The sequence below is a fragment of the Candoia aspera genome, chromosome 7 (genome assembly GCF_035149785.1).
Source record: "Candoia aspera isolate rCanAsp1 chromosome 7, rCanAsp1.hap2, whole genome shotgun sequence".
In the NCBI taxonomy this organism is placed as follows: Eukaryota; Metazoa; Chordata; class Lepidosauria; order Squamata; family Boidae; genus Candoia; species Candoia aspera.
Window position 1 is genome coordinate 27,203,448 of NC_086159.1, and position 60,948 is coordinate 27,264,395.

Here is a 60,948-nt window from a genome sequence, read left to right on the forward strand (position 1 = left end):
AATTCTACTTTGAAGACCATCATATGCCAAAAGAAATGATCTGAAGGAAGAGTCTTAACCAACAACTTTGTAGGAACCTCAATGTTATATTCTCAAGACCAAGAGAGGCAAGGTTAAGAGAAGCAGAAGACATTTACAGCTAGCACAGAAACCTCCAGAAACAGAGTTAAGCAAGGTACACTTGGCAACAGACCAAAATACTGAGACTGAGTTAATATATTACTAAGAGATAACAATAGCAATCTAATCACATCATCAGACTCCTACACCTCATCTTCAGGCACAAAACCTGTGACTTCTAGATGCAGGGTGGCCTGAAAGTCTGCATGAAACTAGTTTATGCAGGTAGAAAATTCACTACCTATTGTGGCAGAATAATCCCCAAGTGTTATTACTTGTGATTGCCAGCCTATTCATCACCTCCAAGTTAGGGCACTAAAAACATTCATGTTATTTACTGTGTTTTTGAAGGTTACACAGAGTTCACGATTGAATGGAAAGATGAGGTAATGAAATGTGGTTCTAGTTACTGAAAAGGGAAGAAGGAGAAGCCAGTCCTACAGATGACAGGGAAGAAAAGAGGCAGCTGGAGAAGGAGAGCTTCTGCTAAGAAAAGACCTGCAAGCAGTTGTACGTATAATTTTGCTCTTGTAAATAAATTAGGTTATTGTTGTTTAACAGAGTCTGGTCATTTTATAAAACCCGAAGAGATGTTTTGTTTTGTAGCATGCCAGCTTCCTGATTCAGGTTTTTAAATTAAAAGAATTTTTTAAAAGTTCAGTAGGGACGGGAATGTAGTAGGCCTCTAAGGAGACGATCAGCAATGAGTTTATGCAAAAACAACTTGACTATATAATTTAACTATTCAGTGCAATTATGTCTGGGTAACACATGTCTGATTCTGTCACTTACCTTTCCTTTAATAGTTCCCTCTTTCCCTCTCATTCCTGTCTTTCTATCTTTCTATCATCTCTCACCTCTCTCTCTCTCTCTCTCTCTCTCTCTCTCTCTCTCTCTCTCTCATTTCAGGATAATATCCCAGGTATCTGATGAAGCCAACTATGAGCTATGGATGGTTATGTGATATTTATTTATAACATTTTTATAAGATGATGAACTTTTATCAGTCTTTAAACAACTTGTCATATAACTGAGAATTGTTCTTTGAAACCATAACCTTCGACTAATAACTTGGTAAAACCGACACATTCTGAATGAATCTGTGCATAGCTAGCTAGATATGTATCCTCTCTTTGAAGGAAAATTGGATATTCTTTGTGGATTTTTTTTTTTGTGAGAACCAATATACTTTGAAACCTCATTCTAATGGGCAATTGTGGGGAAGAGGATCCATCATTCCCCCAAATCTCTCGAACCAAAGAATACTTCATTGGGGTGACCCAAATTTTGCCATTTTTGTCATTTGCAATTTGCTATCATTAAGAAATGGTGCAAACAATATATTCTGTGTAATCTGCGTAAGGGTGTTATTATGCAAACATTGCAAATCACAGTAGATTTTTGTCCATTGCCTGCAAACTGGACAATTGTAGTTTCTTTGCAATAGATGGTCTAGACCGTACTGTGAAGCACAGTGCTTTCCTTAAAATGTTATGCAATTCTTTTAAAAATGAAACATTTAGTTTCCCTTCCGTAAGCAGAAGAGATGTTGAAAGACTGCTTTGGAAAAAGGAAACTAACAGAAAGGAAAACCAGAAAGGAACAAATAAAATTTCACCAGAAGCTGATCAACATGTGAACTGTATGGATAAACTATGAAAGTTTAATTCACCTTTGGAAGCTGGGATTTGAAGAATGGGGACCTCCTGTAATTATGAAAAGTTTTAATTGGCAGTGGTAAAATGGAGTAAAAGGCTTAACGCTTCACTGCTGATGGTATATTTTGAAACTGTCATATAAAAGAGAAACGTTACATGAGAAGGTGAGTGGCTTATTATTATTACTATTTGTTACCACATGTGTTTATGTTTTTAAAGAAGATTTATTTGCCATTTTTCTCTCTCAGGGAAAATCCAAATTCATACAAAATACTATTATTGCTATTTTGTGTGTGTGTTTGTGTGTGTGTGTGTACCTTCAAGTCTGTGTTGACTCCTGATGACTGTCTGGACAAGTTCCTGTAGTTTTATTGGCAAGATTTTGGAAATGGTTTGCCCTTGCCTGCTTCCTAGGGCTGAGATAGACTAGGGAACTGGCCCACGGTCACCCAGCTGACTTTTTGCCACTATCTCCTGGTTTCTTGCCTGGTGCCTTAAGCCTTATGCCAAACCGGCTCTCTTATTATTGCTATTACAACACTATTATTATTTGATATTTCTAGACATAGCTGGCAGTATGGATGTATCTTTAGCTGTTGACAGAAATATGCCCATTTGGTCTCACTGGAGAAAATCCTTTCCTGTGCCATTCCAGAAGATGAGAAGATATCCAAGTTAACACTCCCTCTCCACAAAACAGCTGCTCCACATATAGAATGAGCCAATTATACATACCTTTGGCACTGGATCTGAGTTATAAATTTTAAGACTAGCTAGGTTCTTGTTACATGTGGTATGATGTCTACAGATTCACTCCTAGCGGTTTAGTTTGCTACAAAAGCACAGGGCTGCTTTGAGAGATACTGAAAGTAGAGGCAGGTGGCATAAGATAAGGCTAAAGACATGAGAATCAGAGCAGCAGAGTAGTAAGTAAACCTTTATTACGGTCTTTGACCAACGTGTGTGCCTGTGTGTGTGTGTGTATAGACACACACATACATACATACATACATACACACAGTATATACACACATAAACATATATGCATATACATACATACATAAAATACATAAAATGTACATTAAATATGGCAATTAAAATAAGTTATATGAATTAAAGAGGAAGAAGGAAGGGGAGGGGAAAGAGTTTTAAAAGTATCAAGGAAATGTAGTTCTGTTGGACAGTATTTGTTGCCTCACACTTGTAGCAGTGAGGCAGAATTTGGCAATGTTATGGGTGATAGCACTTTTATAGTCTGCTAAAAGATAGGAGATGAAGGGAGCAAGGCAGGTCAAGGAAAGGTAAATGAGCTGTGTGCTATTGTGACAAAGAATTTATCCTGTGAAAACTTTTAAAAAATCACAAATTTATCCCTATATCTAGCCTGTCACTTTATATTTATCTGTGGTTACTTCCATGCTACTGTTCATCATGAGATTCAACTTTTGTTTCTTATGACCTATACAGTTTTTAAAATCTTATTTATTTGTTTGATTTTTATTCCACCTTTATGTTTGGTCTTTTATTTTGGTTATTTAAAGCAGTGTTTATCCCTAAACTTCCACCTCTTATTTTCTCTGCAACAACTTGGTGAGGTGGGATTGGGCTGAGAGAGAGTGGCTGGCCCAAAGTCATCCAGCCGGGCCTCATGCCATGTTTTTGATCAGCTCATCAGTGCAAAAGTGCTTGCAATAAGGTCCTTCTAGGTAGCCCAATGGGTTCAGCCCCACAACTGCTGACAGGAAAAGAAAACAGGCTTTTGGAGACACAATGCAGAATGACTGTGGTGGAGAGGATGGGGTTATGCATGTAATCTTGCCCCCATGCTCTTTCTTCTCTGTATTCCATGTATTCATCTAGAAGATCTGAAGAAGGATTGTATTCACACTTGCTTGAACAGGGGTACAGCTGTCAGCATGAGTACAATCTGAGACCCTAATAAAACAGGATTGGGGATCAAGTGGAAAGCTGAATTGCTGTTGTTGTTGTTATTTTATTGGCCACCCATCTCCAGGGAACTTTGGGTGGCACACAGAACTAAGAGAGACATAACAACAACTAAAAATATTAAATCAATAGACAACCCAGAGTAACATGCTCTAGTAACAAAATCCACAAAACAAAACAAAACAAAACAAAACAAAACAAAACAAAACAAAACAAAACAAAACGAGGGCCGTTAAACAAGCAACAAACATCAACCCCACTAGTGTCGAACTGAACATAAGTACATCTCTGTCAGGCTCTGCCTGCTAACCAGTAAAGACACAGACGCTAGCGTAGGCTTAGGTTCTGGCTTTATTGAGAAAACAGAGTGCATGCCTTTAAAAAGATGAGAGTGAGGGGAGCGCGCTGGAATGGGATTTAAATAGCCCGCGCCGGTCAGCGCTCCACCCCACCTTATTCCAGGGGCACCCCACGAGTCCCACTGGTATCGTCCTTGTCAGGTGAGAGGTCGTTCAGCCCCCCTGCGCCCCGGGCATCGCCTCGATCGCCTTCCTGAACGGTAATGATTCATTGCCGGCGATCAGGCTCTTAATCCCTTTGACAGCTCGGGCGCGCCTCTCCTGTTGTCTTGTCAATTACCTTTTGGCAACTTTGTATCTTTGTCTTCCACGCCGCCGGCATTGGTTGTTACTTAGTTTCCAGCACCTGTTGCTTTCTTTTTGTTTCATGGTTGCCTTTTGCCTTAATCCGCCAGGGACCCATTTCCCTGTATTGTCATGCGAGCCGTTGCGATGTGACAAGCATTGCAACGGTGATCATGACAATCTCTTATTCAGATCTGGCTGAACTAATGGAGGTTGGGGACAAGCCTCACGCAATCAGGGCCTTTGGTGTCATGTCTAACTGGCCTGATCTGGAATTCCAAGCTGCATGTATGGAATTTCTCTGGTGAAGAGATGTGGTGAGACTCCTGCTTCTGTCTCTACTGTCTCTTCTCACTTCTCCCTCCCGTTCTGGTCTATGATCTGAAGAGAAACCAGAGCAGTTCTGGATGGTAGATGATTAACATTACAGTTGTGATTCCGCCTTTCTCCTGTGCTGATCTAGCTGGAGGTTTTAAGGCTGACTATCTTCGAGGGAACCCTGGGGCACCTTGGAAATCCATAGAGGTTTTGTTTTATTTTTGTTTTCTTGTTTCTTTTAATGAGTGGATCTGATAGCAAACTTTCCTGGCAAACAGCTAGCTCACATCTCTCAGTCTTCTTCTTTTTAGTTCACTTGATGAGGACAACACGGCTCTTCAGTGTTCCATCAGGGCTGAGTCCCGGGCTCCTCCACAACAAATGGTGATTTTTGTGGCAAATTGTTAAGAAAGCAGCAAGGGAGTGTGGGCAAGCGTTCTCTGAAGAAGAAGAATTAGGAAATTAATCAGGTGTAACCTGAATAATTGCACTGAACATTTTAATCTCATATTCAGCAAGGGAAAGAACAGCAACAGGAAAGTAGCCATCATTCAACAGTACCTTATGCAAAGAATTCTATCTTGCCCACAGGTGAGTTCTTCAGGAAACAAAGAGTGACTAAGGAACATGAAGCCCTACCACATTGTTCTGACGTTGAGCCTCATCGCTGTCATCACTGAAGCTCAGCGTAAGATTTGGATTCATCCATTTTATTCTTCTTTTCCTTCTTTGCTCCTTCTCATCTTTCTTTTCCTGATAAAGAATCAGAAGATTCTTAGGTAAATAATCTGTTGCAAGCTTCTCCATTATCAGTGAAAAGACTATGTCCTTACCTGATAATGGGAAGGCTGTTAGAAAGAAAATTCCATTATGTACATGGGGATAAATTGTTTCTAAATAAAATATAGTTCAGTCACTGGAATTCTTGCAACCCCATTCCATTCTTCTTAATAAATCTTGCTAAAGAGAACTCTGTGAAATTCATGCTTAGAAAGAATCCCATTCAGTTTAAGGTCAAACCAATGACAGTCAATATATGTACCCCTTCTTCAGGAGAGACGAAAACTTGTATCCCCTCATAAACCCACCAAAAAAGTCAGATGTAAAAGGCCTTCTGAAATATCAATAGTGATGTTGGGCTGTTCTGATCTCTGAGATATTGTTGTAACAAAAAAGGGGGCAGAAAAGAGAAGGCCCACCATCATAGTACCTAATAGCAACATTCCTGAGAAGCCAACTCCCTTCTGAGGAGGAGATAGTAGAAATATCTCCTGCCTGTCCACTGAGACTGTTTTGTGCAGCATTTTGCTGATAAAGTTGCTCAGATAAGCCAAAGTCTTGACTGTTCATGGGTGAAAGCCAGTGTGTGACTGGGGTAACATTTTGCCATGTCAGCTGGAATTCCTTTTGGCTTCAGACTCTGATTGTGCTTTTTGGTATGTCCTCAGCCACTTGTGGGCTGGAACCATACCCCTCCTAGCTCTTATGTGGGGCTGGAGGAAGTGTGACAAGCTGGATCTGTGAGATTATCGACACATCACCCCAGGAAGGAGTGGTGCCAGCAGATTTGAGTAAGACTATGATGTGTTCCCTCCTTAAGGGGCCCTCCTTGAATTTGACTGTTCCTGACAACTGTTGCCCAGTGTAAGAGGTTGTGTTGCCTGACAACTGTTGCCCATTGAGGAGGCTTGGAAGGGAATGGAAAGAGGATAGACATAGACAATCAAGAGAAAAAACATGAGTCAGTTGACAGTTTATCTCATAAATGGCTACTTAGACCAGACAGAAACTTGGGAAGAAGCTTTTTAAATAATTCAGAGAAACTCCAACTTAATTAACATACTATAATTGAAAGTGGGAAATTTCTGTTATGGTTTCCAATATTCTTATATATCCCAGTCTAGTATTAAAGATACCCTACTGAAATCTGTGTAGTTCTTGCTTCCTTGATCTTGCCTAGCTGTGTGGGGCTTGACACTATGGTCACCAGAGTGAGTAACCTTGGTTGGGATCTGGATGGGAATCATGTGCAGCCTTTTATACCATTCATATAGTATCCTTCTGGAGCAATTGCAAAGCCAGGAGCTCCTTCTTTAGTGGATAGTTTCAGGTGGTGGTGTATGGGAACAGAGATTGGCCTAGATAGTCATTCCTTTATGGATACTGTAGGATTTCTCTCCTCCCACCATCTTCAACATTTACCCGAATCTACTTAGAATGTCATCTGTAGGTTTGGGATACAGTACCATCAGAATGCTGATGATAGTCATGTGTACACTGTTGCCTGTGGAAATTGCTGGGATTGAATGTGACAAAACAGGCTAAATCTGGACCCAAACAAGACAGTGATGCTGCTTTGTGCATTGAGGTGCTCTGCCAACTCCAATGTTGTTTCTTGACAGGGAAGCTGTAACCCTTAAGAAGCAATACTGTGACCTGAAGGTCCTCCTAGACTTGTCACTACTAGTGGATTGGCAGGTGGACTCTGACATTGTCCGGCTTTGGCTGGCATGCCAGTTGTAGCCCTATTGGAGCAGGAGAGAACTTTGATGGCAACCCATGCCATCGTCATTACCTGTTTAGAGTACTGCAAGGTTCTCTACGTGGGACTGCCTTTGAAAACCACCCAGAATGTTAAATTAGGGCAGAATGTGATGGCCCATTTGTTAGCTGGCACTCTTCACTATGAGCATATTACATTAGTGTTATGAATTCTGCATTGGCTGTCAATTGGTTTCTGGATATAATTTAATATGTAATTCAATAAAGCCTATATGGTTTGGAACCCGGCTACCTCCGTTTCCAGTCAGAATCAAACTGATACATTCTTTGCAGGAGAAACTATTGTTGGTCCCTCGCTTCTGTAGAATAATGGATGCTGAGGGCCAGAAACATGGTTTCTCAATAGGAGCACCTGTGCTTTGGAACAACCTCCCTATAGAGACGTGAATTACCTCCACTATGATGTCTTTTTTGGAAGTCATTGAAAATGGAGCTCTTTCAAAGGGTGTTTGGAACCTTAGATGCTCCCACCTGTGTTTGGTGATTGGATATTGTGTTGGTCCATTATATTTTATTATATGGTTATTTTGATTCTTAATTTTTTTAGTAACATTCTTTTAATGTGCTTAATCTGGATGTTTTAGCTGTGTAACATGAATATTTTAATTATACTGTTGTATGTGGATGATGTTAACTATTGGGAGTCTGTCTAGATTACAGTGGTATACAAATTTGATAAATAAATAAAAACACATGCCTTATGTATATGGAAATGGAAGAATGGAGCATGTTCTCAGTTTCATGCAGCAAAATATTTTTGACCAGCCTTACCAGCCCTTCATCTCTGACACACTCCTTCCTGGCTTCCCCCAGCAGGGCTCCTACACAAAGTATCATATAAGGTGCAAAGACCCACACTTCTCCAAAGGGCTGCCTTGCCACTTACATTGTCTGTGAGAAGCCCTTTTCCTATAATATTTATGCCTACTGTAATGTACAATTTGTCTAATTTGTTTCCCTTCTTTTTGTCTGTGTGTATGAACTTGTCATGTTCAGTTAGTTGTACTGTTCATGTTGTTTAAGTTCACACTCAGATAAGAATTTTAATGCACATGTATCCGAACATAGGCATTTTCTTTTCAATTTTTGCAGAAAGAAGCTCACATAGGATAATTTGAAAGATGCAATCTCTTCCTCCATATTATATCTGTAAAAATATATGGCTACACAAGGTTGGAGATGAACAACCATTTTTGCTTCACTGTTGTTGGGATATTTTTTTAGGTCAAAAGATGTATTTGTATGTTCAGAAATTCACATTCTAGCCATCTTTTATCAGTTAAGAGATTGGCCTCCTTGCCAGTTTGTACAGAGGCCCTTGGTCAACAACTGGAAAATGTCCACCTTAATTAGATGAGGGATGAATTGGATTCTAAAGTCTAAATCCAATTCACCCTCCAGGGTTCTGTTCCACATGCTCTCACATGCTTATATATAGGCAGGGACAGCTCAAGAACAGGCCTTCTCAGTGCTGGCCTTCCACAATTGAAATACCCCTCCTGCTGTGGCAGGCATGTTTATTTTCCCCAGGCCTTTTGATATATTCAATATATTTTTCTTATCAGTCTTTATATTATATTACACTGGGGCTTTGTAATTTTTTTCTGTTCAGTTTGAATTTCAAAGTGCAATTTTAGAATGGGAAAACGTTGTAGAACGGCATATAAAATTAAATAAACTTTCTGTATATGTGTTTGTGCATATCTAGACAAACCATCTAAACTGAAAAAAGATTTCTGTCTTTCTCAGAAATGAGAAAGGTGGGAAATTTGGTGAGAAGGAAACAGTTAAATAAATGTTATATAAGGGGAAGGAGCAATTGCATTAGTGATTTGTATATGTGTTATTGGAAGGATTTATAGAAATAATGTGATTTTGGTTTGATATAGAGTAAGGGATTGATTATGGAAATTGCTGTATATTCTTCCTGTTGAAAGTTGGAAGTCACCTTTCTATGTAATCTTCAAAAAATTCTTTTTTCTTGTGTTTCTCACTTTTTTTAGTTTTTCTTTTTCTTTTTTCTTTTTGTAGTTTTTATCTTTGCTTTTAACTCAATAAAATTACTTTTAAAAAAAAGGTGGGAAATTTGTATTCCTTAATAGTGCTTAAATGCACAAATAAATAAATAACATTTTTAAAAAACCTTATATTTATTCTGTTGCTGCTTTTACTCTCATTGTTGCTATCAACCCTACACAAGACACCAGTTCAATAACCTTAGAAATGTCCTCTTTCCCTTTCAGAGAGCTGGCTGATGGAAACCTTGAACTGTTCCAGTGACTTTGAATCACGGATAGACTGCACTTGGTCTGAGCTTCAGGAGGCAAATGCCTTTGTCAAGATGCACCTTTTTAACAAAGAAACAAGTTTGTGAGTGGCTGAGCACTGATCCATTGAAGAACACTTTAAAGGAATTTGTCTGTGTGTATGTAAAAGAGAAGTGGGGGGCAAAGGAGGATTTCTAGGGTGGGCATACGAAAAGGGTGGATGCCAGGAGCCAGGAGCCCATGGAATAGATGCAACTCACATCTCTGATACTGAATGGCAAGTTAGAACTGTGCTGTCCACTGATCTTTCACATGTTCTAAATGTCCCAATAGTATTCATATTTCAAGGAAACCATTAATTTATTCAAGGAAATAATAATAAATAACTAAACATTCTGTATTTTGGGAAAAAAAAATAGGAAATCAAATTTTAGGAGAAAATACTATTTAAAAGTAAATTCTATCTTTTTAAAAGAAATGTGCCCTTTCAGATAGGATCAAGAGGGAATAGATATATGGGTGAATACTTAGAAAACTACCACTGTGCCAACTTGGTCTTCTGAAAGTTATCTTCCCTTGAGAAAGAGGAAAGAACTCCCCTAGGAAGGTTTTCCTTAACAGTCTTCCTGTAGGGTTTAATTGATGCATAGGAAGGCTAGAAGACTTCAGACTGCAAGTGATAGGATTGAAAAAGGGAAGATGGGGCACTTATGCACTCACTAGGCCATGCTTTTCACACATTTTGTCTCTGGAAAGCTTTGCTGAATTTTTCTTCTCCCTGAATGAGAAACCTCAAAACAATTCCTTTTCATCATACTGAATGGGAAAGATGGAAGAAGAAGCAGAAGGAATTTTGGGCACAGAATTATGCAGATGTGTCATCAGCCACAAATACTGTAGATTGATTTATCCATTCTTGTTTAAGGGGTTTTTCTTAGGGCTGAGTTAAAGTGCTATATACCAGTCCTTGAACAAGTAGAAAACGAGAAAAATATAAATTTTTCTGCCCCCACTGGTGACCTCTGTCCTGCCATAACAACAATGTTGGCAAATGGTGCTGTTTTTTTTTAAATAATGTCATGCAAGGAATTTCAAAACAAGGATTGTTGGATTTCCCAGTTTAGTTTCCCTCCCTGTAAATGTCACCAGCTGCTGGGAAAATCTCTACCACTCAATCTCCTTTACCTGGGATGGGGATGGGGTTGGGGATGGGGGAGGAGGTGAGTTTTCAGAGAAGGACAGACCAGCGGGGTTAGCCATCTGTTAAAATTTGTTCTGGTTTTGAGCAAATGTTTTGCATAGTACATTCAGAGAGACTCCAACTGATAGCTGATGCAGCATAATTTCTGGACTCACACTGCTAAATTCATATCCAAAAGCAACAGCTGATAGGTGTGGTGAGAATTTCATCATGAAGCAGCAGAGCTCTCTTGCACTCACTTCACCATGCAGATTTCTCCAGCGTCACTGCTGGTAAGCTGTTGTTCAGGCTGATTCAGATTTCTGAGCTGAGGATGGGCTTAGAGATCTGGCAGGTCCAGAAGGAGAGCCTGTATGAATCAACTAGATTTTCCTGCTGCCCAAAGACAATGGCCTTGGAAGACACTGCCTATGGATTAGAGGGGAAAGGGCATGACCCTACCAGTAAAAATGGCCAATAGGTGCCTGGCTGATCCTATTCTTTGGGATTACCAGGCTGTGCCATCAGCAGCATGATGAGGGAAGTGTGTCGTAGTGTATCCACAACAGATTCAGTGTTGGGGTAAGAGGGAAAACATTACTGCAGCACTGCTACACTTAAGGATGACTGTAGGTTAACTCAGGCATGGGTTGGATGTCAAAGAGAACATCATGAGGACACCACTGAAAAAAGAGATGGTTGGGAAATATTTGTGTGGCAGTGAAATGAAAGTGAGGAAAGCTCTAAGGCTGATTTCAGATGTCTAAGGCTACTTCGGCATTGCTCATCCCTTGATGGGTAATTGTTATTGGGAGACAGACAAGGAGAGTGTTGGTACTTCTGAGTGTCTCAGTGGCTTTTGGTACTTTGAACTATGGTGTTCTATTGGTTTGGGGGGAGCTGATGGTAGGAGGAACTGCTCCTATCTCTCCAGTAGCTATCAAAAAGAGGTACATAAGAACATAAGATTAGGCTTGCTGAATTAGGCCAGGGTCCATGAATCAAGCATTTTATTTCTCTCAGTGGCTAATCAGACATCTCTGGGGTGCTTTCAAGCAGGAGATGGAGACATACCCTTCTTCTATTATTGTTCCCCTGCAACTGCAATTTTGATGTGCGCTGCCCCCCAAGACTAATAACCCTTAATAGAACCATCTGTCACACATTTATCTAATCCTGTTTCAAAGCTATTAGTGGCCATCACCACATTTTGTGGCAATGAATTCCACAGTTTCATTTATGTGCTGCATAAAGAAGTGTTTTCTTTGTTTATTCTAAAACTCTTTCACTGTTCACTTTCCTATGCCATGCATAATTTAATACATCTCAAAAATTCCCCTGCCCAGTCATCTTTTTTCTAAGCTAATGAGTCCCAAATGTTTGAACCTTTTTTTCTGTAAGGAAAACATTCTAGTGCCCTGGTAATTTTTGTTTGCCAACTTCTGTATGTTTCTCAGCTCCATTCTATGATTTTTCAAATGTGGCAACAGGAACTACACACGGTGTTCCAGATGTGTAGTATTGATTTGTATGAGGGCATTATAGTGTTGGCCTTGGTATTTTCCGTCCCTTTCCTAATGTTTCTTAACATGGAATCTGCCTTTTTCACAGCTACCACATACTGAGTCAAAATTTTCGTTGAGCTAACCACTGTGACTCCTAGATATTTTTCCTGGTTTCTTACAGATAGCTCAACGCCCATAATGTTTTTTTGCCCCAATGAACATTACTGTACACTTACTTAAATTGAACTGATTTGACCATTCATCTAATTCAAAGAGGTCCATCTGGAACTCTTCACAATCATTTTGGTTTTTTCCCCATGAATAGTTTGATATCATCAACAAACTTGGTCAGCAACCTGCTTACCACATTGGAAAACTACTTCTCAGCACCACTGGGGTTTTTCTAGGGGATTTTGTAAAGCCTGGCCTTATCTCCCATATTATTTAATCCATATACTACTAAAACTCTCATGTCTGTCTGTTTGTAACCTTTAACTGGGCAAAATGGTGCATCGCAGGGCACGAGTTTTTGAACCAAGGTACCTCAAATGGGCTAACTTACAGAATGCATCCAAAATCCAGGACCCATGACTCCTGTGGAATTGAAATTTGGCAAATTTTATAAAACATTTTATGACATAAAAATTATCATAAAACATTTTATGACATAATATAAAATGTCATAAAACATTTCCTGTAGCCAACTCCTGATGTTTGACTGTGGTATACAGTTCAATATGAATGACATGGGCTATTTTCAAGGCAGATACATCTCTGAATATCTCCCTGAATTTTTAAGAACTTTTCCAGTGACAGCAGTAGATTAAAAGCTCTGCCATTGTTGAAGGCATTGAGGAATCTGTAAGGAAATATCTCTGAAATGATGACCCAATGGGTCACAGGTTGTCTAGTACCTGTTTGAAATTGTAGGGGAGGATCATTTTCAGATCTGGAGTTATCAACATACACTACTCAACTGTACTTCCCCTTTCCTATGAATTCCAACCTTTTAGGGTCTCTAAGCTGAAAAGAACTGATGTGGGAGATCAAGCTATGAGATGACTTCCCATTATTGGGAATTCTTGCTTTGTTCCATCTTACAATCACAGGACTCCCTCCACTTCCCAAATTCACTTCTTTTGCTTTCTTTTTGAGAGAGAGAGAGAGAGAGAGAAACCCCAGAGGAGAGGTTTTGCTGTTCTCAGTTAATGACTGGCTTGATCCCCCCTCCCTCACATAAAGACATGATGGGCTAACTCTACCAGGTGAAGTACAGGGGTGTGGCACCAGTGGCACAAGGAAGGGATAATGGCTGGATACTGTGTAGCAATAAAAAATGATTAAAGTTTGGTGGGGGGGCGGGTAAAGCCAGCAGTTGTGTTGAATAGGCATAGATAGATTGTGGTCCAATCAAAGCATTTACCAAAGCTGGAGTGCTGTGCTTAGTTCTCTCTGCATGACTGGAAATCTTGGGCAACAGTGGCCTGTGATCATACAGAAGGAGCTCTATTCAGGTTCGGTTATATATGTGTGGGCCTTCCAATGAATATGTACATGTAATCATGACAGCGTATGTGATTATGCTTCCTCCTCCACATATTAATTATAGTTTGAGGAAATACAAGTTGAAGTTCCCTATTGTGAAGATGAGAAACTATTGCTTGCTAGCAATGGAGAAGTGGACACCATCTGCCCTTTTGTTTTCTTTCAGAAAATGGAGAAGTGGTGTTTCAGCTATTGTCTTCCACCTCTGTTACTCTGAAAGAGGAACTATTTTTCAGTCTGACAGGGAGGTGGAAAAAGCAGGGTGATGAAGAGGAGTGGGTGGTTTGATCATCTAACATTTCACAGATGAAAGTTGGGACTTTCTATAACAGCCTTCATAAATTTTTTAGATTCCTTGAAATTCAGTTCCCAGAATTCCATAGCCAGCATGGCATTGCTGAGGATTTTAGAAATTAAGGACCAGACATTTGAAGGTATCAAGACTGGGGCTACCCAGAGTCCTTCAGGACTGGGGTAGATTATAACTGCAAAATAAATAAATATTTATTTAAATAAAAATGGCTTGGCACCTGCAGGACCACTTGTACCAATCTGATTCATAACACTTAAGGATATATTCCTGGGAGAAGCTGCTAGTGGTGCCCCAATTTTGTTAGGTGAGGAGGGCTGAGGCCAGAAAAAAAATGCTTCTCCTTCATGGAACCAGCTCTCTGGAACAACCTCCCCCAGGAGCTGGACTGCTTAGTTCAGTGATGGCCTTCTGGAAGTTGGTGAAAACCATATTGGAGGGATTGCTCTCTTGTGTAATTGTTCACTTTATTTTTCCATTGCTTATTCTATGGTCCGAACATCAGCCATTTTATACTGTCTTGCTTGATGGAAGAATTCTGGAGAAGTTGAAAGCGTACACATTTCTTTACGATCTTTATGTTAGTATAATAAAGGTATTAACCTAATTCTGGGATTGTTCATATTGTTAATGTAAGAAATCTTTGCTTTTTCAATAAAACAAAGTTCTGTTGCTTACAGAAACCTCACAAAGATGATCTGCAATAGCCAAGAACTAGACTCCCAGATACATTGGAGCTGTAGCATGAATGAAACCATTTTCCATTCTTTGAGGAGTGACTTGTTCATTTTCAAACCTGATCGGGAATTGGGAATCCAGCTGAATGTTGACCTCTTCAGTAACAGTATGTATTTGCATCTTCATGTGAAAGCCTTCCTCATCCACCTTCCTCTAATCAAATACAGAACATCAGACCCAGTGTTCTACCACAAGTAATTTGAAACAATTTAAGAGGCTGACTATGTAATCCTGAACAATTCCTGAAACAAGTAGTTTCAGTGATCACTTGAAGTCCATCATGATCACCAACCTAAATTTCACACTCAAGGGACATTTTCTTGCCAGCTCAGTTATGGACATTGTTAGGCAGCATGTGAAAAATTCACAAATAGAGTTAGGAATAGACATTTAAATGGACTGACTGCTGAGCAAAGTAGTACCCTAACCAGAAGATGAACTGTAGATCAAAGCTTCCCCACTCTCTTCTCTCAAATCAACCTTGGTGTTGTGCAAGGTATACATTTGTAAGAGGTTTACTATACCTCTTCATCTAACTATAATCAAGTTGTAGACTGGCCATTCTTTCCATCAGTTGATCGATGGGATTTGATGCCATTCCAAGTAAGCATTGACAGACTCAGGGTGACTTTTTTTATTTCTCCAGCTTGCTACAAGGAACTTGCAGAAAAGTTACCAATGATCTGAGAATCAAAGTTTTTGACTGTTCTATCTAGCTTCTTATCTCATTTTTTCTGGCCATGACAGCAACATTTTTATTGCATTAAATATATAGGGTTTCCCTAAGTGATGCCTTCCAGATATATTTAACTGAAGCTTCCATAATTCTCACCCAGCAATACTGAGTCAGTATTGGCCATACTGACTCAAAGCAATAGGCACTGAAGTGAAACTCACCTGGAGGGCATTAGCTTAGGGAAAATTCTTGATGTGCTGCTATAAATATATAGAAAACTCAGATTTGGCGACAGCATCTTATATTTACAGATAAGAAGTTTCTCCTACTAACATCCATTTTTTATGCAACTATTTAAGGGCAAAATACTGCCCTTCTATACTTCTGGACAGTATTAGTAAATATGTGACTTTCATATGGACAAGGATTAACCTATGCTTTTCCCTTACTCCTTTCAGTCCAGCCTCTGTCACCTGAGATATTAAATGTCACTGTCACAGAAGAACATGATTTCCTGTTGGAATGGAAAGCAGGTGGAGGAACAAACAGAAATCGCTTGTTGGAAGGCCTCCCCCTGGATTTTCAAATAACCTACAAAAGAACCTGGGAACTTTGGGAGGTATTTATGGCAATTGTTATAATCACACAGCTACAGTGGTTCTGTTTATATTTATATTAGGGAATTAATAGTAAGCAGTGAATGTCTTCCAGAGCAAAAGCAACTGTAAGTTTTGAATGGAGTCTGGAGAATAGTTGTATTGATATGTAGCTCAAAAACAAATCAAAACACTAATCTTATGACATCTTCAGCCTGCCTGCCTGCCTTCCTTCCTTCCTTCCTTCCTTCCTTCCTTCCTTCCTTCCTTCCTTCCTTCCTTCCTTCCTTCCTTCCTTCCTTCGCAGCTAATATGATTGTCCGGAATCCCTAACTTCTTTGAACATTGACCTTTTAAAAGTTTGCCAAATAAACAAGTAAACAAGTAATCTGGCTGATGAGCAGGGCTTAACCCTATAGCAATCTCAGGTGACCTTTCAATCCATGAGTAGATTACTGGTTGTTGGAACTGGTTGTTTTTGTGAAAGTTTATTTTGACTATAGATGGGCAACAACCTGCTGCTTGTAGGTAGTATTTGGCTCCCCAACCAATTTTTGTAGCCCCTGGACCTTCCCAACATTGGGCTATCAGAATTCAATAACATCAGGCTGAACTACAGTGCACAACAGTTTATTTTTAAAAAGAGCAAACAGTAAAATAAGTACAGAAAACCTCCAGTAGGCTTAAATGCATGCATTTTATTTTTTTATTTTTATTTTTTAAAATAAAAACACCCCCACTACCCCACCCTTGCAAAAAGAATGGGAGGAGAAAATTCTGGCTATACCCTCTTTAATGATGTTACTACAACGCTGTCATATCCCCTGTGGCTCTCAGACACATCACACAGACACACACACACACACAGACACACACATTCACCCCAAAATACACACAGTTTTTGAAAATTAAAGAAGTGTTAAAGAAGTGTTACAAACCCCAAGAGTTTGTTTGTTTGTTTGTTTGTTTATTTATCAGATTTATATGACTGCCCATCTCACAAATATGACTCTGGGTGATACACAATAAACAATCATTATGGAGAAAAACAAATTTTTCCACCAAAATTATTACAGTTTTCCATATTTTTCTATCAGATCAACAGGACTTTCTGAAATATTCAGTACTCAGTGTTTAAAACCTAGGAAATCATTGCATTAAATAGAAAAATAAATAAATAAATAATCCTCAAGTAATTTTAGAATGTTGCTTTTCCTAGAACAGATACATGTGTTCGTTTATTCTACATCTTCATACCAATCTCTCATCTTATACTCTCCAGGAATCTTCCTCTGTTTTGATCTCCAATAGCTCCCATTACCTTCTCCGACACAATAACCTTGTGCCTGGCAGCAGGTATGTTGCCCGAGTTAGAAGCAAACCAAATCAAGGCAGTGGATTTGCTGGCCATTATAGTGACTGGAGTCCCATGGTAACTTGGCAAACACAGGAAGGTAAGCTTAAAAAGAGGTGACCTTTGTGTGACTACTGACTGAAAAAAGATGAAAACTGGATGTTAAACTTCTGAAAGAAGTCCCGACCATCTGGACAAGATTTAGGCCAACCACTGGGATGTCTTCTCCCTTTATTAAGCTCCTATCCATCATATCAATAAGAAAAAGAAGTTGGTTTTCTTCCGCCACTGCCCAAATTCTTGTTTTCTCACCTAAAAGACAAACAATTATTTAAAACTTAATCTGGCTTTTGAAATATCCCCTCTCTCCATCTCAGCAAATGCATGGTTCATTTGCTATTCTTCATCAGTGAATGAAACACCCAACTTGGTGCTCTTCAAATGGGTTGGACTACAGCTACAAGAATTCCTGCCAGTAGCAGCACAATCTACTGTACAGCGGTGTAGAGAGTAAGGAAGATGACCTTGATGGAAGAAACATTATCTAGGCAAAAGGGGCTGAAACATTTTTGTAACTCCAGAGCAATGAGATAACATTCAGAAGCAGCTCAGGCAGACATCTCCCTAATTCACTGAACTACAAGGAGGAGGAAGAGGAGGAGGTGTAGCACATTCAGACTTGCAAGAGTCTGTTATTATTGCCAATAAAAGTGGTCTTAGCCTTCCTGTTGAGTTGAGTTCCTGGTCTCGTCTACCTAGTGGGACTGACCCTACTTTTATTGAGATTGGCAATAATAACAGACTCTTGCAAGTCCACTTCTGACACTCCAGTGAGTCAGGGAATCTCTATTGCTTCAAATATAAATATAACTGCCCAGAGTCCCCCTTTTTGGGGAGATGGGCAGTAACAAAATTTGAATAATAATAAATAAACAAAATAAATGAATATCCAAGGTAAGGTTGCATACCTCTGAAAAAAGGAGATTAAAATGTGATACATATTTTCATGCATTTTTAAAAAAAATCTCAAGCTGAAGTGGAAATTTCAGTAGGTTCCATAGGGCAAATGGGACCTAAGACTGGGAAAATATGAACTTCAATATTGACCATTCATAGTATCCAATGCTCATGCTTGTTGTGTGAATCTATTATCTGTCTTTCTTAGAGAGGAGTTATGCATCCCTAATACCCTATCAGAAGTACATGGCTACAGAAACAATCTTGTTGCTTCCAGATGGCAAACTCTGCATAACTTTTTCATAATGTCTTTTCTAAAAAAAACCATAGACTTGGATGGTCTGTTCATAACATTTAAGTAGAGAGATACACACACACACACACAATCAATTTTTTTGTGGGGTGTGTGTGTGGGGGGGTCTGCATGGTTCACCTGCAGTGTCAGGCGCTTGCACTGTATGGTGACTGTCCCTTGAAAATCTTTACAGCATGAGCATCTTTACTGACTTGTCTCAAAACTGCTTCTATGTCAGCAGCAGAATGCATAGTTTCAGGCAAGAAAGCTTTTTAGAAAAAGTGATGTACAAGAGGGTAAGATAGTAATAACTTAAAAAACATAAATCTGTGTGTGAAAAAAAAATAATGCAAGAAACTGATGTCACACACTTTTTGCAACACTGGCAATGAGTTACATCAGATAACTGTGTAAATCTGAGGAAGTGGTTGAATAAAAGTTGCTGCCACCACCTCCTTTGTTCCACTTGTCCTTTTCAACTTGATATCAATGGGGCTTGAATAGCAAAGTGACAGGCAGAAAGACCAGAATTCTTTTTCCATTTTTAAAAATCCAGCATCAAAACTTCACAGAGCAAGAAGGGTGGCTACTTTGTCAAATTTTTACATTATGCTTTTCAAGAGGGCTTGAAACCAATCTATTTTAGACAAGGAAAAGAGGTAAAGACAATGGCTGGCAATAATTTGCTTATTGTTTGGGTTTGTAGTAATTACTTCTATTACATTTTGAGCTAATGCAAAATGAACTCTCATATTTACCAAGTGGCTAGTGAATCTGGAAAGGTCATTTCAAGGTACATTTTAGAACTTCAAAACTTGGAGCATGGGAAGAAGAATGTAGCAACTTACCAACTATTGTCTCTCTCTTTTTCTCTCTTCTAACTAAATGGCCCTTCTAATCAATAAAGCTTTTCCTAGCTATCTTTTTCTTGAAATGATACTATTCATTACATGCAGCTGTTCATTCCATTCTTCTCCTAGGCATTCACATGATGCACAAGTCATCTGTGGATTCTGTCTCACAAGTAGTAATGATGGCTGTTAGTTTTAGATATGGGAAATTTACCAAGGCTATGTCTAGCAATGACTTTTAAATCCTGATGACTACAGGAAGCCAGCTACAGATGCAATAGGCCATTGGGGAGATCGTCTAACAAAGCTTCAGTTCCACACCAGCAATGAGATGAGGCCCACTGTGATTAGATGACATTGTCACTGGTGGGTTGTCAGTGAATGACGTTCCAATACATTTTTGTTTTTAACAAATAGCAAATAGCCATTTCAAGTCTGAAATAGCTGTGATGGGTGCTTTGTGCTTCCACTGGAGAGGAATTGGCTCCTCTGTAAAGGGGCACTGAAGCAAAACTGCTATCGTGCTAGAATCAGATCTGTTGGCAGAGGAGCTTTGCAACCCCGATGATACAGAAACAAATAGCAAAGTCATTTTTCTTTCTTTCTGTAAGTGTGTTTTTAGGATGGACATGGAGTGGGTGGGATGAAATTCATTGGCAGCCAGAAGTATTGATGTCTTCTGGGACAATCTCCATTTTTGTCATAAAATAAGGACTTTCTTCACTATATTAAATACACTGTATATATTGTATTGAATACACTCTTTTAAAAATCCTGACATTAATGGATCACTATTTTCATTTTTAGCAGTGCTCTTTATCAAATTTCCTTCCTGCTGTTGTCAAGTTTTGCACAATTCCAATAAGTTTATTTCTGGTTTCTCCATCAGATGATGCTCTGCCCAAGAATCTTCAATGTTATTTTAATGGAATTGATAGGTTCAAATGCAGTTGGGAGGTGAGACAGGAGGTCATCAGTTCTGTCTTGTTCACACTCTTCTACAAAGACAATCCTGGATCAGAGTAAGAAACTTAAATATTTCCCTGAATAACTTCCTTTTTTAAAAATTTAAATTTAATTTACATATTTGTAAAAATTTCCCCCTGTTTTTGTATTCATTTATGTGCAGAGAGATGGAATGCTCTGAAGTCTATCAAGTACCTCTTATAAGCAATAATGCCACTTATCATGTATTGCAAAGCTGCGAGATCAATGTCACTAACCCAAACCAGCAAAGCCAATATCTCGTGCGTGTAGGGCCAAAAGAAGAAGCGAAAAAGATAAACATGGGTGAGAACAGTAAGTACCCTTTAGAGAATCCCTATCTATTTCACAGAAGCATGTGCTGGCTCCTACAATTCTTGATTGTCTTACTTGGATGGTACCTAATGCATCATCATAAAGAAGCAAATGTGCAGATAAAATGGATTATGTGATCCCCTATAGGATAAATCTAGCAGATTAAGTAGGCTTTAGGCATGGCCTGAAGACACATGGTACCATAATTTTACTGAAGCTCTGGATTTTATCAGTGCCTGAATGGATATTCTTTAAATACCCCATATACCTTGAGTTGAGCTCCGTAATAGAAGAAATATGGTTTTTAATGTAATAAAATTAATAATCATCTAGTTGGGCACTATGGCGGGTATGAAGTAGAGACTAGACTAAGACTGTAGACAGTCCATGTTTAAGTTTGTCCTCAATTGGAGTCTTACTGGGTCTCATGTCTCATGTCACTGTTGTGGGGGAAAATTAGAAGAAGAAGTGCTGTACGCATTGCAGTAAGCTCATGGAGGAAAGGCAGGGTATAGATGTAACAGCTAAATATGTAACCACCAGGGCAGGTCCCAATTTTCTGCTTTCCCACCCCTGTCTACAGTACCACAAATCTCCTCTTTCCTTTTTTTTTCCTTCTCAATCTTTAAGATGTAACATAGGCATGTTGGAATGAAGCTCAACGTTTCAATGAATGCTACTTTACTTTTGTGAAGCTGAACTATCAGTTCTTCCTTGCTACAAAGTTTTTATGGACCTATAGTGGAATGTAGACATCTTTTTGCTTCCATTGTTTTAGCATCAGAGCAATGATAGTTCAAGGGGGGCAAAAAAGAAAGGGTCCATGTTAATCTCAAAAGAGAGAATGTGGGAAGAGTATGTGAAGATAACCATGTGTACAAACATCTGGGGAAGCAAAGGAAGAAAGTGGGGACTAAAAAGAGGGAAGCAATCACTAAAAGAAAAGTGCCAGACAACTGGGAAACCCATCCATACAAGGGTGAGGCACTGAGGCTTGCCTTCTCTGCAAGAAGCAACATAATAAAGATGCAGCTTAGGCTGCCTGTGGAATTGTCCAAAGTATAGACCCAGAGTGTGCTCAATTCTAACTTTCCCAAATAAACCCTTTGACTTTTGACCACTAGGTGGCAATTACATAAGCCTACCTTACACTTATAAGGGATGCGGTGGCGCTGCAGGTTAAACTGCTGAGCTGCTGAGCTTGCCGATCGGAAGGTTGGCGGTTCGAATCCGCATGACGGGGTGAGCTCCCATTGCTAGTCCCAGCTCCTGCCAACCTAGCAGTTCGAAAACATGCAAATATAAGTAGATTAATAGGTACTGCTTCGGCGGGCAAGTAACGGCGTTCCATGTAGTCATGCTGGCCACATGACCATGGAAGTGTCTACGGACAAACGCTGGCTCTTCGGCTTTGAAACGGAGATGAGCACCGCCCCCTAGAGTCGAACACGACTGGACTTAATGTCAAGGGAAACCTTTACCTTTACCTTACCTTACACTTAGCTTAAAAAGTTGTCTAAAACTCTTAAAATTAGTTTTTTCTGCACATGATAGATGGCAGCAAAGGATGCTTCATCAGTGATTGCTGTTCCAGCTGGCTAAGAAGTTTGCTTGGATTTCTATTGATAAGAATTTACCAGTATTTGCAAATTTCTGCATAAAACAAACAGAAAGATCTTGATATATTTTTTTCAAATGAAAGAAAGTAAAACTGTAATTCTTCAAATTCTGGGTTTGAATCCTTATATATTATCCTATATTTGCAATGCTGAATTAAGGTTGCCAGTTTTTTTTTTTTCTTACAAGTTTCTTTTCCTAGACACTTAAAAATTATACATGGGGATGTTATAAAAACTAACCCTTTGAATCTCACCTAGGCAGATCCACGAACATATCATCTGGCTGAGTTTTTGATAACATCTTACCAATATTAGGAATATTCTTCATGAGCCTGAAATTCAGAAAAATCTGAATGAGGGAGAAAGTTAAAGAGTTTATGCAACTATCCAGAGCCTGAGAAAGAGCTAGAATCTTAAAACCATGAAATTGACAAGCCTTTTGATACATTCTTTTGTTTCTTCCAGTCAAGCCATACCCACCTTACAACCTGTCTATGTCTGGGTTGGATGGTCCTGAGTACATCCTGATGTGGAACTCCAAAGAGATCAACAAAATTTTGAAATTGCAAAAGATATATCAGATCTCATACTGGGAAACTGGAAAACCTTTAGAGGTAAACTGGAATAGATTGCTTCATACTAGCAACAGATTATGTTTCTGTTTGCCCCCATTTAATTTTTCTTTTTCCTGTCTTATCTTTTCCTTCCTTCCTCTCAGGCCCAAGATGTTTACAGTGATGCTGAGAAATTTACCTTCACTTCACTGTTCCTGGAACTAGGTAAAAGTTACACAGCAAAGGTGCGAACAAAAGTAAACCGTCCTAGCTTCAATGGTTCTTGGAGTGAATGGAGTGAGGAATGTGTCTGGCCAACCACCAGAGGTAAGTCAAGAGTGGGCACAAATCTTCTTCTGGTCTTTATAGGGAAATAGTTTATGTTATCTTCAGAAGGCAAAATATTAAATACAGTACGTGCAATTGGTTTGGGTTGTGATCCAGATTCACTTTGATTCTGGTGGTCTACAGTACGTATGTAATAAATTAATTAATTTTTTAAAAATCACATCACAGTGGGACCTTTTGTGGATGAAGCGTGGTGTGTCTGTGCGCACTCATGCATGGGTCTTATTCATTTATTTCTAAACATTGTCTGATACTGCTTTTCATCAAAAGTACTGAAGCAGTTTAAAATTATTATAATAAATGCTATGAATTAAGGGTCAGAAATGATGAAAGCAGTGAAAAAAGCTCTGGTTATACTAACTATTTAAAAAATAAATACTATCTATGCCAGTGTTTCTCAACCTTGGCAACTTTAAGAGGGGTGGACTTCAACTCCCAGAATTTCCCAGCCAGCCATGCTGGCTGGGGAATTCTGGGAGTTGAAGTCCACCCCTCTTAAAGTTGCCAAGGTTGTGAAATACTGATCTACCTAAATAATGTGATTGCATGCAAAAGATCACAGGTTCAGTCCCTCACATCTCCAGGTACAGCTGTGGAAATTCCTGCCTAAACTCTAGAGTTATCTTCTCTTTCCCAGGCTGCAGTAGTAGTAGTAGCTACAGTATCTTGGATGACATACAGTTTCCAAAGTATTTTCAAAGGCAGCCCTACCTGGAATGTAATGCTATGCTGTACTATGGTCTGATCTGGTTCTTTTTTTTCTAAAACTTGCTTTAATTGTTCATTTAATTGATTTTTTAACCTTTCTCTTTTTAATCCTCTGTTCTGTTTTAGTTTTTCCTCCCTGGGGTATCTTGCCAATAACAGTGATTTTTATCATTCTGATGCTGGCAGGAATCTGCTGTTGCCAAAAATACCTTCTCAGGTATGCCTGATGTGCATTTTAATACCTTGGCATAATGGAGTTGGGGAGGTAGCAAGGGGCTATGCTAAGAGAGCATTGCTCTCCTCCCTTAGCTCAGGACGACTTTCCTCAATCGGTTATACTCAGATATACTGAGACGACAAATTCTAGAATTCTAACTGGATATTCTGGGAGTTGTAGTCTCAATGCATCTGGAAAGCACTAGGTTGGAGACAGCTGCTGCAAATTTTGAAGGCAATTTCAATCACTATATGAAAGCTGCTTCACCACACAGCCAGAGGTCCCAGGGCTGCTTGGAGTGGTGGTTTCAGAAATTTGCAGGGTAAACTATCTAGACTGAATTCTGGAATCATGGTTTGCAACTAGGTACAAGAGTTCAAATAAAATTAGTCTATTGTCATTATCTCAAAAGTTTCCCCATGTCTGAATCCAGCAAATTTTACTTATAGTAAACCTAAGAATTTCTGCTAGAGCAACAATGTAATGTCTATGTCTATTTTTTATAGGATTCTTCTTTTGAACATGACATAATTGGGCTAAACTGAGTCTTTTTTGCCTCTCTGAGTTTATCTGTAATTCTCCCAAGTCACCATGAAGTCTTCCATTATGGAAGACTTCCATATCCAGCCTCAGGTCTGAATAATTCTCTGTAGATTTCTTCCAGTAGCTGTACCCCTTGTGAGTAAATACACATATACTGCTACCTGAATCCTTTCCAGTAAGATGGTGACAAGCAACCCAAAACACATCATTTTTCAGTATGCTATATTCCAATCAGGTGTTCAGTTTGTGCCAAGCTGGATTTAAATGTTACCTTGATTTGCCATATTTTTTGCTGGGAATTATTTTAGCATTAGCTATATAAGACTTTTTTTGTTTAGAGCATGCAACGTCACTTGGCCCAGGTAACCTATTTATATAAGTAGGCACATAAACACCTTGGTCAATAAGCTATCACATGACATCCAGGATCATTTTTCTCATTCCATTCATGCTCACAAATTTCAGACTCACTAGTATTGCATAATTTCTCTGCATAATTTTTCCTTCTAATAAATGCTGTTTCATTCGGCCTTTCTGTCAAAACTTCCTGGACTTCTGAGACATCAGAACTCAATTGAGGCACTTTTTGGTCGGTAGGAAGTTGCATTTATGAAAAACTGATCTAAAATTCTTTACAAATATGTTTGTGCTCAAAGTCTTATTTAGCTTTTTACTGTTTATTTCAATGTTTAAAAATTCTTAAACTTATGATTAAATTTTTCTTTTGTTAAGAATTGAACTGACCTGGGGTTTTCAGACTTGTCAATTCAAAGGTCTCTAATAGCTTAAAAGTAGTTAACAAGCAATTTCTGAATGTGATTAGAAAAGGAAGTTTGCAAACTTAGTGTCCTTTAAAAGGCACCAAGCAAGATGATTATCCTGTCATCTCTGGTTGCTCAAAACCTGCTGGGGACTGCTCTCTTGCAGTCTCCTCATGAGGAGCAACTGTGTGGAGCACGTGTGGCCAATCCCCCATCCTCTCCTTGTCTGGAGAGGTTCTGAAGAGCCAGTCTACTCACTGGCTCTTCATTCTTTGCCATGGTTGTTGGCTCCACTTTTTGCCCTGCCCTTGTCCATTTTTTGGATGGGGGCACCCAACACGCCCCTCAAAGTCCATGGGCAACTCCAGCCCAAAACAGCTTGCATGCCCTGCTGTACTGTATATGATGTCACCTAATGAGCTCTGCCAATGTCCCCCCAGAAGTAGTTACACATGAACAGCTCATCATCTGATCAATAATGACAAGAAAAGGACCTTCACTTGGAGGCCATTCTTTAAAAAGGCTGGCTTTATTACATTGGGAAATAAAGCTGCAGTTTTTTTTTCCTGGAAAACAAGAGTATCATTATGATACTGTATAAGCATCTGTTTATAAGCATGTCAAATATATTAACTAGGGACTGCAGACTAAGCATGGCAATCCCTGCCGTCTGGTGTATAACAGTCATGAAGGTACAACACAAAAGGTATAAAGGATGGAGGAGGCAGATGGAAAAGCCAATTTAAATGCCTGTTTTTAATATTACATAGTAATTTTTATAGTGACTATAAAATGGAAACAGATGAGGTACAGGTGCAATCTACTGGAGCTGGTCTCTCATTTGAGATGATGATGTGAAGCTTTCTGATGGGGTTAAGGATTCCTAGAGCACAGGCCAAATATTGCCCTTTTCCATTTTGGAACTGGCCCCTGATTACTTGGTTCATATCACTCTTCCCTCCTACATTTAGTTTCCTGCTGAGCTCAACTCCAGGATTTGGAGCAGGACTAAGTCCTCCAGATTTTATTAGATTCCATCTCCCAGCAGCTCCAGCCAATATGGCTGTTTGAAAGAATGATAGTAGATGTCTTGTAACAAGCTGATTTAAACCAAAGGAATTTTCCTAAGACAAGTAGAATGGCAGCAAAAGCTGTGGCTGGCTGGCTGGCTGTCAGTGAATGTGGAGTAGAGACTTGACTGCCCATTCACTGTTGCTTTTGTGTGGCAACTGCAAAAATAAATGTGGCGTTTTAGTGCTGGTTGAACAGGAGCATGTAGAATCTTGGCTGTTCTCTGAATTAAATGTGTGCTTTCACTGCAGCATGAAAAAGGAATGGGAAGCAAACATTCCAAGTCCTCCCAAGACGTTTCTTCTCCCCAGTTTTTTCCCGGTAAGAAAGATTTCCTAAAACAGGACTTCGTAGCATGTAATACAGTTTTAAGCCAAAACAAATGAAAGCAATATAGAATTATCTAAAACAGATTATTTCACAGCAAAGCAGAATATAGAACTGATGTTAGATCACACCATGGCTGGTGGTATGCAGTGACAGAAATGCTATCTTGGGAGCCAAACTTGGGAAAGGCAGTTCTTAGGGCACAACCAGATAACTGGTGGAACATGCTGTCCTCTGATTCACAAGGCTATGCAATCCAGATCTAGGGGAACATATACATATGTCCATAGTGAGATGCCTATATGGTGATGTAAAAGAAGACAGCAGAACAAATCCAAACTGAGAAGAGTCACAGGAAGCTCCTAAAGTTGCACAATGGGAGTCTGCACAAGGACAAGGAAAGAGTCACTATTCTACTGTGCCACGATGCAGGCTGGGTCTTGGCACCATTGCTGGACTTAATTTTGGCAAATCTTGTGTGTTGCCACATAATGGTTTTTAATTTCACAAATAGCCTTCCCTATCGTTTAGACATTGCAATATTTGGCAAGATATTTAATCTTTTAAAATCACCTCCCTAAAGATCAACACTGTTAACTACTTAAGTCAATAAAGAAAGGTAAGAATATACCAGCAGAGCTAATGTTGCATCATCTTGCTTTCTGCAATCTACAGTACTCTTTGATTGTCTGCTTCTGCAGAATTCCTAGTGGACAACATGCAGTGGAAATCAGCACAGAACTGCAGAGGAGAACCTGTGGCCCATAAATCAAAGAAGATAATCTCTTAATTTAATGTTTAGTTAAAGTTTATTTATTCTGTTTGGTCTTCAGACTACTGAGGATTATTTAGGAATTGGGGGTTCAAGCGGCATGTTGTACATTCCTGAATATTGTGTTCCTTCCCAACATTCACTTATAAAAATGTAAAATGTGGGATCATGGGAAACGTGGGTAAGGATTAAAATCTGACTTGCTTGAAATTGCTGTTGTAGCCACTTTCTATTCGAAACAGCAACTTCCAGATTTACCTTCCTTTATGTGAATTCTAAACAAGCTATGCAGTTGTAGAAGAGGGGAATTCTATGTCTGTGAAGTCAGTTGCATATGAATGCCAAGCCAGCAGGCCCAGAACTGCTGTGAGACACTACTAGATATGAAAAACACTTTGAGATGGGTAGGTTTATATGTGTGCAGGTTTTTCTGAACATCTCTTTCTTTTAGCACTTTGATCTAGGTTAGGCTGCAAACTATTCTTGTTTCATTTTAGAAAGTGAAATTGGCAAACCATTTGGAAGACAACAGTGCCCAGAGTTCTTTAGCAGAGGAAGGAATCAGTCATACCAGTAAACTGGAGAGGTGAGTATATAAAGCTGAGAGACACACTACTGGGAGTCCAGTCCAAGGCATTTTCACAAAACTGTAAAGGAAGTGAACTATTAACTCAGAGATCCCTAGTATTGTGTTTGGTCTGGAGCTAACATTCAACACACCACCAGGAATGCAAATGGAGGAAATTGGAGCCAAGGTTAATCTATGAAAGTCTATCTTCAATTATTTAACAAGTAGGATTTAAGCAGGATCTATGCTAGAGCCTTTGCATGTGTATTTCCTCAAAATTCAATTGCTGTTTAGAAGGCACACACAATAAATACACTTCTAATCATCACTGTGTACAAAAAAACCTGAAATTGAGGCAAGCACCAAAATGATGTTGTGAAAGTACCAAAAGCAGATGGCATCAGAAAGGCCACATGCTTTTTATTATAACAGAACAGTGCCTTTGTGGATTCTAATTGCTACCATTTTTTAAAAGTTCAGTGACACACAAAAGTTCAATTTTCTTCTATGTTCAGATTTGTGCAGAAGTGAAATTTAAAAATTTAAAAATATAGTGCTTGTAGACAGGCTTACATTTTTGTGCTTGCACATGTCAAGTAACTTTTCAATAAGAAAGTCAATTTTTTCCCTGCTGAGGTTTTCTGCCCAAGTGAGCTTTGAGCATTCTGCTTTTTAGATTCCCAGAGTTAGCAATTAACCCTTTTCTGGACCTGATTCTGCTGGTTGACGTTTATTTTCTTTCCTTCTCAGCAGCATCCTGCTCTTCATAGCTCTGCAGGGAGATGTAGCTGGTTTGCACTTTGCACTTGCAAGCAGGCAGACAGGGCCCACCCATCCATGCAGTTGGACCCTGAAACCATTCTTAACAGGAATACTGCAAGACTGAAACACAGTTTACTTAATAGCCCATAGAAGCTATGTGAAAGGTGAAAGGTCCCCTGTGCAAGCACCGTGTCATGTCTGACCCTTTGGAGGGATGCCGCTTTCGCAACGTTTTCTTGGCAGACTATGGTGGGGAGGTTTGCCATTGCCTTCCCCTATAGTCCCTTGAAAAAAAGTTATAAATAGGGAAGCAATGAAATATTGAAGAAAAAATAGAACCAGGAAGATGAATTAGGCTGTGTGCTTGTGTGGGAGACAGATGTCACAATGATAAGAACAAACAAACAAACAAATATGTAAATTGGACCTTAAGTTCAGTCGATGAGAAGGATTATGAAGTTGTAAAAAAGAGTAATTTGACCATAAATTCATGAATTTGATTTCTGAAGAAATACTGCAATGCAATGATTCCACCCACCACAGCAATTTAGTATTCCTCTATAAACATGCCCAAAAGATTCATGAAAATACTCAACCAGTTTGAGAAGAGATTTTGGAAAGGATGGGCAGCAACATGAACCTAGGAAGTTTGGTGAAGAAGTTCCAGTCCATGAGGGAGAAGAAAAAAAAATCGTTACTATAGCAATGAATGCTGGATAGTCATATATTGACTATTTTAATGGTTTTGAACACACATTGATTTTAGCAAGTTCTGTATAACTATTGAACTACCAGACCAAGTATCATTTACCATTCATAAGAGTCTCAATAAAAAAAAATGTGCCTAGTGTTTGCCTATCTGGGACCATTAAAAAGAGTCCTGAACATTTCTTTTACATTTGAGAATACTTTTAAAAATGAAATGTTATGGCTGTTGTATGGAATTCTTTCATTTGCCTTACTTATGGAGTATCCTGCCTACCTTTGTCAATCTGCACTTGGCTTGGCTTCTCACACTTTAATTCAATCTCAAGAAATACATTATGAAGGAACTTATCCTAGGAGGCTTTTTCAGGTCAGGAAGAATGGGCATCCAGGGAAGTTCTAGGGTAGGGTGAAAAAAGTATGGTCTGCATATGGATCATTAGCACCCTTTGATGGCCTCTAGACTCCTTCATCTCTATTGACCTGTTTTTCTTTTCACTTTGAGAAAGTTTAGGGACATTTGAGGGGCAAATACTCTCCTTTTAAGAATGCCAGCTTACCCCCTGCCCAAATTGGTGTGTTCCTCCTCACATTTGGAGTATGGTCTTCAGCATGCTCCATAAAACCCAGCATGACTGTCAAGCCATTGGAACTTGCACAGCCTTACTGTAGAGTAATGGAGAGATAAGTAACAAAAACCTGATAGTACCTACCTCCTCAGTTCATAGTGATAAGGTAGATTCAGGCATTGCCATCAAAAGAAACTCGAAAGCAGTGTTTTCAAACTTGGCAACTGCTGCCTGGGGAATTCTGGAAGTTGCCAAGTTTGAAAAACATTGCTCTAAAGCATCCTGTGAATGAGGTAGAAATACAAAAACTTACTTTGCAGGAAAAAAGAGCTTCCAGGAAACTGGAAGAGTTTGCACAGTATTAAACACAAAGTACCATTTAGTTTTCCCTCCTAAGGATATTTTTCATACATTTCCATGGTACTGCCTGTCATTTCTTTTTTCTCATCTAAGCCTTGATGTGTTCTGTCTGAGTCTCTATAAACAGATAATTGTTCTTTGCTTACTTTCTCTGTTGCAGGGAATTACTGATTAGCAGCTCAGCAGCTACTGAAGATGGGTCAAGGAAAATACCGCATTTGGTTTGGTGTCAGGATATGAAAAAGATAGATCCTCTCAGCAAAGACAATACAGGCCAGAATTGTACCAGTCCCAATGCACAAGTATTTGATTTTAATGGCCCATACATATATTCCTCTTCAGAGTCCTTTATACATACTGTTCAGCAAGATTTGAAAGTTACTCCTTCAGAAATGAAGGAAACACCAGTGTCTCTGCAGTATATGGGATTGCCGCCTTCTTTGTCTCTTCAGCAACAGCCAGTAGGGAAAGAGAAAAATACTTTGTCTAATGTCCATCAGCAGATGGGAGAGAAGCTTCTGTTTCCTACAAGTCAAGAAGCATCTCACATCCAGGAGACAAGTGGACAGTTGGAGAAAGAGGAAACTGAAGGATGGAGGCCAACATGTCTTTCCAGCTCAAATAGCCACTGTCAAAATTTGCCATTAGACTACATTGCTGCAGTAGATCTATCAATAAGCAAAGAAAAGGGATGTTTATTGCCATTACCTGTACTGGCCTCAGAAAAAGGGATGCTTCCTTGTGCTAATACAGCAATAGGTGCTGCACAGTTGCCCCAAACTATTGAAAATCTCTCAGATTCAGAGTTATGCAAAAGGACATCAAAACCGGTCCTCCCAGTTATGGATAAAGGTATTGGTGACCACTCAGCAATATCTCAGGAAGAATCTAATGACTATGTTATGAACTTTTCTGCTACCTCTGGTTCTGTGTCAAAGGATGGACTTGCTTTTGCCACGGAGGAGCCCGAGCCTAAGCAGGATATTCTTATATTCAGTCTTGGCAACAGAAGCCCAGTTTTCTTATATCAAGAGGGTGAATACTGCTTCTTTCCTGGCTCCAAACCCACCAAAGAAGACTGTAAGGGTCAAAAAGCACCTGTGGGACACCAGTCTCCAGAAATCTTTCCAAAGGTCACCAAATCCCCCTGTGAGACAAAATTTGCTGACAGCAAGCTACAGGTCACCTCTCAGGTATGTCAAGACATGTGAAAACATGTGCCTCAGTAAAAGCTCTCTAGCCCTTGAATACATAATCTTGCTCTCTTTTGTGCTATGTGAGGGTTATTTTTCACATAATCAGAAGAAAACAAGCTGATATCAAATATATCCACTGCCAAAGCCAGGGAGAGAAGGAAAACAGGCCTCCTGCCCCCAAAGGAGGGCTGCCCAACCTATTGCAGAGATGAGGCAGGAGAAAGAATTGCAAGTATGAACTTCAACATAGCCATAAATACGATTTGCTTTTGATACATAACAATGCTGGATTTCTTTCATAATGGCCTCTCTTTTCAACAATAAAACTCTTACTAGAAGAGAAGTGGTTCTAATCTAGCCTGCTTGGCAGAAGTCAATGATTATTGTCTTGTACAATGAATTTTGTTAATAAAACCTTTACCCTGCAAAAAAAATGCTTCACTTATGGAAAACCTCCTCTTTGCAGGCAATATTTTCATCATTAATGCATTGTTTTCATATTAATTCTACATCTACCAGTAAAACCGCCCAGTGTCCCCTTTTCAGGAGAGATGGGCGATGGTAGAAATTTGAAAAATAAATAAATAAATAAAAAAGTTGGACTTTCTCTTGCAGATATCAGCCTGTGCTTGGATTGATTATGTGGAGGTGCCTTCGAATAGGTCAGACAAATGTATCAACTACCCCAGAATTATCCAATCCTTTTTATGAATTTTTACATGCAATTAAAAAGAAGTCTTTATCTTTTGCATAACATTTTTGCAAAGCTTTTATCTGTTAGATGACTAATTAAGAGTTACCAACTTTTAAAATGGACCCATGAGCAATACCTTTGGTTGCCTCTTGAAATTAGTAAATAGTTATGTAATTCTCTACTTTAAAAATCTTATATGCTGATTTGTGTGATCAAGTGTCTATAAAGTGTCAGGAGTAAGGCAAATGGGTTTTCCCCATTCAACTGAATGAACTTACTTATAGCTTTATCAGTAGAGATAAACACATAGAAGGACATAGATTGCAATGAGATTTATTTCACTGCTAGGGAGAGGCAGATAAGGGCTCATATGCCTCTTTTATGCCTTTTTAGGATTTGCCACCTTTGTTCTTCTCCCCGTATTTTTGCTCCAAAGCTTTCTGCAGGTTAAGATTTAGGGCATTTTTCTGGAACCATCTCCCTGTTGAAATACAAAATCACAACAGCAACGATCATCATCATCATCATCATCATCATCATCATCATCATCATCAAAAACGATAATAAAAAGTAATTGGACAAGCTACAAATTCAAGAAGTTATGAAATTTTCTACAGAATTTTTTTTAACCTTAAAAAAAAGACTGCTGATTCAGAATCATTGCTGGACTGGACTTTTAACACAGACTGAATTTTTACTTAGCATCACATCCTTAACTTTTCGGAGTGGTTGGAAAACAGCCACTAATGAAAAAAGGAACTGCAACATTATAAAAAGACAGACGTTGTAGTGAAATTATGTAAGAATCATTTAAGAAAATACTGTAGAGAAGTTCATAGAAATTATTTTAAACCTGTTCCTGAGCATATAGTTTGAGGTTTGTAAACTAAGAACTGGATGAGGTCTCAATGTTCAGATTATAATAATACTGAGGAGTTATACATAATCCCCCCATAACATTGATTGGAAGATAAGCTAAACATGTTTCCTTCTAGTTTTCCTTTGGGGTTCCTAGGCCTCCTTACCTAGATCATCAGTCTTCCTTCCATGCCAACGTTTGGGGTCCCGCACTGCCCTCTTTATTACATCAGGAGTATAAGAATCCTTCATTAAGCTTTTGGCTTCTAATGGTCCTCCTACAGAAAGAATATTTTGAAAATGTTCACTTCTGCTACAGTCATTTTTGTGCTGAATCAGAATGGACAGAGATGAGGACAAACAGGAAAAGGTTAGTGATAATAGAGATTTTAAACAGTGACAGGTTTCTATAACTGATACAGTCTATAATTTGGTGTTGGGTTCAAATATTTTGTTGGGGGAAATAATTTTTGATATGGTCATCTGCAGATTATTTAAGCTACAGAAAGGAAAGGCAACTTCAGTGCTTTGGATAACAGTGCCCATTGTCCCTTGCCACTGATGCAGTGGCTGGCACTAACAGAAGCCTGCAGGGTACCATGGTCCTAATTCCCAGACTGCATTGAAGATGACAGTTTGATCCTACATGCAGAAAAATTAAAAACAAAACAACTGTTAGTCTGTGAGAATAATTTCTCCTAAGGGAGAGGAGGTCTCTTAAAGAACCAACACCAAATCTTGCTGTTATTATGGCCAGAATAGGAAGCATGGAGATCTGTTATCTCAACCCACCTTGGAAAATGTTGGACCTCAGATTATAACCCAGTTCATAATAATCAGCATAAGGTGAAGTTGCCATGGGATTCTCAAGGGGTTTGAATGGCCAGTCACTGAGTCTTTTCTGTCCTTGGATCAGTCCAGCTTCACAAAGAGCACGCCGTGCCTGGAATATATATATATATATGTGTGTGTGTGATATGATAGGTTTAGTCGCCACCTTGCATCCCAAGGTGCTTGCCATCACCAAATCTGTTTCAGCATACCTGGGGCACTAGTGGTACCTTCCACTCCCCATATGGTTAAGCTAATCAAATTTGGCCAGAAGCAGGCTTTTCCTGTTTTGGATTTGGGTCAATAAAAAGATCATAGCCACTAAATGGACAGCAGTCAATTTTTATGGACATTTTTCCTTTAAAAATCAAAAACAATAAACAAAGTTCAACTTTACTTAAATGATAAATCAGAGTTGGCATGTTTGCCAATTCAGTTGATATAAATGGAATACTTGGCTACTGAGAATAGTTAGTGCAAAATGTCTGCATGTTTCAGCCATATTACTCTATACTGTAGTCACTTCGTTGGCTATCAATAGATTTCAGGGTACAAGTATTGCTTTTTACCTTTAAAGCCCTACATGACTTGGCTCCAATAGGACTACCTTCTCCTATCCTACAAGTATGCATTCATCCCAACTGGATCCTCGGTGTGTGAGAAGTTAGTTTGGTGGAGGCCTAGGGTGGCTGCTTCTCTGTTCTGGCCCTTTCCTTATGGAACATTCACCCCATGGAAACTAGACTGGTGCCAAGTCTGACATTGTTCCATAAAACTATTAAAACTGAGCTTTTAAAGCAATTTGAACTACTTTGAAGGGCTTTTGAGAGCAAATGCCCCTTCATATTGGTGGGATCCTACGATTGCTGTGATATGAAATGGATATGTTGTTATTGAACTGTCTTGCCTAGCTGATTGCTGTATTTATTTATTCATTCTATTTTTTATTATGTATTTTTGTGCTTTTATTGTTGTCAGACACTATGAATTGTAAGATTTGGTGGCCTATAGATTTCATAAATCAATAAATATATGTGACATTGGCCTTATGTCTTTTCCATTATATAACTGGAGAGGTATATACAGTATATTTCTTTAAACTATATTGCTCATGATGTAAATGAGGTCTTGCTTTTCAACTCCCTAATTATTCAACTAATATTTAGCACTATATTGTAATCCCATCAATTCCTTACAACATAATATTACACATGCCTTCTCAGAAGACAGTCCTATAGATTCAAGAAGTCTTCATTAGATAAGCATCACTGAAGTAACCATAACTTTCCAGGTGAAAATAAAAATAAAAAAGCCCAGCACAACCTTTCTCAGCTTGATACCAGTAGTTATACAGGTTGGAGGTGATGGACAGTATAGGTCAACGTGTTTGGAAGGCACCAGGAAGGTTGCCCTAACTGGAGAATGGGTTCCTAAAAGCAGATTTCTAAACTCCAGTTTTAAGCATATATTTTATCTAGCACGCACACTACAGAGATACTGTGTTAAAGAAAATGTAATGCATGTGAATCTCAAAATCAGCCTTGCAAAGTAATGTAATGTGTAAAACAGAATCACTTGGCTGTCTTGTATTCCTTTTTCTGTAAATATTTTCTGGTCTAACATAACAAATGGCATATGCTCAGATGCTATTTTAAGGTCCAAATTTTGAACATTTAAAACCTCAGGAGTATATCAAGCCTTTTCTGGACCATGCAGCTCTATGGACCAGTGGGAGTTCCCCAAGGTAAATCCTCCAGACTAGAAACTGGGGGTTTCTGAACTGCCTTCTGGATGAAATCAGCCAGGTGTTGCTCCAAATCCCTTCCAGTCCAGAGGATTTAATTCTAGAAACCACAAAACTGGCAAGCACGCCATCCCCAAACAGCATGGTCCAGAGAAGTTTTAGCATGATCCAGAAGGAAATGGAATGTTCCAGAAGTTCTCTCTCAGATCAACACTTTACATATATGCCAACCATGTTCAGTGCAAGAATGTCTGTATCACATTTAACTACTGCTTTGTTTATAGCTGTTTATCCCTGTTTATAGCTAACTCTGATTTATACCTCTTCTTTCACCCTTTTCTCCTATGTCTTTTCTTGTACCCTTGCCCACAGCTATATCTATGTATATATAATACTCCATTATCTGCACAATATTCTATGTATCTGATGGTGGATGGTGATTCATTAAAACTCGTGTGACACTGGAGTTATTTTGGTACTCTTAGAGGCTTCCTCTACCTGAGGATTATGTGAGTTGAAGTCCAAAACATCTAAAGGACACCAGGTAGGGTGCTATTAATCACCAGCCCCCCCCCCCCCCAATTGTAATGATTTTGTTTACCTGCTCCTCTGATATCAACTTCTCCACTGCTGTGGTGCCATATTTGGCTTTGATATTAGCAGGCACTAGATTGCTTTTCTTTTCCTGAAGGGGCTTCCCTTCAGCTTTAACTTCTTGTGTACTTGATGCCAAGGAGTCTTTGGCACTCAGAACAGTCTTGGCTTCTTTGATGTCTTCACAGCTACTCTTTATATTTTTTGGGGGGGAGCGGAGCAACTCAGTCCCTACAGATTGATATAGCCTGCCTGTTGATTCATCTGAATTAAAAAAGTTGGCTTCTGCTTCTTGGGTAGACTTAGCAAGTTCTTGGGAACTTGCAGGCCTTCTGTCCTGGTGATTCCCCATAGAAGTTGTGCTGTCTAAGTTATCCCTTCTCCCAACAGATATTTTAGATGATCCATGCTGAATATATTGGACAGAGGGAGTTTTGGAACTGTGGCTCTGTTTATTGTGGCTTTTTGCTGGGAAGTGCTGTGCAGAAGGAGGTGCTTGACGTATAACTAGGGGTTCATCTCTTGTTTTACCCTCTTCTGAACTCTTGGAGATGTCCCAAGAGTTCATACTGGAGCTCCTTGAGGGAGGTGTTTTGTTGGATGGCACCCCAGCCATGTTGTATGTGACCTGCTCCTTGTTTCCATATCCAGGCTTATCTGGAAAACAGAAAATAAAATAGTTTGGTCTAGTGGTTAAGGTGCTGGGCTAGAAACCAGGAGTCTGTGAGTTCTAGTCCTGCCTTAGGCATGAAAGCTGGCTGGGTGACTTTGGGCCGTCGCTCTCTCTCAGCCCAGCTCTCCTCACAGGGTTGTTGTTGTGGGGAAAATAGGAGGAGGAAGGAGTATTAGATAAGTTTGCTGCCTTGAGTTATTTATAAAAATAATAAAGGCAGGATAAAAATTAAATAAATAAATGAATGAATTTGCATATCAGAAGTACTCTAACTCCAGGTGATAGCTACCCAGCCTGCTAATCATGCCCTCTTCTCTGATACTTACTTCTATTCCTCCCATCTCAAATTTTCAGTATTCTCTCCCAAGTAGTACTTTATATTCTAGCTTTTCCCCATCTGACTCCTTTCTAAGTAGGTTGTATGACAATTCCCATTATCGTAAGTTATTGTGTCTATCATTGTAGTAACTGAAGAGTATTAAAGTTGCAATGTACAACACAGGGGGAGTATACCAGGCTGGAGAAACTATATTCCCCTCTTCTGAGTTTCTATGAAAAGATGTTCAATAGTACATCTGTCAGGTGGCATAGAGAGTAATAAACAATAGCATCATTTTAATAATGCCATCTTTGTGTATGATGTTCAGATATCAAGGATCTTCCAGAGAGGTATTTTGGGGAATTGCACAGTCCATTTTTTACAGATTATGCAAAAGGTTCTGCAAAACAATTCAAAAGAAATATTATTTTTCTTTCATGGGGCCCCTTTACTGGAATCGCTTGGATGACAATTAAAAATAAACCCACCAATGTGGTATAATGTCATTATATAAATCTATGGTAAAATCAGACTTGTGTACTATTCTTATGGTCACCCTGACTGAAAAATATATTATAGAATTTTGAAAGGGACAAAAAATCAAAACTGACCAAACAAACAAACAACAATGGGCTGAAATGATGATGGGGTGAAATGATTATGTGAAGAAAGGGTACAGCATTTAGGCTTTTTAGCATGAAAAAATGTGGGCAAGACAAGAAATGATGGAGGAATAGTAAAGTCATGCATGATTTTGAAAAAGTGAATAGAGTTTCCCCCCACTCTCAGATTAGCACTTGAGTTCATCTAAAATGAAATGTTCCCTATTGGTTAATATTAAGGCTTCAATTGCTTCTGCTAGTTTCTTGTGGGACTGCTTCTTCTCCACCCCATGGATCTGCTTGGCTGTGAAGTTGACCAGGCTCCCAGCCCCCATACCCATTTTCCCTTTTCCTTTAATGAAAGGAAGATCGATCAGATGACTGGTCTCCCTAAAGATGCTAAAGGTGCATCCCAGGATCTACTGCCCAAACAGTTTATAGAGGTTGTGGCACCATAGAGGAACCACACCCCCTCCCCAAGCCTGCAACATGGTGATTGGTGGCTTGTCAAGTATGGCTTTATCAGCAGTCAGCAGTGCACAGCAAACATGCTCAGGTTGTACTGCAAGGTCATGTTTATAAGATGCAAGGTCAAGCCAATAAGATGCAAACTTATGAAAGTGTCACAATTTAAATTGGACTCAAGTCTTCAAGGGGCCTTGAGTCTGAGACCTCTCTACACATCACCATTTAGCCTTGGCCAAAGGATGCATTTGCAGGGACACTTGCCAGGCTTGAACTAATAATTTGAAGTCAGCAATCCTCCAGAATTACAGGAGCATAACTTCCAGAATTCCTACATGGCTAGGCAAGAAATTCTGAAAATCACAATCCAATGTGTCTGGAGGTTGTAGTAGGTTGGTGTGATGGCCCCTTCTTTTGCTTTTCCTTAGTTTTACAAAAGATTGATCACACATTAGCAAATAACTCATAGAATCTAGGGATCTACGTCAGTTTTCACTAAACAGTAAAAAAAGTAGAAGCTTCCCATCAATTATATCTCCTACCTGCTGGACGATAGGCCATTCTGGTTACATGATATGTGGTGGCAGGCATTTGGAAGGCCGTGTCCATGGGCACCTGTTACTCCCCCACCAAAAAAAAAAAATGTATGGATTATTCACATGTAAAATACTTGTAAGTTCCAGCACTGATAAGGATCTGAGAATGTATATGGTTTGTTTAACCCTAAATAGCAAAATCATGGTTTAATACAAATTAGAACCAATGACATTTGCAATTCCCTCTTAATATATTACCTGATTTTCTATAGACACTTGAACATTAACTTTTATTGGATGCAACTATTGTTGTGTTTTATAACTGTAAGTACTATATTAAATTATAGGATACTTTTATGTACTTTTAAAAGTATTACTAAGTACACTGAACACATTGTATTTATGACTGAATAAAATAAACACACTTTAGTATGTAATCTCTTTTAGTGGTCCAGGTAAACCAGTCAAAGTAGTGAGTAGAAGGTCAGGTCTCAAAAACGCATTCCTATGGCTCTTATGCTTACAGATGATGAGCTGAAGAAAAAGTTGTCATAAAGTAACACTGACAAGCTTTCTGCAGTTGCCTCCCTTTTTAAAACCATTATTTCAAGAGCCTCTGGGGATAGGGGAGGAAACTGCTGCAATTATGCCATTGCATGGCCAATGCCAACATTTTCAACTTATTATTTTTCAAGAGAGGGTAAGGAGGGTTGAACATTAAAACAGGTATGATATACAATATATCTATTTCCCATTCATAAAAATTTGAGGCACATTACAGGTAGTCCTTGACTTATGACCATTCATTTAACAACTGTTTGAAGTTATGACAGCGCTGAAAAAAGTGACTTATGACTGCTCCGTGCACTTACAACTGGTCCTTGCACTTACGACCATTGCAGCATCCCTGCGGTCACATGATCAAAATTCAGGCACTTGGCAAACCAGCATGCATTTATGACAATTGCAGCATCCCAGGGTCATGTGATTGTCATTTGCGACCTTCCCAGCCAGCTTCTGACAAGCAAAGTAAATGGGCGAAGTTGGATAAATTTGGGCACTACTCACTTAACAACCACCTCACTTAGTGACAGAAGTTCCAGTCCCAATTGTGGTTGTAAGTCAAGGTCTACCTGTATAACAATGACAACTGCCACAAAAGGCAAAGAAATATCAGAACTGAAACATGCCCCAAACCCCAAGTAAAATCCATATCATCCCATTAATTTAAAATTGTAAAGCAAGAATTAAAATCCAACCAAGACAAAAAAGTAACCTACTACCACCGTTAGCACCTGAATACCCATCAGAACAGGACCATTGTATGGCCAAAAGGTAGCAGGCAAGAGGCCAAATACAACCTCAGAAAGAAAGTAATGTTGGGGGGCACCACTGAGGAGGCCTGCCTCTGGGCCCTTATCTCCTTGACTCTTACGAAGTAGGGACCCTAAGCATCCCTCCACCCCACCCCCGGGATGATTGTACAGCTTGGACAGATTCTAGTCAGAAAAAATAAATGTGAACTGAGCATCTAAGGCTTTGTAGGTTAACATCAGCTCTTGGAATTTGATTCAGAAACTCATTTGCAGCCTATGCCATGAACATTACACAGGTATTTTGCTATTAAAATGGTTCCCTCTACTAGTAGCTGCATAGTCTTTAAAGTTAACCCCATGTAAAGTGCATTACAGTAGAGTACCCAAGGTGATAAGAGCGTGAGTCACTGCTGCAAGAATGTTCTAGTCCAAAATGGGTTGCAACTAGCACACCAACCAAAGCAGGCCAAAGACTCCTCTTGCAATGGCTTCCATCTGTTGTTCAAGCAGGAGTTTTGAGTCCATGAGAATCCTCAAGGCATAGACCTAATCCTTAAGGGAGAGTGCAATCCCATCCAGGCCTATCCTAGGAACTGGGATACAGTGAAATTAGCTATGAGCAGCAGCTCCATTTTGCTGGGATTGAATTTAAACTTCTTTTGTCTCATCCAGTCCCTTACAGCCTCCAAACACCAAGTAAGAACCTCCACAGCATCTTCAGCCCAGCCTGAGATGGCTATGTATAATTGGGTATCATCCTCATACTGATGATACCTCACTCCAGACTGATGGATTAATTCCCCTAGCAATTTCCCAAAGATGTTAAATAACCTGGGGGAGAAAGCAGGGCCCTATGGTACTACATACTGAAGCAATCATGGACTCAATCACTACTCCTTCCCAATTATCACCTACTGAAACTACCTACTCACTATAAAATTGTGTTCCAACTCCTAACTCTTTCAGGCAATCCAAGAGGATACCATCGTCAATGGTATCAAACATCACCACTGAGAAGTCTAATAGGAGCAGGAGGAGTATACTCCCTCTATCCAAAATCTAGTGTATGTTATCTAGACTGACCAATGCAATCTCTGATGCATGCCCAGGACTGAATTCTAATTGGAAAGAATCCACATGATCTGTTTCATCTGGACCCCCTGTACCTGAAGCCTCTCACCCTTCTCCAAAATCTTTCTCAGAAAGGGAAGATTAGAGACAGAGTGGAAATTTGCTAAACATCTGGATTGAGAGATGGCTTCTTCAAAAGCAGGAAGATAACATCCTATCAGGGCAAATCATACCATTGATCCACATCCCAAATCCAGCCCAAATGAACCTGGTGTGCAATGGATCCATGGGTGCAGAGCTCATCATACAGAGAAACACATTCAGTTCCTCACACCCCAGAAGATCAGATGACTTCATCAGAAGTTTGATGGTATGTGGAATGACATTGGGAGACAGGAGGAAGAGCCATTGACTGCTGTTCTTCTTCCTACCTCCCAAGGTCATTCTCACATACCATCACAGAGTTGCCCCAGTTATCTTGCTAGACTCTGCCTAAGCAGCATTCAATCTGGTTAAACATGAGTGATTTTTATCTTCAAAAAGTCTTGCAAACATGAGGTAACCATAACTGCTGCCATAATTTTGTGATTTGCCATCAAATTTCAGCAGCATAACTTTGGAAATCACCAATACCTGCAAAAAAGGAACTGGATCAGTATATGAGTAGGATGAACAATAACTTTTTCTAATAAATGCATACTGAATAAATAAAGATCAGCAATAAATAAATAAAGATCACTTCTCCCACTCCTGCACCCAAGTGATTGCTCTGAATCTGTCTCAGTTTAGTGGATTCAATAATCATGATAAAAAGTGAAGATCCCACAAGTCTGAAGTCTATCCACACTGGGCTTACAGAAGAAAACTACAATGCTATCCTAATTAGTTAAAAAGCCCCCTGGAAGAGACCATTTCGATCAACAGGGTAGGGCCTAGCCAAATCTCTCATGGAAGCCCATTCCACAAAACAAGGACCACAAAGAAGAATCATCTCTTAGCCTCATGCCAATTTTTGGATAGTGGAGAGTTACCAACATTTTTTCTTGTTCTGTTAATTTTATATAGGTTCTGGTTGAAAGACGTGTGCCTTACTTTGGCACCAAGCTGTATAGGGTTTTATAGGTATATTTCTGGCTGCACTTTAAACTGCAGCCAGAAATATACTGGAAACCAGTGCAGAGCCTGAACCACATGTCTATGTCATCTAACACTGATTGGCAAAAGAGCCACTGTACTTTGTACCAATTGTAGTTTCATCTTGCTTGGGTTCAGCTTCAGCCTGTTTCTTCCCCACTACACACTGGAATAGATGTTCAACCACATCACCACAGCTTCTTGGGATGGTGAGGTATAATGGGGTATAATCAGCATATTGATGATAAAACATCCTGAACCAATGGGTGATCTCTTCATGTAAAAGTGAAAAAATGGAGGGAAGAGGATCAAACCCTACACATTCCACATGTAAGAGGCCACTGGGTTGACTTCTCCTCTCCTACAACCACTGACTGGTTCTTACCAGAATCTTGAGTTTCAAAAGTAGCCAGCCTTATTCTGCAGCCTGGCCAGTTCTTCCCAAATACATCTAGTCTATTTATTTGTTCTTTCTCCAGTAGCTAAGAAGATAGATATCTTCTAATTATGGATTTGCAGACAGGTGGCAACAGAAAACTAATAAATCAATCTTGGACCAAATAAAGATTGTTCTCTTGATGTCATGATCAGTAAGCAGAAATCCACATACCATGGGATACAAGCAGATAACGGACTAGAAAAAACAATGAAGTTTAACAAGTTTGATGGAACTGGAAGAAGGAGAAAACAATGAATAAGGGGGAATTGACAGGATCAAAATAATTACAGGACTGTCCTTGGAAGAGCTGAAAGTTATTATCAAAGACCAGTGAAGATGGCAAGCATTTGTTCATGCAGTTATGAGGAGTCAAGCCAGATTGTGGTACCCACTAACTAGTTCTGTAGGTTAGGATTTGGTAGTAAAAAAAAAGCCAATTATCCTGAGAAAGAGTGCTAGGGAAGAGGTTAGAAGAATAGATGAGTGACAAAGAAGTAAATGCACTCTTGCAAAGCATCTGCCAGCACATAGAAATTCTACAATATTTAGAAAATGGAAGTAGGAGTGATAGGAATCTTGGGTTGCTGGGCTACTCTTCCCTAAACTTCTTTTTCAAAATGATACGTGTACAGCACTTGAGCCTGCTTAGAAGATTTTTGAAAATGTGAACAACTGACTTTCGATGGGGATTAATGGTGGTTTAGTCATCTTCAGGGAAGCAGAGATGACAATACAGCAGAGATCGGTACCCAGAAGCCAGCACTGGATACCAAACTTCCTCCGGACGAAGGGTGGAATGTGAAATAATTCTTCCTATCTCTGGACAGCTGCTTCCTGTGAATAAACTGCAAAAACAGAAGCTTTTGTGGTTTGCTCGTGAATTAAGTGGCTGGGAGGCATGGGATTCCACCTACATTCACAGCTGTGGTGCAGCCAATTTGGACACTAGAACTGGCCAATCCCCATTTCTTAATCAAATTTCGATTTAATTATTCTTCAACCTGAGAGAGATTTTCTTTTATGACAAATAAGTACTTCTCTTGGTGATTTTCATTTTTTGGGGGGATTATAAATTTAAAAGAAGATTTAAAGACTTAAAGTTTAAACAGTATTTGGCAAAAAGCACAATAAGGGATGATATAAGAAAGTTAAAAATGAATGAAGGGGATGGTTACTTAATTTTTTTTTAATGAAACTGCATTATGAAAATCCTAATTGAATTAAAACTGACTCTGTCTGTGGAAATGCTGTTTGTTTTGCATTAGAAATCTACCTCTTTCAGATGGAGATTAAATGAAACACTATTACAGAAAGAGGATTGCAAAAAGAAATAGAATTTTTTGAAAACAAATAAAGGTACCAATTTAAGAATGGCTTGGGATACAAGTAAAGCTTTCATCAGAGGTTACTTCATACAACATAATACTGAACTTAAAAAGAAGATTCAAGAGAAAATACAGGCTATTTTGGATGAGACAAAAAGAAAAGAGGAAGAATTAAAGAAATTGTCAGAAAAGATAAGCATTTCACATCAACTTAAACTTTTATAACAACAGTTATTTATGGTAACAGTTAAGAGAAATAAAAACAAAGATATGCTATGCAAAGCAAAAGAATTTTGAATTTGAGAACAAACCAAGGAAATTGTCAGGATGTAAATTAAGAAAAGAGAAAGAAAAGAAAATGATTTCAAAACTTCAAGAGGGTGATACTTGGTTAATGGACATTGTGGCTATACAAAAAACTTTTTATCAGTATTATTCTAACTTTTATAAAGGACATGATATTTCTTCGGAAAAAATAGAAGAATACCTAAAAAAAAAACTTACCGAGGACCAAAGACAGATTATTAATGGACCTATAACAATAAGGGAAGTTTTCGAAGCTATAAAAAACATTAAACCAGGAAATGTACCGGGACCAGATGGATTACTAGGTTTTTATTACAAAAGTTTTGAGGATGAACTTCTACAACCCCTCCAAAATACAATGAATTCAGTATTACAGGGAGGAAAGATGCCAGCGACTTGGAAAGAGGCTAATATAGCATTAATACCTAAATGTCAGCACTTGATCATTTGAGCATTCACACAATGACAGTCAGGAGACCAGGATCCTTTAACTGTTTAATGAAGCGAAATGACTAGGACAGAGGTAAAGCTGCAAATGGAGAATTCCCGCTAAAACATACATTTAAAACTACATTCCCTTGATTGCCTTCCTTTCCCACGAAAGTATGTCACCCCCCTTTCCCATCCCGGTGGTGTTGCTGGTGTATCTCTGCTGACTGGCCTTGATGTGAACCATCATAAATCTGTAGCCATAACAATGCAATTCACACTCCAACTCAAGACCCCCTCCCATCTGGCGACAGAGAGTCTACCCCATTGATAAGGAAGTGATGGAAGATGCTCCAATAAGGGGTTCTGTGAACCTTTTGATTGGAGGAATCTGACACTAAAGATGGGGAAGATCTAACTTTCACCAGAAATTATAGACCAATATCATTATTCAATAAAGATGATAAGTTGTTCATAATGATTTTAGCAGATAAACTGAAAATAATTCTGCAAACATTTATTAATAGAGACCAATGTGGATTTTTACCTAAAAGGAAGTTAAAAGACAATGTCAGAATGGTGTTGGATATTATAGAATACTTGGAATAGCATAATGAAAAACAAGTGCATTAATTTTTTTAGATGCAGAGAAAGCTTTTGACAATTTGGATTGGCCTTTTTTATTTAAAGTTTTGGAAGATATGAATTTGGGAGAGAATTTTATAAAATGGATAAAATCGATTTATACCTCACAGAAAGCACAAATTATTGTTAATGGAGATCTAACAAAACCTTGTGAAATACAAAAAGGAAAAAGACAAGGATGCCCACTATCCTCTCTTCTGTTTATTCTGGCTCTTGAAGTTTTGAATAGAGATGTAAGGCAAGTTGAGAGGATAATGGGTGTAAAAATTAAAAAAGAGACTTGCAAATTGAGAGGTTTTACAGATGATTTGATGTTGGTTTTGGAAGATCCTTTAAAGACAATTGAATTACTAATGGGAAAATTAAAAGCTTGTGGTGCATTAGCTGGCTTCAAGATTAATAATAAACAGAAGACAAAGATGTTAACAAAAATATGAAGAGACAAGATCAAACAGAACTGATGAATAAAATGGGTTTTAAGATTGAGAAATAGGTAAAATATTTGGGTGTTACTTTGACAAGCATGCATTGTACGTTATTTCAAAATAATTATGTTAAGACATGGAATGAAGTTGAAAAAAAGATATGATAAGATGGGATAAACAACAATTGTCATTGTTGGGGAGAATTTCTGTGATTAAGATGAATGTTTTGCCTAGATTGTTATTTATGTTTCAGAGAATACCTGTTTTGACAACCGATTAAACAATGGCAGAAAGACAAATCAAAATTTGTGTGGCAGGGAAAAACCACAAGTCAAATACGAGGGTTACAAGATGTTAAAGAAAGCGGATGTTTGAGTTTACCTGATCTGAAACTATAGCTTGCAGCTTGTTGTTTAGTTTGGATGAAAGAGAGGGTGATGCTGAGAAACAGAAGAGTTAGAAGGACATGATTTGAGGTTTGGGTGGCATGGTTATTTATGGTATGATAAAGCTAAAGCTAAAGCTAATGTAAAATCATTTTGTCAGACGTGTCATATAGAGAATATGGAATAGACATAAATCTAGGTTATGTCTGAAAATACCTTCATGGCTTTCAGCACAAGAAGCATATTATAGAAGAGAAATGATAACTAAACATAAATGGTTAACTTACAGTTGCATATTAGAATCTTTCCAGGGAGAATTCAAAATGAAATCAAGAGAAGATTTGACGTTAGAAGGATATACATGTCAATGGTTTTCCTATGTACAATTACTAGAAAGATTTAAAGTAGATAAAAGACTTTTGGTTTTGAATATTGTAAGATTGAATTTGAAACAGAATTATGTACAAATGATGAACATGTTATTGCTAAAATGTATAAACTTTTATTGAAATTTGAAACAGAAGAAGAACAAGTGAAATAATGTATGATAAAATGGGCTAAAAATTTTGGTGATAACATACAAATGGAACAATGGGGGAATGTGTAGATGAAAGGACTGAAATCGACATTATGTTATAATCTCAAAAAGAATTTTTATAAAATGATGTGTCATTAGTATTTGTCACTGGAAACATTGTCTAAAATATATAAAGATACTCTGAGTTTATGTTGGAAATGTGAACAACAAGAGGGGATTTTTTTATCATGCTTGGTGGACATGTAAAAAAGCTAAAAAAAATTGGACCCAAATACACACATTAATTCAGAAGATTTTAAAGATCAATATACAACTGAAGCCAGAGATGTTTCTTCTGGGACTGAGTGACAAAAAATTGGAGAACACTCATGGAACTTTTTTTATACTGTATATATGGTAACAGCAGTGAGACTTTTATATGCACAATGGTGGAAAGATTTGACATTACTCACAATGGAAGAGTGGATGGTGAAGATGATGGAGCTTGCTGAGATGGCTAAATTGACAGCCTTGATTGGAGAAAAGACACTGATTAAGTTTAATACCAATTGGAAACCCCTTTTGGACTTTTTGCATGAAACAGAAAAAAATGAAATTATGTTATATGGGCTTGATGGTTAAAAAAAATAGTAGATAATAGAAAAAATGAAAGTTATGTTGTAACCATAGAGTAAGAGTTCAGTTTAATTTTGTACCTATTACTGGTATAAAAGAAAATCATTTCTTTATATTGCTTTTTTCTTTCTTTCTTTCTGCGCTTTTGGCTTTCTTCTTTCTTTCTTTCTTTCTTTCTTTCTTTCTTTCTTTCTTTCTTTCTTCTTTTTATTTTCTTCATCTTAAATATTAGTTTCAGTTAGTTTTTATCTTTTTTGCTAAAAAAATTAATAAAGTTATTACAAAGAAAATGTGAGCAAGAATTTATTTATCCAAAGTTATACCCAGCTAACCCTCCCAATTCAATACATTGGTCTCAAAAAGAATAAAGCTGTATATTACTTAAGGAATTGTGGTTTATGTTCCAGGCACTATATAAAGTTAGATAAGTTCCTGTCCACAGGGAATAGCAAAAATAATATAAGCATGATACAAAAAGAATTTAGATTTAAAGGGAAATAAGAAAAGAGAAATAAATCAAAGATATTTTCATCTGGACCAGAGGTAGAACTCTATGAATAAAGTAGGACAACTACTTGATAAAAACCCACTCTGAAAGGAAGGATTTTAATTCAGGAATAGAAAAAGAAGTAGAATGCTATGAACAAGAATAGGTTAAAAAAAAAAACTTCTTAACAGCAAGACCAAGAACAGATCTGCCAAATATTCCACTTATTCCACAATAAGTTCCACTTATAAGGGGCTATGAGAGAGAAATTATAAATCTGAGAAGAGTAGGCAGGTGAGACTGAATAAGATGATCAAATGATGCAGCAATTCCAACTGTCCTATGTATGACTTCTACAGTTACTTTGGTGACTGAAGTAGCATAGAAATTCAAATTTTTTAAACAAACAAATACACCTTAGTTGGCTGTATGGCATAGCTGGGTCAAATGACTTGCCACAGTTCCCAGCCTCTTAATTATTACCTTCATAATTATGATAGTAAGATCTGCAAATTAGCTGTGGCCCTCCACTCCTGACCTTTTTATGATGCAAGTAGGAGTCATATCCTTGCACTTGGCTTAATATACATATTTTATTAAAATGGTTCAGTAGACTTTTATTTTTACTTTTAAGCAATGCTTACTGAACTAACTTAAGGATAATTTCATCCCCAAACTTACTGAAGTTCATCCTGTTATGCTGGAGTAATAAACATGAGCTTAAGTATAGCAACATATACAATGTTGGGAAGGCTTTTCAGGACTGACAAACTTATTCAATCCTGAAATTGGTTCAGTTCAATTTCACTTGCAGAGATATATTGGCAAGGTAAAACTTAGACTCTTTAGATTAACTCATGGATCTTTGCTGAATATGGATCTTTATTACCTCCCCTTATTTCCTTGTCTCTAAATCACAACTGAAGGTGCAGTATTATCTTTGCTTCCCCCTGAAGGTCCTGAAAAAGTTGCAAAGATAGACTTGGCCAGTCCACATGTATTTCACCTGAGTCACAGTCTCCATTTTGTTGATAATTCTTGGGAAGGAAGATATGAGGCAGTGGTCCCGGTGAAGCAGGTTGCTGCCAATTTCCTCCAGCTGTTGTAGATACTGGAGCACAGGACTGATTTCCTCTGACTGCTGGATTGCAGTATCAAGCTCTGCCTCAGACTGTGGCGGTTGTTGGAACAAGGCAGTAAACTCTTCAGGATGTTGTAGGTATCGGAGCACAGGACTAATCTCCTCAGGCTCGTGTACATAATGGAGGAAGGGGCTAGCCATCTCTGGCTTCTGTTGGTACTCAAGTGAAGGACTAATTTCCTCAAGCCCCTTCTGACCCTGAAACAAGCCACTGATCTTTTTAGGCTGGTACAGATGCCTGGCCAGGTTCACAAAACCTCTGGCTGGGAAAAGCACAATTATGATCATAAATGAGCTATATACATGCCAGGCATGTCCCAGGGTTGCCAACCAGATGTGGCTCCAAATCAGTTGCCAGAGGTGGCCAAGGAGAATCCCACATGCCTGCCACATGTGGCCAGGACTGGCAGCAAGAGCACAGCAAGGCTCACTGCGGTGACTTGGACCTAAAAACCAAGAGCCTTTATGTAGGTCATAGGGCATCAGCACCTTTCTTTGTGTGTAGCTGCCTGGCTGGGAGGGTTTGCTTTTGTCTCTGAGATGCACAGAAGTTAAGCCCTCCTCACAAACATGTATCTCACCTCTGCCATGGTTTCAACTGAGGTGCCAGTGGAGTTCTCATGAATCAAGCAGGTCCTTGCCAAGTCTAGGGAGACAAAGAAGTGGAACTATGTGTAGTTACCAAGGATGGTTGCTAAGAAACAACCATTCCCATCTGTGAGCTAGAGTTGCTATGGGGACCCAAGTAAACAGAAGCGCCCCTCTGAGAGAGACGTTCAGTAGCTGAAGAGAAGTTTGCCTATCAAGAGGGTCTGCGCTCTGGTTTTGCAGCTACTGCCATAATATAAGAATGGTTATTTGAAAAAAAGAAAAAAAAGTATTTTGAATACCAAATTTAATACAAATACACATTTCTCAGAGGAGGGAGTGTTTGACTTGCGTGGTCTTGAGGAGAGCTCAGTTCAGTGACTACATAGACATCCATGTAGTTTTTTGACAGTAGTCTAAAAGTGGCTTTCCACTGCTTTCTTCCAGAATGTTTTTTCGATTTCCTGATATAGCTTGTGCTGTCCTGAGATTTCCTGGCAATCACCCATCCAAACACTAATCAGGTCCAAATCCACTTAGCCTCTGGAGATCAGCTAAGACAACTATGGCCACCACCTAGTTGAACAATGTCTGCTAATAAGCAATTTAAGTTAAATAAAAGTAGAGAAAATGCTATTAGAAGGAAAGCACTTTTCAAATGCACCACAACTTTAAAACTTCCTTCAGCTTCTTCCTTCAATGGATGTCACATCTTAACTGACTCCTGAGGACTCATCTAGATGATGGGCAGGAACCTCATGCTTTTTTTTTTTTTAAGTAGCCAGGCTGGGTTGGATTAGGGCACAAAATCCTCCCTCCTCAATCCTGCCATAACCTTGCTGAGGAAAAATAAATAAATACATACTGGAAATACCTGTCTTTTTGGCTGTTAAAATAGTTTGGAGACAAGAAGTGGTGTTAATGAAGAGAATAACACAGGAGGAATGAGTTCTATCTTTAATGGCTGATCTTGATTAAATTTTTTCTCCTGGCAGGAGGGGGACTGAGGGAGGAAAACCAACTGGAGACCGACAGAGAAGGCAGTTGGGTTAGGTTGCACTTTTGGCTATGCATGCTTAGTTCAATGGTATCAATAGGAACACTTCCCAGTAGTAAGTCTGAATGAATATAACATTGTCATGTGAATTAAAGATACTTTTTACTGTCACTTTGAATTCCATATACTGGTATGTTGCAGGCTTGAGATTTTCCCAATATAACCATAGATGGAAGAAAGGAAAAAAAAATGTTGTAATGCCCAGGAGAGCAACCCTACCCCCACCTTGCTCATCTACAACAGGTGATGGCAGCCTAGCCAAGAAAGATAAAATTGCCATACCAAGAATGCACCTTTGGGTATGCATAGCTGGCACCTGGCTGGAGAAATAGCTTGGAGTTCCAAATAGGCAAAAGTAAAGGGGGAGGTTTATGAGCCCAAGGTCTTATTCTCCTCCATTTCCTCTCTAGGCCTGTTCAACATACCTGAATGGTCTCTCCTCCCTATGGAACAGAGAATGTTTAGCCCTGAGAAGACTGAGATTGGCTATGGTAACAATCTTCAAATATTTGAAAGGATTTTGCACAAAGACCTGTTTGTTTGTTTGTTTAAAAGACTTGTACAGCCACCCAACTTGTAAAACACAGATGGCTCACAACAATAATAAAACCAAAAACAAGAAAAAGAGAAAACCAAGAAAACCAGGTGCCTGATCCACTATCTCAATCCATCAATCCATACAATCCTTGGACTCCAACCTTACCCTATCCCAGTGCCTGGGGGAAAAGCCAGCCCTTTCTGGCTTTCTGGAAGGCTAAAAGGGTGGACCTGCCAGATCTCAGAGGGAAGAGCGTTCCAGAGGGCAGGGCCTGCTATGAAAAAGGCATGCTTCTAGTGTAATAGAGGACAAGACGTGGAAGACTAGATTTATGTTAACTGAAATACATATTCTAGTTAGAAACTTAGGAAAGCTCTTGGCAGTAGACTCAGGGAAGTGGTGGGCTCTCCCTCACTGGAAGTGTGCAAGTGGAGGCTAGAAAGTTGCAGATGCTTTCATTTGGACTCCTGTGCTAAATAGGGGGCTTTAATCAGTAGCCTGAATGGCTCCTTTGAAAGAACTCTATGCACACACATGTGTATGTGTGTATGTAGGTTGTGGGGGGCTCAGTGAGAAACCACAGATTACCACTTAATCCAAGCTAGACTGAATGGCTGTGGTTTTTAGGGGGCCCCAGATCTTGAGAGTTTCTATTTTTTACTCTGGATGGGGTACCACTCCCCCAGACAGAACTGGTGCTCAATTTGAGAGTCCTCTTGGATTCTTAGCTCCTGGCAGTTATGGCCAAGAGGGCCTTTGCATAACTCCATCTTGTGCACCAATTGCTCTTGTGGATCAGGAGGCCCTTCTCAGTCATTCATGCCTCTTGGACTATTATAATACACTTTAAATGGGACTGTCCTTGAAGACCATCCAGAAGCTACAACTGATCCAGAATGCATGGCACAGGGAATTATGGATACACCATGTACAGCCATACAGCCATATAACACTACTACTTTGTGAGCTGCAGTGGGTCCCAGTAGGCTATCAGGTACAATTCAAGGTGCTGACTACCATCTATAAAGCCTTTCATGACACAGGGCTGGCTTATTTGCAGACCTACCTATTTCTGATTCTTTCTGCTCACTACATGAGGTCCGACAGGGTAGGCATGCTTTGGATCCCTTCTACAAAACTGCCATCTTGTGGGACCAGGAAGCATGCCTTCTCTATCATGGCATCTACCCTTTGGAACAGCATACCCCCAAGATTCAGATGGTCCCAACTCTATTGGCCTTCCAAAAGGCCTTGAAACCTGACTCTTCCCCCCAGGCATTGGGCCAGGGCGTTGCATAAACCTCCCTTGCAATGGTTTGAGATCATGAATGATTGCAGTTTGACCTCAATTGCACTATATCTTTCATTGTTTTTATGTTATTGGTAATTCTTTTGTTCTCTGTTTTAACTCTCTGTTAGCTCCCCAGAATTGTAATTACAAGGGTGGAGAGCATATAAACAAATAACCAAGTGTCAATGAGCAAAATTGGAATATGTAGTGCAGCTTTATGCAGGGCAGGGGACGTAAACCCAGATTTTTGCTCTTCAGCAGGTCACTGAGATATGGATGAATATGAGGAAAAAAAGTGAACAATTGTATATTATATATACTGTAAATGATGAAAAATTAGAAGGAGAAGATGAATAGAATAGATGATAGAATGCTTAGTATACATGGGGAAATGGATGGAGAAATTTTAAGGTAAATATCTGGTTGAAAGGGAGAGTGCTGGTTGAAAGGGAGAGATGGTATGTGGTTTGTTGCAAGGGATTAATGTCTAAGGAAGCCCAAATGGCTGCAGATAAGAACTGCCTCTGCTGATTTCGTCACAGGGAAGTGAAAATTGGGTATATCTGGAGAAACAGATCTTTTAACCTCACTTCCAAGATGAGTAGCAGAGCATTCAGATTTTATACAACTTGAAATTGTGGTGGGACAGTATTGGTGTAAGTGGGGAGGGAAGAGTAGTTTAAAACTGATATGCCTAATGGTGATTTGGTTGTCTCACTCAGTGAGGATGTCATATAAACCAAGGGGAAAATTGGGGGTGTCAAATGTGACAGCTCGATAGCAAATTCCAAGTGGGGACAGGGCCAATGAAGGATTGTATACAAGTAGAACTAGAGTTTCAGTAGACAGCCTGGCATGTCTTCTTCCAGGACACTCCACTGGACACCCACAGAGTTTGCCTTACCCTTTTCCCCAGCTGGTCACCAATCTGTCCCCATAAGTCTTAATCCTCTTTACACAGTTGTTGCTCCTCAGCCTTTTCCAGTTGGTATGTGTACTTTCAAAAATCTTGGGTTTCACCAGGAATGTGAGAGGTGCTATTTTGCTTGCAAGAATTCATTCCCAAACATTGAAAATTGAAGGAATGATGAATAGATGGGAATAAAGGCAGCTTTAATTCATAAATATTAAGGATCACATTACAATGTTTGATAGGTTGATACAGGTTTGCTGCATTGTATGTACACATGGTAGAAACATCAGCAAACTGCTTCTCCTCAGGTTCACAAATTTGCTGAAGATTGAATGTAACTGCTTACGTTGTAGCAAGATATATACTTGGAGACTGACCTCATCACAATTATTTAGTAGTAAGGCTCAATGATTTCAGAAATAACAGTTCTGTGCCAGTGTGCATGGACAAGCTTTCTTAAGCTATAACATGCAAAGCAATTTCGAAGATGCAAATTGTGGTCTGTCTCAAACTCCTGGCTATCATTTTTAAAGCTTGAATGACAGAGCCTAGAATACATCGATCATCATAACCTCCTGCCTGAACTTGTCACTCAAAAGAGGATTTTTTACACCTTACCACTATTGGAAATTTGGTGTGTGAATTCAGAGGAAACAGCCTTCTTTGAAACAGTACCAAGACCACCTGGAATTAGAATCCATTTTCAGGAAATTTGTTGGTCCTTTTCCTGATAATATTTTAACCCATTAAAATGATTTGCTTCAGTGAGCTTAGGGGCTTAATTGAGTTTTATAGGTTGTCTCTAAAACTGTTATCAAAACCCAAAATTGTAGCTACATTTATGTCAACATAAGGTTCAAGTTAGGTTTTAGTTTTTGCTAGCTTTAGCACCTTCCATATATGGATTATAACTCCTGTCACTGGCAACTCTCAGGCTGTTAAATGGATAGCCTAGGGACAGTAAGAATACTGTCCCTCGACTGTAGATTAGATTGTAATCTAATACATGTAAAGGGCAGCAAGTTGTAGCAGGATGCTGAACACAATGGTTAAGCGTAATATAAATATTAACACTTATAACGACAACAGTGGATAGTTTCTCTTTTGTTATTAGCTGTGGATAATAATAAAAAAGGACATAGAAAGAAAAAGGTACTTGACCTGAGATTCAATTTTATTTAACTACCAGTTTGAAAAAACAAACAGCAACGATAGGTTAGAAAATGAGAAAATTATAAAAGATTGGAAGCTTCACCCATTTCCCTATCCATTTCATCATTCTTAGAAAGTATTAAGAACTATACTTCACAGAAAATTGAGTTATTATGCCTTATGGAGATTCCATTCAGACATTTTATACTCAGGTGGGGCACGACGAAACCACTCTGACCAGGATCCATCATAGATGGCCACATCTGGTGTACCACACAGATATGCTGCCAAGGCAATATGGCAAGCTGTAATCCCCTTGCGGCAAGTGGCAATCAGTGGCTTTGAGAGATCCACTTTCTTCTCCAGGAACATGCTCTGGATTTCTTCTGGGCTTTTTTCCAGTCCTTCCTCAGTCAAGAAGTTGAAGAAAGGCATGTTTGTGGTGCCTGGAATGTGACCTGGTTCTATCCCTGGAATAAGAGAAAGAGTAATCAATCAATCAAATCATAAAAAGTATCCAGAGAGACTTCCTGTAACTGTTGTGGTCAAATAAATTGAAATTATCAATTATTTCTGAAAAACGTAAGTTCAAAATAAGACAGGATGTGAGTGATTGTTTAAAATAAAACAGCTTTAAAAATGCCCGTTTCTGATAAATCACAGTTGCAGAATTTACTGCATTTACATATATAAAATAAATCTGAAAAATCCAAAAAATTAAAAAATATAGCCAAATTTAAAGAATGTTCATCTTGCATTCAATAATGAAATGAAATGCAATGTCCTAATTACAATTACAATTACAATCACAATTACTTCTTTAATTTAACCTTAGTAGATGAGATGAAACAACTACACATTGGCATCTGGGGCATCAGCAAATTGAAATAGACTGGAATTGGACAACCTACAGTCAGAAAATCATAGTTTACCGCTCAAGACATGAAATAGTCAGAAAGAAAATAGCAGACACAGTACTTGGATACAATGCAGTCAATGACCAAATAATATCTGTTAGCTTGTCATCTATAAAGTCATACATGGAAATGGCCAAGTTACTTGTGGGATCATCTGTCTCAACGGTTTCTGCCCATCCCTCCAGATCTGGCATGGTGGGCATGTACTGGGTCCTTTCTGTTAAACAGTGTCATCTAGCTGAAAGAAAGAGAGGCATGCTTTCTTTGTTGTGGAATCTGCCCTATGGTACAACCTCCCCCAAGATTTGGACAGCCCTGACCTGTTAGCTTTCCAGAAGACCTTGACGAGCTGGCTTTTCTCTCAGGCATTGGGGCCAGGGTGTTAGATGAGCCTAGTATGTATGCTTTACAATGTGTTTATTTATTTTCTATCCTGCCTTTATTATTTTTATAAATAACTCAAGGCGGCGAACATACCTAATACTCTTTTCTCCTCCTATTTTCCCCACAACAACCCTGTGAGGTGAGTTGGGCTGAGAGAGAGTGACTGGCCCAAGGTCACCCAGCTGGCTTTCATGCCTAAGGCAGGACTAGAACTCACAGACTCCTGGTTTCTAGCCCGTTGCCTTAACCACTGGACCAACCTGGCTCTCTCTGTCTCAAACTGGTGTTATAGGAGAGTTTTGCCTGAGCCCAATCACATTGTATTATATTGTACTGTATTGATGTTATATTGTTCTATTTTTGTTTTGTGTGTTATTAGCTACCTAAAGTCACTAGGCTGAGATTGGTAGGATGCAAAAAAAAAAAAAAATGCATGCACACAAACACTTCTCTCCCTCAAATGAAAAAGTATGGGCTAAATGCTGAACCTGCAGAAATTCCTTGTGGAAAGTTGTTTTGGAAATTGGTCTCCTGACATTCCAGATGGACATTTTCATCTCATTAGATTCTTGATTGGTCTCCCTGTGCCCCACAGGAAATTCATTATTTTTCTTAGATATCATCTCAGCATTACGGACCTAAACATATTCAACTCGAAATATTTGTTTACTTTAGCTTCTCCTTTTAACTAAAATATTTTATAAGTGCTTATATAACTTTGCTCTTTGAAGCAAATTGCTTTTATGAACCATATGCAATTGGTCACATATATTAAATGCACACTGGTATTTTACTACATGTATGTAGAGCAAAAGACTCATGTGCACGTTAACCTATCAAACAAGGGGCTTGTATAATTCCATATATAGAAATTATTCAGTGTAAAAAGATGAGCACCCTAATTCCTATGAAACTGGACTTGGAAATAAATCTAATTTAGTTCAGCATACCTCCAAATACACACATGAAGGACTTGTAGCTTTATTTGATCTACTGCATATTATCCAGATTTTACGAACAGATAAGAATAAATAAGATGATCACCTTTGCTGCAATGTCTGCAGTTTTCTTTTTATAAGCTTCGCTGGAACACTACATATATAGGTACAGGACCAAGCATTCATTCAGAAGCAGGCAACTTGTGGCCCAGAGCCTCACTTAGCCTCAAGTCCCTTCAATGGCTTTCAGAGAGCCCAGATGACCAGGACTACTGAAGACCGTTGCTATTTTAAGGTGGGAAATATATGAAAACTATAGGGTAAACCCTAAAATAAGCACATCACAATTTAAAGAATAACCCTCTTAATTCATTGCCTCTTGTTGGATGTGTTTCTGTATGTTTTGTATTGAGTGGCCAGATCCCATCTTGTTTCTCTATTTTGTATTGTGTTTTTATCTTGTTCTTTGCTATAAAATGAGCTGCCCAGAGTTGGTTTGGAGTCAGGCAGTGCCTGAACAGAATGAATGAATAAATAAATAATGCTGATTCCTTTTTATCCCAGCAAGCCATGGTACATATCAGAGGAGATGGGAGCTGTACTCAAGGATCTGATGAAGATGTATTATACTGTGTCATCATACCAGTGATCTATCTAGACCAGAGCAAACTTTTTTTGTTATTTCTTCATGTCATCAGATTTCTTCATGTCATTTCACTCCATTACACATCAAACCTTATGTTTCCTTGTTTCCCATGCAATCTTACGATCCCATCAGAGAACTAATCTGAAGACAAGAAACATTTCAGTTTGGAAATAGTGAGAAGTATTTGCACACATACTTTTAGACAAATGTCCCTGATATTAGTGAGAATGCATGTATGGGAAAATAACATAACAATGGTCCTAAGATCCCAATAATTTGAGATGCAGGAGATCAAAAAGACTATGTAATGGGATACTGAGCTATGGCCTTTCCAAACTGACTTTTTGGAAAAGCTCCTGCAAACAACTTTAAAACTTCCTCCTGCTATCTTCATGTTGAATCTTCCACGAATAAGACAACAAACTAGTCCACTTAGGTAAGTGCTGTGCAAAGCTTATTGGATGCTTAGCTACTTCACCAGAACTCCCCCAGAGCAATCCCTGTGCTTTAACAACAAGATCTCTGACCCTCCTATCAGGCAGGCGAATACCTCACAGGGCTATAATCACAGGGCTATAATCACATAGAATGAGGTGAAATGCCTTTCTGCCAGTTTTATACTAATGCAGCTACTTGTGCAGTCTTGCCCTAGGAACCAGTGCTGCCAGACTGAAGTTCCATGGGAAGACCTCTAACTAGAAAGATCACTGTGAAAGCTGACATATTAGACATCAGGCTTCACTTCCTGATGGCTGGCTGGGGAATTCTAGGAGTTGAAGTCATCACTTCTTAAAGTGTCAGGATTGAGAAATACTGCTTTCATGGCTCTGACCCGATGCCTTAGAAGGCAGTTGCTTTCCAAAGAAACTTGCTGTTTGTATCTAACTGACATTAAGTAGATTGGTCTAGTTGTGTAATGTTTGCAAAGAGATCTAGGGCCTGTATCTCAGTCTTCTGATACTGGTGTATCCTTTCCAAACTCTCTTTGTCTGGGCTTTCTTAATGTCTGCATGTGGAGATCTAGCCACCCATTTTTCCCTACCTAGCTTTTATTTAACAGTAAGTGCTTATAACTCCCATGATCCTAGATCCTGAAACAAGAAGTCATAACAGAAGAAAATTACTGAAATAAGACATAGGAGTTATTAAGGTATTGTACAATCTACACTCCCCCTCCCCCATTTCTTTACAGAAAAAAAAACAGTCCAACAGATGAAGTCCAATGGACGAAAAACAGTCCAACAGATGAAGAAGCAATCAATCTGTGTGGTTTTTGTGCTGACAAATTCTGCACTTGCTGGGTGTGGTGACCCGGAAAATCATTAACTTGGAGTTGATCAACCAGGATTCTACTCCAGCAGGCTGCAATTCTTCTATGACACATGCATGTATATGTACCTGTCACCAATTGCCACAGTTCTTGCCCTTTCTCCGGGGTGACCAGCTCAACAGTCCTTTATACATTACTGGGACGGGGAAGACCATGTAATAAAGTGGGACAATGTCTTGGATGCCTTGTGTAATTGTTGGGATTTTTAGATAATAAAAAGAAAAAGCCTAGTCAAATATACTCCCTTTACTCTAAAAAATAACATTTTGGAAAGAACAGTAGACATATCAAGTTACTGCAGATCTGTTTTGAACCGGGGCCTGAGTTTCTGAGACAGCGTGTCTGGAAAACAGGAACGCCAACAAGTGTTAATAGCTGATCCTGTCAGTAACAAATATGGAATCCCAAACAAACAAAAATGGATCTTCTTCTGGCATGCATTTATGAGTGTCTGTGTTTGTAGCTAGGTATGTTTCTTACCTTATGAGAAAAAGGAGAAGGCCAGGAAAGTCTCAGTAAAAATTCTCCCAATGGATGAATTCTTAGATCACCCTATTTTTCTAATTGGGTGTAGTATGTCTACATGTTCTGGAGACCTCTTGATCTGCCTAAGGATTTCTTCTTAGACACCCTAATATTAAAACATTATGCAAATGAACTTGGAAAGTGTTCCACTTTGTTCAATGGAGTTTGCTCACAAGTAAGTAACCCTAAAGTATGCAAGAGGGATGGAAAGAGTGAAATATCATTAGCAGGTAAAGAATATGGAAAATGGACCAAATCAGAAGTAAAGGCAGAAATTATCTCAGGATGTACTCCTACCTTCCTTCCCTGGCTCAGGTTCTGTTCCTCGGAATCGCCCTTCAGACCTGGCATCCACTACCTGAAACCGCTTGGATTCCATGTTCTCCAACATGTCTTCATAGGTCGTCAGGAGAGACCTGTTAAGGGTGGCTTTGAAGGCAGATGGCTTTGGCCGGGTGATCTCCGATGTCACTGGGTGACCCTCCTTCACCCAGTTTTTGAACCCCCCATTCAGCACTGAAACAGTTCGGTGCCCAAAGACTCGGAACATCCACCAGGCCCGTGGTGCGTAGAAGGTGCCCAAGTTGTCTCCATCATACACAACTACATGTGTGTCATTGCCAATGCCCAAGTGGCCAACGTAATCGGCAAAGTGTTTCTCACTGGGCAGCATAAGCTCATAAGGTGATGACTTGTCTTTGCATTCTTCAATATCAAAAAAAGAGGCACCAGGCACATGTTTCTCCTGGAATTCTTTCCGGGCGTCTCTTGTTCCAGGTTCATACCAGGAAGCGTCTAGCACCCGCAAGACAGGGCCAATCTTTTTGGCTTGGACAGCTTCTGCTAGCCATTTGGTAGAGACCAGAGCTCTGTACAATGCTTGCTGCACCATGTTAAGGAAAGCTTTTTTGATGAGAGAAAATGAAAAGAGAAGAATGGTATGTACAGAAAGGGGAGGTGCTCAGCCCAGGCTCCAATGTCTGCTTCCCTACCAATCAACTAAGAAAGGGCGGAGAAAGAAGCCTAAGCCACATTCATTTCTATTCAGGTCTGCACTTTGGACTGGCACAGGCTTACCCACAATCAGCTGCCAATCCTAAAATCTCTCCCTCCCTCCAGTACTTGGCCAGGTTTGAAAAAATGAAATGTTTAGAGGAAAGAAAACAAGCGCAGCTCCTTCCAGGGCTTTTCTTA

The 60,948-nt window shown here is 39.1% G+C and overlaps 3 protein-coding genes across 4 annotated transcripts; 1 reads left to right on the forward strand and 2 right to left on the reverse strand.

Annotated features, from left to right (window-relative positions):
- The first annotated feature begins 5,276 nt into the window (after positions 1-5,276).
- On the forward strand, positions 5,277-32,178 carry CSF2RB (colony stimulating factor 2 receptor subunit beta). Its single transcript, XM_063308694.1, has 13 exons — positions 5,277-5,375; positions 9,493-9,619; positions 14,737-14,900; positions 15,929-16,089; positions 17,349-17,520; positions 20,413-20,545; positions 20,653-20,822; positions 22,907-23,055; positions 23,160-23,322; positions 24,178-24,268; positions 26,895-26,964; positions 28,240-28,328; positions 30,867-32,178. The coding sequence occupies exons 1-13, from the start codon at positions 5,315-5,317 to the stop codon at positions 31,915-31,917; spliced, it is 2,601 nt and encodes an 866-aa protein (XP_063164764.1). The 5' UTR covers positions 5,277-5,314; the 3' UTR covers positions 31,918-32,178.
- Positions 32,179-32,913: 735 nt separating this feature from the next.
- CIMIP4 (ciliary microtubule inner protein 4) lies at positions 32,914-51,225 on the reverse strand. Of its 2 annotated transcripts, XM_063308278.1 has the most exons (7): positions 50,938-51,225; positions 50,057-50,121; positions 39,225-39,297; positions 36,631-37,280; positions 34,247-34,397; positions 33,622-33,732; positions 32,914-33,077 (listed from the first exon to the last, which is right to left on the reverse strand). In XM_063308278.1, exons 2-7 carry the CDS (start codon positions 50,063-50,065, stop codon positions 32,986-32,988), a joined length of 1,086 nt encoding a protein of 361 aa, XP_063164348.1. In that variant the 5' UTR covers positions 50,066-50,121; positions 50,938-51,225; the 3' UTR covers positions 32,914-32,985. The 2 variants fall into 2 exon arrangements, with proteins under 2 accessions (XP_063164348.1, XP_063164349.1); XM_063308279.1 differs by lacking the exon at positions 50,057-50,121.
- Positions 51,226-55,015: 3,790 nt separating this feature from the next.
- TST (thiosulfate sulfurtransferase) lies at positions 55,016-60,693 on the reverse strand. The gene is made up of 2 exons (XM_063308421.1): positions 60,052-60,693; positions 55,016-55,484 (listed from the first exon to the last, which is right to left on the reverse strand). Exons 1-2 carry the CDS (start codon positions 60,644-60,646, stop codon positions 55,186-55,188), a joined length of 894 nt encoding a protein of 297 aa, XP_063164491.1. The 5' UTR covers positions 60,647-60,693; the 3' UTR covers positions 55,016-55,185.
- Between the last annotated feature and the right edge of the window lie 255 nt (positions 60,694-60,948).

Coding starts and splice junctions, on each gene's coding strand:
- CSF2RB (XM_063308694.1), top strand. CDS start 5,315: ATGAAGCCCTACCACATTGTTCTGACGTTGAGCCTCATCGCTGTCATC. Junction 9,620..14,736: donor TTTAACAAAGAAACAAGTTT/GTGAGTGGCTGA, acceptor TGTTGCTTACAG/AAACCTCACAAAGATGATCT. Junction 20,546..20,652: donor AAAGACAATCCTGGATCAGA/GTAAGAAACTTA, acceptor ATTTATGTGCAG/AGAGATGGAATGCTCTGAAG.
- CIMIP4 (XM_063308278.1), bottom strand. Junction 33,733..34,246: donor GAGGTCCAACATTTTCCAAG/GTGGGTTGAGAT, acceptor TTCTTTCTGTAG/GAGGACCATTAGAAGCCAAA. Junction 33,078..33,621: donor AAGGAAGACTGATGATCTAG/GTAAGGAGGCCT, acceptor GTATTTCAACAG/GGAGATGGTTCCAGAAAAAT.
- TST (XM_063308421.1), bottom strand. CDS start 60,646: ATGGTGCAGCAAGCATTGTACAGAGCTCTGGTCTCTACCAAATGGCTA. Junction 55,485..60,051: donor ACCTGAGCCAGGGAAGGAAG/GTAGGAGTACAT, acceptor CTCTTATTCCAG/GGATAGAACCAGGTCACATT.